Source organism: Helianthus annuus, chromosome 15 (genome assembly GCF_002127325.2).
Source record: "Helianthus annuus cultivar XRQ/B chromosome 15, HanXRQr2.0-SUNRISE, whole genome shotgun sequence".
NCBI classification, from domain to species: Eukaryota; Viridiplantae; Streptophyta; class Magnoliopsida; order Asterales; family Asteraceae; genus Helianthus; species Helianthus annuus.
The window spans coordinates 146228036-146300124 of record NC_035447.2 but is presented as its reverse complement, the minus strand read 5'-3'; the positions used below and the strand labels follow the sequence as shown (position 1 = coordinate 146300124).

Sequence of the window (72089 nt, the reverse complement as noted above, 5' to 3'; positions counted from 1 at the left end):
TGGAGCCAATCCTATTGCTAACTCTCCTTATCGCCTCGCTCCATCTGAAATACGCGAACTCTCGAGTCAACTCTAGGAATTACTTGACAAAGGCTTCATTCGCCCAGGCACCTCTCCTTGGGGCTCCTTTTCGTCAAAAAGAAGGATGGATTGTTCCGGATGTGCATCGATTATAGGGAATTGAATAAGCTGACTATCAAGAATCGCTATCCCCTGCCCTGGACCGATGATTTGTTTGATTAGTTATAAGGTGCTACGTGTTTCTCGAAGATCGATTTACGCTCAGGCTATAACCAGTTACGAATCCAGGAGGAAGATCCGCTTTCCGAACCCGATACGGCCATTATGAATTCGTTCGTAACGCCCTTTGGTTTAACCAACACACCTGCGGTTTTCATGGATTTAATGAATCGCGTGTGTAAACCCTTTCTTGATCGTTTCGTTATCGTGTTTATCGATGGTATCCTTATTTATACGAAGTCGAAAGCCGAACATGCGCAGCATCTACGTTTGGTTCTCGAATTACTCCAAGGGAATCGACTCTATGCCAAGTTCTCCAAGTGTGAATTCTGGCTAGAGGATGTTCAATTCCTCGGTCACATCGTTAATAGTCAAGGTATACACGTCGACCCCGCGAAGATCGAAGCTGTCAAGAGTTGGGTTACTCCAAAATCCCCATCCGAAGTTCGTTCGTTCCTCGGATTGGCGGGCTATTACCGTCGATTCATCGCTGATTTCTCGAAAATCGTCGTACCACTTACTTCTCTCATGCCTAAAGACAAGCCTTTTGTTTGGGACACCGAACAAGAGACTGCCTTTCAAACCCTTAAGCATATGCTCTGCAATGCTCCTATTCACGCTTTACCCGACGGAAACGATGACTTCGTTGTCTACTGTGATGCCTCTAACCTCAGTCTCGGTTGTGTTCTCATGCAACAGGACAAGGTTATCGCGTACGCCTCTTGTTAGCTCAAGATCCACGAGAAGAACTATACAACCCATGATCTCGAGCTTGGTGCAGTTGTTTTTGCATTAAGATTTGGCGACACTACCTTTACGGTACCAAGTGTACGGTCTTCACCGACCATAAGAGCCTGCAACATATCTTGAATCAAAAGGAACTGCATATGCGCCAACGCCGATGGGTTGAACTTTTTAACGATTACGGCTATGAGATTCGTTATCATCCTGGCAAAGCAAATATCGTTGTCGATGCTCAAAGTCGACTAACCTATTTGCATAGCATTCGTAATACTCACGCCCAACACGACCTCGAAGCCTTAATTCGTGACACTCAGCACACCTGCTTCATTGAGAATACCTTGCGTGAGGAAATGAAGAAGTGTGGAGCTGAATCTCAACTTGTCACCAAATCGAATGGTATCTACTACTATCTCGATCGCATTTAGATTCCAAGTCGCAATAACCTTCGAGGTATATTGTTGACTTAAGCGCACAAGTCTCGATATTCCATTCATCCTGGTGCCGACAAAATGTACCATGACCTTCGTCTACGGTATTGGTGGCCTGGAATGAAGAAGGATATCGCTATCCATGTTTCGAAGTGCCTGACTTGTTTGAAAGTCAAGGCTGAGCAACAAAGACCCTCTGGCTTACTCGTGCAACCCAAGATCCCTCTGTGGAAATGGGAGAGTATAGCTATGGACTTCATAACAAAACTTCCACGCACGCCATCAGGTCACGATAGCATCTGGGTTATCGTTGATCGTCTTACAAAATCTGCTCATTTTCTGCCAATACGAGAAGACTTTAAGGTAGAACGATTAGCACGGATCTACACCGACGAAATCATCTGTCGACACGGGACGCCTCGTGATATCATCTCTGACCGCGATGGTCGGTTTACCTCGCGTCTATGGGAAATGTTTCAATCTGCTCTCGGTACTACTCTTAATCTAAGTACCGCTTTCCCTCCCCAAACCGACGGTCAGACTGAACGCACTACGTATTCTTGAAGACATGCTTCGCTCGTGTGTCATAGATTTCGGTGGTAATTGGGATGCGCACTTACCTTTGGTCGAATTCTCGTACAATAATAGTTATCATTCTAGCATTCAAATGGCACCATTTGAGTCATTGTATGGAAGAAAATGTCGATCACCTATTGTATGGCACGAGATCGGAGATGTGCAAATTACTAGTCCTGAGCTGGTGCAAGAAACGACTGACAAGATCCTCCAAATTCGCGACAATCTGTTGAAAGCTCGGACTCGTCAGAAAAGTTACGCCATTAGACGCCGCAAGCCCCTTGAATTTGACGTTGGCGATCACGTACTCCTAAAGGTTTTACCTTGGAAGGAGGTGATCAGATTCGGCAAGAAAGGAAAGCTCGCGCCTCGATATGTTGGACCCTTTAAAATTCTAGAAAGAATTGGCAAGGTGGCCTACAAACTTGAACTACCGGAGGAACTTAGCAACGTTCACCCGACTTTCGATGTTTTGAACCTCAAAAAGTGTCTGGCTTAGCAGAATTTACATGTACCACTTGAGGATCTACAAGTGGATGAAACATTACACTTTGTGGAAAAGCCTGTCAAGATCATGGATCGAGAAACCAAGAAGCTCAAACGCTCACGCATTCCCATAGTGAAGGTTTGCTGGGAAGGCAAACGCGGCACAGAGTTCACCTGGGAACTCGAAAGTGACATGAAGGCTAAGTATCCACAGCTATTCGTTACGCCTACGCCTTAATTTCGGGACGAAATTCCCTAAAGTAGGAAAGGTTGTAAAAAACTCGACTTTTTGAAGTCAAAGTACAAGTCAAAGTCAAAGTCAAAGGAAGAAAAGATTGCTAATTTGATCTGTCATTCCTTGCTTAATTATTACTTGTACTCTTTGACTTGATAATCGATACTTTAATTTATGTTATTTTAGTTGTATTATGAGGAGTAACAATGCAATAAACGCTATTAAACGCTAATCTACTTAACGCTATCGCATCGCAACTTGAATCACAGTTCTGGATATTGTTTTACGTGTGTGTGAACTTATGTGTTACTTGTGCATGTTTCTTTATGTTAAAGGTGTTAATCGCAAACGCAAACGCAATCGCAACTCTATCGCAACGCAATCTCATCGCGAACTAGAAACGCAAGGTTATTTATGTTATTGTATGTTAGTTATGTTATTCGTGTAACTATTATTTAAACCTATCGCATCGCTTATTCGACACTCGCTTAAACACATCGCAATGCTCAACGCACGAAACGAAAAGTCGGAAACTAACTCACTCGAGCCATCCGATCGAAGGGCCCTCCGACCCAATAGCGTGCACCGCCTTCTCCTCTTTTTCCTATAAATACCCACATGGCACATCACTATTCATGTGATCTGACAGCTCTCCTCCGACCCACGCACTCTCAGGCCATTTCTCCCGATTCTTGTAAGTTTTCATCTCAAATCTTGTACTTTGATCTACACACACTTTCTCATCAATTTCACCCACAAATCTCAACTTTTCACCACGAAATCTATGGATTTGGGCTGTTCTAGGATGACGTCATCATGGGTTCTCATGAACAACAAAGTGTGACCTCATTCCAACAAGAACAACTCAGATCTAAAGGATTTCTACAATGTTTAAACACTGATTTCACCTAATCTAAGCTTAAACTAAGTGTTTCAAACTTTTCTTCGATGTTCTTGACTTTTCACTCAAAAACCAAAAGAATTTGAGCTCGTTCAGGCCTTCTACTCATTTTCTAGTAAAGTGCCAGTCTGAGAACAGATTGCTATCAAAGAGACAACTAATTCACGGGTTGAACATGAAAAACCATCATGAACAGCTGGTTTGGATCAAACGGGGTGATTCCCGTCCGACCAGATGAGTTGGGCCTGATGGGGTTTCCGTTGTTTAAACACGTGTCATACCGTCTCGGTTAAAATGCGAACTTTCTAAACTTAGCAAATTTTACAAATACTAGAACAAATAGGTTACCGAACGGATCGCCATCTGATCAGATTGCCATCCGATCGGACGACAATCCGAACGGACGACTTGTGATTTCTTTCTACACTTTAACTATTACAAAACTTAAAGAATATCAGTCCCAAAAGAATAGTCATCTGATCGGATGACCATCAGATAGAATGACTATTCTACCAAGGGACTTGTATTTTTGAAATGTCTCACTTGAACGGATCGCCATCCGAGCGAATGACCATCCGTCCGGATGATCGTTCGACCGGACGACCTGATAGGTAGAGATACTTTTATCTTTTTAAAATGCTACAACGAAAACTTCAAAGTCACATCATACACAAGCACATCCATCCCAAACGGATAACCCTCCGACCGAATGGTCATCCGTCCGGAAGGTCATCCGATCGGATCACCCTTCGTCACTTATTCCATAGACACGCTATTCCACGCACTGTTCAATGCTTATACTGTCGTTATCTGATCAGGCCAATCCCTCCAGCGCTCCCTTCAATCCAAGACTGTGTTTATTCATTAAACACGATCTGTGAGTATACTCGAACCCTTTTTGCTTTTTGCACTTTTGGGTGTTACATACGTTACTTATACCAAATCACATCGATCACACAACTCAAACAATATTTATACGCTAACCGACTCTGCATGTTATACGTGTTATTCGATGAATGCTTGTATGTTATGTTTACACAGTGATTGTTGCCTGTCGTGGACAGGGGTTGTTAAGGGTTTTACTTCACGTGTCACAGTGGTGATATGTGTTGCGCATTCTACAACTCGCAGTCATGTTTGTGCATATTTCATTGTCGATAACTTGCTAGCTTCACCTTCCTACATGTTACATGCTTGTTATGCGCAAATCCCTTTCGCTACTATTATACTATTAAACTTGTATGCTCACCTTTACACTATGTGTATTCACCTATTTTAACGTATGTGATAGGTGTTTAGGATGTTGTGCTATTCCTTGCTCTGTGGAATCGAGTTAGGGGAGTCTAGAAACGAACTAAATAATTTATGAGTTCCCGGAACAGTTTTTTTCTGTCTTTGAAAACAATCTGTCTGTAATAACTGTGTTACTTTATATGTTACGGTATGGGACGTAATGATTAAATATTTGGTAATTATAGTTGTTATGGAATCTCTTGGACAATCTTTTTCGCTCAGTGCCTCACCCCGATGTTTCCGCCATCGGTTGGGGTGTGACAATTTAGTTAACTTTTATAGCCACTTTTCCAAGCCTTTAGTGCTCTCCAGCTGGCTTCTATTAGCTTCACATTAAGTTACCTGTAACGCGTTTTAAAAATGTTTTATCTGTAAGAAATACTGGCGAGTGTATCCCAGTTTAATCAAAACAGTTTTATAACTTCACAGTATTGAGAGCGATTACAATGTTTATATCTACACAGTTACTCATTCAGTACTGTCAACACCTGAGTTGTGGGTCATGTTACTCATTGGCTAACTCTTTGTCCATTAGTAATGGATTACTATAATGTATACAAAACCCCAACATACCGGCAGTAATTGTAGATACATAGACTCAATCACTGCTGAGTATAATCGAAAACATTTGAGGTTTTGGTAAAAAGGTTTACAAAAAGAGAATGTACTCACACTGTTTACTTAGGTAAAACTAAAGCTTCCTGGTGAATCTCTTGGTTATTATCTATTAAAAATTAAACAATGCACACGTGTTAGTAAGATAACCCAAATCACATTACCCGTACAACTCGAGACAGAACTCCAATGACTGTGTCAGGCAGAGCCTTGACATGCATTACGGTGTCCTAGATCAATCAGATGTAACACGAGACAGAACTCCAACGACTGAGTCAGGCAGAGCCTTGACATGCGTTACGGAGCCCTAGATCGATCAGGTTGGGTAACAAATATGTGATCACTGATCAGGGGTTATAATACTTACAACGAGGCAGAGCTTCGCTTTTTAGGGGTATAATACCCGAGTATTATAATTGCCTAGAAATTGAGAGAGAATTCAGAGAATGAACGGTTGAGAAATGAGGCCGAAACCTCAATTTATAGGCCTAGAATAAGGCGGCTCGCGCCCCGCGAGAGATACGGGGTCAGCCTTCGCGGCCCGCGAGGCTAGTAGACTAGGCTCTAGCTGGGTCGACTCACCTAGTAGGCTTGACACGAGACGGGGACACGTGGCGACCTTGTGTGTCCGGCAAGCCAAGTGCGTCGCGCCCCGCGAGAGACAAGGGGGTCCGGGTCGCGGCCCGCGACTGTCCTGTATTTTTGCTTTTATTTGATTTTTATAATTATTCGGGTATTTTAGGCTCATTAACGCGTATACGGGGTATATTAGGAACGTTTAAGGTTCTATTAAAGGGTTTTAGGAGGGTTGTTATATTTTGTCGCTCATATATAGGTTTACCACCGCCATGATCTTCGATATGACGCTTTTCCTCACTTGCGGGGGTTGGGTAGACAGTTTCTATTTCACATATTCTAATTCTTTTTCTACGTCAACCTCTAACTCATCAAAATTTGATGGGCTCGGGTCAAGTTTTCTCTAGAAAATGTCTATATCTTCGAGCTGAATAACGCAGTCTGCAAAACAAAAAAGAGCATTAGACAAGCATATTAAATTAAGACAACAAAACATTTTTTATAAGTCTATAAGTACCTGTATTCTGCAATCTCTCCAGGCGACAGGCACATAACAACCCGCAACTCGAGTACTGCTGGCAGCCACATGTTGATCCGAATGACCGCAATGTGGTTATTCTCCGTGTTAGCTCGTTTTCTAATAGGTTAAGAGCATGGATGGAAACTTTTTGAAGTAGGTTGCAAAACAAAGGAATCTCAAGGTGGCTGTTCATTTGCTTGGTGCGGCTTTCTTCCAAGCATTTCTTTATTTGCGTATATTGCTTTAGTACCAAGGTGTCCACCTTTTTCACCAGTGTTTCCAGACTGCATTTAGGTGTAGTGAGTTGTTTCTTTAATGCAACATGTACGCCTTCAGTTCTGTTTGCTGTAGTTTGGTAGAATATTAGGGTTTGATTGTTCCATGTAGATACGAACATATGGTGGGAGGTGCTTAACCAGTTATTCCATAGGTAATAAAAAACATCTGAAAAAAATAAACATATTCAAATTATATATCTATTTAAATGAATGTATTAACTTAGAGAAAACATACGTTTACATTGTTGATTGATAAAGTGTCTCTGAAGGTTGTCGAGGTTATAATCGAATAACTCCTCGGTAGCGGAATCACACACTGTTTTCCACTGACGAACAAAGTCATCCCAATCTGGGTGAGTAAACGAATTCTTGCAGTGCTTCACAATATTTTGTAAGATGTGGAACCTGCAGAGATATTTGTGTGCGCCAGGGAATATTTTTCTACATACATTTATCAGTGCATAGTCCCTGTCTGTTAGAATTACAAACAGCTCCATGCACTCATTTAGCATGGACTTTACCCTCTCCATGACCTAGACGTACGATACCTCCTGCTCGTTTGAAAGAAATGCTTGCGCAACACAGAAGGTTTAGTTTGTCAACGTCATACCCACAACTCGCAAAAATGGAAGATTGTACATGTTAGTCTTGTAGGTAGCGTCGACCATAAGCACATGCGGGAATGCCCTCCACATTTCAAAGGACTTCGGCGAGCGTTGTGTATGTCTTTCGAAACACATTTGTTTTCAGGGTTCTGTTCGGTTTTGTTAGTGCATTACGTCTATTGACTTCGTATTGTATCATGTAATAGGATAGAATAGGATAATCAGTGCACAAGGTTCGAGAATCGAAGTTTAGAGGTTAAGGTGCTGATTCCGCTCGAAATGGACCAAGGTCATTTGGAGCGAAATCAGAAACTTCTGATTCCACCCGAAATGACAATGGTTCATTTGGAGCGAAATCAGCTAGAGTATAAATAGTGCATTGTTTTGTTTCATTTGGCACGGAATCAGGATTGAGTAACGAAGTGCTGCCAAATGGTTCTCAGGTTGTAATCAGTGTTAAATCAATATAAGAGGCATTATAATTACTTTGAGCGTCCGTTTCATTGATTCCGCCTTTGAATCGGATTAACTACTCTTCTGAACGACTCATTCGGGTCCAACAACGATCCTACAGGTTTTGGCCTTCCAGATTGTATAGGGCTGTATGTCGTGATCTGTCAGCTCTTGCACCAGCCTAAACTCATTAGGAGTAAGTCTTCTGGCATACGCGTAACCCTCCAGATGTTCAGTAGGGTCGTGGTTGTGGTTGTGGGTCTCGTTAAAATTTTTGTTCAGATGATCTATCCGCCAAGCTCGACGACTTTGGTAGAGACGACCTATCACCATAAAAGGGCATGCACATTTTTTGTTGTCGGTTTTCCTAACCGTGGCCTTACTCTCATGCTCGCCACTACGACAATATTGGAGCCATACACGGTGATCCCTGAACCATTTGGTAACAATAACGTATCCGTTGGCTAAACCCCTTCATTTTACCCGAGTTTCCAAATCATCGCGGGATAAAAAATCCTTAAAATATAACAAATAATTTAAAAAATATAACATTTTTAATGTATTTTTATTATGTTTAAAAAAATAAAACAATTTTAATTAATTTTATAAAAATATAACATTCTTTATTTAATTTTTTTATCCTATTTACAAAATATAACAATTTTGAATGTATTTTTTCTTTACAATTTTTATAATAATTTAACGTGCGAATTATTATTGTTTTTTATTGCGAGAAACGTGCGAATTGTGCATCGGTTTTGAAATAAACGAGGTAACAAGTAATAAACACATAGAAATTGAGATAACGTAAAAGAGAGGCTTGATAAAACATTGGATTGTTTCGGGTTTAGAAACTTTAACTATTCCAAAGTGAATCGAAAGTCATTTCAAACCAGGGAAACGTGCTTTGGTCTATAGGTAAAATACTCTTGTTGAGAAGCGATTAACGGTACTTTACCCTTCCAGTTACTACACGTCCCTAATCGATAGAAAAATCGAAACTTTGGCATGATTGAAAATCGAGGAATGGGACTAGTCGACAAGATGCGGGTTTCACCACTAACTTGACGGTTTCGCACCATAAGTGGGGTTGGTACTCGTTGGGTCAAGAAAGTTAATTCCGACACATTGACGAGGGTCCACTAGAGTTTGAATTGGAAACTTACCATCAAGATGGGGATTTCACTCCTAACTTGATGGCGTAATTTCGTGCAAAATTGAATAAGCAAATTGAAAGTCATTCACTAAATTATGAGTTTCACGCCTATTTTGGTGAAATCATCTCGTTTGTATAATACGAGTGTCTAATTTTAAAAATATAACAAGTTTAATTATTTTTATAAAAATATTACATATAACATTTATTAATTAATTTTTATCCTATTTGAAAAATATAACAATTTTTAATGTATTTTGTATCAATTTTATAATAATTTTTAACAGAAAAAATATAACATTTAACAACAAAATATCATTTGTACCTGATCAGTTTTGTACGAAAATTCAGGGTAAGCGGGTTGATCGTCACCCAATGGTTCTTGCGCGTAAGAAGGCTGACCAACGTCTTCTTGTACTCCCAAGGCACCACTAACGAAAACGTTGTTGCCAACGTCTTCTTGTACTTCCTGTCCGTACGAGGCACCGTAACCGACTTTATAATACGGAGACCCATAACCATGATCATAGCTAGACACGTTCAGATCTGGTAACAAAGGTTGGCGGGGCATAGCAGACTGAAAAAAAAAAACCAACTGGTAAAAGGTAATGATAAGTTTAATGTCGAATAGAAAAAAGTAAATATATATACTTACCTCGTTGAGGTCTGGCAACAACGATTCATTATGATGGGGACGATAGCTGGACACGACCTCCCCCGCGTGATCATCATTTCCTCTCCGATCGTAAGAATCAGGGACATTAGACCCCGCCTAATACAAATGGTGTGCTAAGTATTTCAAAAACAAAAAAAGAACAAGTTAACAAAATTATATACCACACTGCTATCCGGAATAAACGTGCTCGTGTTTGTTTCAGACGGCTCGCCGATAATGTGGTTGAACCAAGACATATTTGTTAGCGAATGTGAATATATAACGAAGACGATATAATCATCGTCTTCTTCATCGTTTAAATAGGGGAGGCAGAATTCGAATGCAGAATTCAATACGGGTCGTATAGCCCTATACACATCGTATAAGGCTTACGTCAATCACTTTACGTCACTTTTGAGTGACAGAAAGCTGCTCGTACTTCCTTAAAAAAAGTAATAAGCATCGTATAGGTTTATACAATGTGTATTAGGGTTGCCCGGGGAGACATTATCAGCCTGACCTAAAAGTTTGAACCAACTTAATAAGCATCGTATAGTCCTATACGCATATTAGGGGCATGTTTGGCTAAACTTTTTGAAACAACTTATTAGTTTTTTGAGAAGTCATAAGTTCCAAAATGATGTTTGACAATGAGGTTGTATGTGAGGGAAAAAATAACTTTTCCAAAAAGTCATTCCATACTGACTTTTCTAAAAAACCAATTTTGAATGACGATTTTAGCATTTTACACTTAAAAAATAGGGTCCAAGTTTGAAACGCATCTACCCAAAAGCCCAGTACTTATTTACACATGATGCCACACACACTTTCAATTCTCAACTTAAAACCACCCAAAGCCTCTTTTCCCATTTCTGAAGTTATTACAACCATTAAAACAATGTCACAAAGAGTCTACAGGGACGGCGACGGTGGCGATGGCGATGGCGACGGCGGTGCCGCACAGCTTTACTTCTGCCATGAATGCAACCGTACGGTTTCCATTAGACCTTCCGCTTCTTCCGAACTGCTTTGCCCCGATTGTAACGGTGGATTCCTTGAAGAATACGAAAACCCTAACCCTAGCTCCGGCAATCCGTTTCTCGATTTTGATGATGCGTCGCCGTTTGCCTCGTTGGCGTCCGGTTTTCCTCTCGTCTTCTCTTCGAGTTCTTCTGATTTTCAGAACCCTAACGATTTGTCGGCGTTGTTTGGTGGCCCGATGTCTCGACCGTCCGATGGAGGTGTTCAAACCCCTGGGGAGTTTAATCCGTTTGCGTTTTTACAGAATTATCTTAATACTTTGCGAGCAGGTGGAGCAAATATTCAGTTTGTAATTGAGAACAATACGGATGGGGATCCGTCAGGGTTTCGTGTTCCGTCGAATTTAGGTGATTACTTTATTGGTCCTGGATTGGAACAACTGATTCAACAGCTTGCTGAGAATGATCCGAATCGGTATGGCACGCCTCCTGCGTCGAAATCGGCTGTTGAAAACCTTCCGAGTGTTAAAATTAGTAAGGAGTTGATGGAATCCGATTATTCGGATTGTGCAGTGTGTAAAGATAGCTTTGAACTTGATGAGGATGCTAAGCAGTTGCCTTGTAAGCATATTTACCATCCGGATTGTATTTTGCCATGGTTGGAGCTGCATAATTCTTGTCCGGTTTGTCGGTATGAATTGCCAACGGATGATCCGGATTATGAGAATAAGTCTAGGCAAAGTTCTGGCGGTGGCGGTGGTGGTTCTGGTTCTGGTGGTGCGTCGTCGGGTGGTTCAGGGGGCGGTTCTCATGATAATCCTCTGACACCTAGGACTATTGAAAGGAGGTTTAGGATAAACCTGCCGTGGCCTTTTTCGGGGTTCGGTACGTCTGCTGAGACGAGCAATAGTGGAGCAGGGAACAACAACAACAATTCAGGAGATGGTAATCAAGGGAGTGGTGGTCAGGCTAGACAAGAAGATCTTGATTGAAGACAGGTTTGTGTGAATGTTATCACCTGATGTTATTAGTTGCTTGTTTAATACCATAGGTAAGTTGCATTGGTTAAGTTTCTTGTCTCATGTTGTGTTGATCCTAATACGGTGTTCCCGAGTCTCATTTAATAGGGGATGGGAAGGAAAATGAATTAAGAGAGAAAAAGAAGGAAAAGATGTGATTTTTTTCGTGTTCCCGAGTTTAATGAAAAGTAAGGGAAAAGAGAAGAAATCAAGCATTTTATGTGTTCCCGAGTTAGAAGGAAAAGAAAAGAAAGGAACAATTTTACCATTATATCCATTATAACAAGGATTAGATACGAGGGTAATTTAGTAATTGATAGATTTTCTCTCCTATCCTAATCTCTCCGATTTGGGAGGATAAATATACATACAAATTTTCTTCCCTTTTCCCGTCCCCTACTATCCTTAAAAAATATCAGGAACATGGTTTTTCATATTTCCGTCTCTTTTCTATCCCCTCCCCTGTTAAATGAGACTTGCATGCCTAATGAGTTGGGGGGGAAATTTCACCCATCCGATCAAAACATGCCATGTCGTTTCCCCTCTCATTCTCCCCTCTTGCCCAAAAACACAAGGGGTTTCCCCCAAACCATTTAAAAAAAGCAAAAGCAATAAAAGGTATGATTGGTTGAGAGATGTGGGCCCCACTATTACCTCCTCTCTCTCACCATTCCCCGCATGTGGCATATGTTCACCGGTTAACCTCCATCCTTTCCCTTCCCCGCGCGTCAAAACTTCACGGCGGCACATCCCCGTGCGGCAAAACCTTTCCCCGCAAGCACTTGCCGCGACCACCCGGTACACCCTAACAACCCTTTACTAGTTAGTAATAGTAATACACCCAATGTTCTCTTTTGACATACAAAGATATTAAAGCATCTTTGGGTTAATTAATGCATAAATACCAGAGAAATAGAACTTGAAACTTGTTTATCAATGGTAGGGCAGTGGGAAGGATGTATGAGATGAGCATTGGTTGTATGTCTTTCTTTGTGGGTCAACCAGGCACGTAGGCGGGTTGGGCCTCTTATGATCTGCTTGCTTGTGTCGATGCTGTTGCTATCTACTCTTGCATGTTAACATCTATATTTTATAGAGATTCAAGTGTTTTTACTAAAACAATTTTGGGGATGCAGATATAGTTTGTGAGAATATGGAATCTAAAGCAGGATCGTTTGTGTGCTGATAGTGTGTTTAGGTTGCCAACAGTGGCGGATCCAGGGGTGTTTTGGGGGTTCCCGGGAACCCCCTCGATTTGGAAAAAAAATGAAAAAAATAGTGGAAATTTTATATGATTTAAAAAATATAGTAAGAATTAGTGAAAATCTATTAAAAGGAACCCGGTGAAAATAATTCCCGAATCCGCCACTGGTTGCCAAAGTAGTAGAGTAGTTTCACTGCTCAAGATTCAAAACAGGTTATTGCACTGTTTCAGATTAGGCGATTAAAACCAACCTCGTTTTTTCCATAACATGCGTTTATTTGAAGGATTTTATCTAGAAAACAATGTATTTTTATGTTAAGTTAATTAATCTTTTGCGTTTTAAATTTGAAGGATCATTAGAGTTTAAAGTTTTTGTATCTTTGCTTTATTCTTCCGTGTGAAAACGATATTTCTTTTTTTATTTTTTGTTACATATATATATATATATATATATTTATTTATTTTGAGCTTTTTGTGTGCTATGGGCTAAAGACACTACTATGAATTAAAGACACCAAGATCTTCAGTGTAGATTATAATAGTGACTTTGTATAAAGTCATAGAAAGATATTGTTGAAATTGTAGGATGTTCTGTGCTCGGGAAGGCTCAACTGGGCGAGTTTCATGAGATTTCCCAAACCGGTTGAGAAACTTTTTTGTGTTTCAAATTGTATTTCATATGTCTAAAATGTCAATGGAGTTTGTAGATCAAAATCGAACTAGGTAATGTCGAGTCAAGCTCGTTAATGTTCAAAAAAGAGTCAGCTAGGTGATTTTGTTAACCTAATAATTCAGTTAGGTGTGTTTTAAATTGCTTGTTTGAACGTTAATATGTTATCTGCTGGGAAAAATGTAATCACATTTCGTAGTAAGGATGAACTTGTAATTTATAATCCAGCAGGTATAATCGGTTTGAGATCGGGATTGCTCACACTTCTCTTCAACCAAACATGCGATGAAAGCGTTTTAAGTTGAGAATTGAATTGTACGTATTGCTTTAAATGTGATACACTATTTGGTCATGCAACCACATAAGCACATCTTTTTTCTCTTCCGGTATGTACAAGTGCTTATGTGATTCTCGCAGTTTGCATGTCTCAAAGCAAATAAACCGTGTAAATAAGCAACCCTTGATCAAAAAATAAACAGGAAAATGTCTTGTTTGCTGTGCACCATGGATGGCACACACATTGCTGATTTTTTACTTAATTGTGAATGTTTTTTGGCAGGGGGAAGGTGGTGTACTATGTTGAACATACAGTGAATCTTTTATCTTATTATATACATGGAAGATTAGAGGGACAGATTGATGTATCTTTTGGATGGTATTACAATTCTTGTGAATCTCTTTGCTTTTCATCATCTTTCTTTCTGTATAAAACTCTTGGATCATTTCATGCCGAGTTTTCGTGGCGGATACAAATTACTATGTTTGTGATTTTGATTTGCTTTCTTGGTCCACTAAAATGGGTCGTGTTTGTATGTTCGCGGGCTGAACTGTCGAACTGATATTGACCTATAATTTTTACACGAACTGGTACATAGCAACACCCGACCGAATATCAGGAAAAGCACAAATGTTTTTTACACAAGGAATAATGGATTTTAGTAACCTCAACTATTGCCCGTTGGCCGGCAACGGTCCCAACTTTAAAAATTCCCATTGGCGGTCCCATCTTTTCACATACTGGCCTTCAGTGGGACCTGACTAACAGAATCCTAACGCCGTTAGTCTCTGGTCGCCGGAAAAAAATGTATTTGATTGGAAAAAGGTTCCTAAAGGTCCGATCTATGGTTACAAACAGGGTTGGGACGAAAACTTAGTTTTCCGGCTTAGAAATTGAGTTTTCCGGCCAAAAAAAAGTTTCCCGTCGAAAAATGAGTTTTTCCGGTGACATTAATAATTGGGTTTTTTTTACTTGAAAAGGTTCCTAAAGGTGCGTAATAAGGTTACAAAAAGGTTTGAGACGAAAATGTTGAGTTTTCCGGCCAAAACGAGTTTCCGGCGTCCGGAGACTAACAACGTTAGAGTTCTGTTAGTCAGGGTCCATTTAAGGCCAATATGTGAAAAGATGGGACCGTCAGTGAGAATTTTTTGAAGTTTGGACCGTTGCCAGCCAACGAGGGATTATTAAAATCTATTATTTTCTATACACAATTGTTCTCAAAGTGTAGATGTTGATGTCACTTCTTTTATTAATCTTAAAGATTTGACATAGAATACCACTCGTTCTAAGTTTCGATAAAAATATCTTTTAAAAAATCTATAGGCCCCTCAAGGTTTTTATAGGATTTTGGTAGTTTTCTATTTTGTTCCGTAACAACACACACACTACACAAGCTGTGTCAACATTCACTTTAAAAAATATCATTTGTACGCCCAGTTGCCCAAACACTTCAACTACATCTTTAACGTATAAGCATAGTTTGTTTGATCTCGCATGGTTTCGTTAAATGGTGTAGATGGTATGTAGAATGCATAAAAACCTTATAACTCATGCATTTATACTTTGATAATCAATTTAAGTAAAATTGTTATGTGAATGAAAACACGTGAGATCATAACATGTGTCCGTCTATATTTATCTCTCCTCGTCGTTTGAACTCATGCTCCATGTAGTGACCAATCAAGTAATTTTTCTAGTGGTAACACCCTTTTGTGGGGGTTACGTGACAAATGGCAAAAAATGTGAAATGTGAGGGTTATATAACATGTGTGTGTAGTGGAGGATTATGTAGATATGTGGTTATATATGTATGTAGATATGTGTGTGAGAGAGGCAAATTGTTCACCCCGTTATAATTTTGCGATGGTTCACAACTGCTGTGGTATGGCGCCCCCGGGGCGGTGTTCGCCGGTGCTATAAGGCACTATAGAGGGGGTGGCGCTATATCACTTGCCACTATGGAAGGATTTATGGATGGTGATAAGGTGCATTCTCTTTATCTATGAGGTGAAGAGTTGAATTCTTACAAGATTTACCTATAGCAAGTATAGGTGGTTAACACTCAATAGAAGTAGATATGGAGCCATTCTAAAATAGGTGACTTTTTTCTAGTGGGCACATCTCAATTTTTATAACGTAAATTTGAAAAATATTTAATTGTTGGGTAAAATGTCATTTTGGTAAGTGTGGTTTTATCATTTTTGTCAGGTTCATGCATTTTTTTTGTTTGTTTTATTTGCATTGGCTTCACAAATCTTGTCATTATCATTCATTTTGTTAACCATGTTAATATTTAACATTAAATGGGGGGTTATTCTAGACGTTCTTCATATTAGCCCTTTTTTAATTAGTAATAGACTTAGTAACACATGGGTAAAGATCCTAAGAGAACCACGTGTTATTTAAGACCATGTCGGTCACACATGTGGTTTGGTCTTTTTTTCATGTGGCGTCCATGTTATCAAAGCCTGAAAATTAGTTAAAATGCAGTAATGGTTAGGCATGTGAAATTAGTGGTGTTGAATTGAAATAATAATAAAAAAAATATTAGATTAGTCAAGACGAACTCTCTCTCTCTCTCTCTCTGTCTCTCGTTTAAACCACAAAGAGAAGCCCAAATTTGCATTTCACATGGAGAGGGGGTGGTGTAGTGCATGTGGTTTGGCAAACCACATGGTAATAGGTACACAAACCGGGTAATTTTAATAACCGGTTTCGGTTTCTCGTTTTAAGAGTTGGAAACCTGTCATGTGACAACCGGTAATTAACGGCTTGTAATTACGCAATTAACAAACGTTTAAGGCGATAATAAGTAGTGTTTAAGGCACAATTAACTTAATTAGGCCACTGGAATGCCTAGGAACGCTTATCTGACGCTACAGTGCGCATACAGTGATTTTCGGAACAACTGCGTAACGATAAACGATAAGGAACTGACACCATACAAAATACTGACAACGCCGTCGATTACGAAGTTTATACAAATAACATATACTTATGGGTTTTGTTTTGCGAAAATATTATGCTTTCAAACAACACAAACCGCAAACACGAACGAAAAACGCGAAAACAGTAACGCACCGACAATCAACGACAAAACGAAGCACCTGACTCGAATTTCGTCTCAATATTACTATATTATGATATATTTAGCTTCGTTTTCGAATTTTAATGTTCGTAGTTGAAAACTGATCGAAAAACAGATTAAGACAACAACGATGCGATTTTACGCAATTATTACCGTAATCAACGAACGGGCGCGCAAATGATGTCTACCGATACTAATTCACGAACATTTAACCTAAAAATTTAAATTTTCGACGTTACGGATAGTTCGGGTTTTGAAAACGGGTTTCGCAAGATATTGCGGGCCACTTAAAAACGCGATATTGGGCTTGTGGGCCTTGGGCCCAAGCCCGAAGCCCACTAACCTAAACCTAACTATAAAAAGCTTTCAAACCCTAAAAGCCCCTCATTTTGTCACCAGCCGTTTTCATTTTCTATCTGATCCTGTTCGATCCGTGTCTTCCGACCTGTTTTGATGTCGATTCAGGATATTGATGATGATGTCTGGGATGATGATGACTGCCGATGACAGTGATGGTGGTAATATTTGACTGGGGATCCTCGGTCCAAGTTTCGGGTTAGTTCGGATTCGGTACAAGAACGGGATTAAAGTCAGATTGTATCGGGTTTTCGGTTCAGTTTTGGGTCACGGTCAAAGTCAGTCAACTGGTCAAAGCCAGTCAACGGTCAACACTCGGGTCAACAAGTCAGCCTCTATTTGATTACGGCTCAGCTCGGTTCGGTTTTGGTTCAAGCTCGGTTTGAATCGGTCAACTGGTTTCGGTTTGGGTTTTCGGGTCAACACGTCAACCGGTCAAACCTCAGTCAACGACACTCAACTGTCGGGTCACAGATGGTCAACTCAGGACCGGTAAAGTTTAAACGCGAGTTGTTATTGCGTTTTTTTAAGAGTTATAGTTACGCGCGACCGAGCTCGAACCGATTCAATTTGAAACTAGTTTACATTTAATACTCACCGAAAATTTTATATTGATTGCTTATAATATTGAATTGTTGATTGATTTTTGACAAATAACGACAACTTGAGTTGTCGGGGTTATTCCAAAAACAGGGGAAGCTCTGTCCGTTTTCCGTTAAAAATCCGTTACACGAAACAATTATAATTCCTAAACAACGGCCACCGAATGTCAAAAGTATATTTTTCAAAACAAATATAAAGTGTAATATATATTTTGACGACATATAGATTGATGAAACTCGACCTATACAAAAATAAATATGATTATTTATTCTTATTACAAACATCGATAGTTCAACGTTTTGAATATCGCTACTTATTTTAAACATCGACGATTCCGAATGCTTTTATAAAAAAACAAGAATAATAATAAATATAACGTCTTATATTTATTTCAAACGACGATTCGGAATTTTTATTTTAAACATTTAGTATTTAAAAGAAAATATATGAGATAAATATAGATTATTTATATTGATTTCGATCGTCTTGAGTCCGAGTATCCTTATCAAAGGAATATAATCGTTTATATTCATTTTAAATGCCAAGATTTCGAATATACATATATATATATATGTATATGTTTATTTACATCTTATAAATGCTACGGCGAGACGTACGTTGATCCATCCACGTACTTCTAATTCACGACTTCGCAAGTATGTTTATATTTATATATATAATTATGTATCCTATAACACCCGAAAACTAAGTCGATCTTGAGACTTAGTATCTTTCCCGCTTAAATGGGATCGAATAACCATAAATTGGTTATTTCAAAACCAAGACAATAACACTATCCTATAATCGTTTAGTTAACGATTCGGTAGAGCTCGGACACGTAGTTTAGCTACGTTTAAATTAGAAAACTCATAAGTATTCATTCGTAGGAATGCTATAGTTGCACGCTAACCAATTCACATTCTTGGAACGGCACTATGGAATACACACTTAGCTAGCTTTGCACAAGGATATCAAGGTGAGTTCATAACCCTCACTTTTTACTGTTTTACATTTTTATAAATGTTTTCGGGGGTGGAAAGACATGCAAGTTTTTGCAAAAGCAAACAATATTTCGATGAACGAAAACACATATTTATAAACCATGTTGCAAATGAATTTCAACGAACTTGAATGGTTTACGAATGATTTATAAAACATACCGGTTCTACAAAACATGCATGATTTTCATGACTAGTGACGAGAATATCCTAGTTACAACAACGGGACTGGGTTGGCCTGCGTACGCAAAACGAGACAACTCAGTGAGATCATGTCCCCCTTTTCTTTCAACGTTTCGTTTTACAACTTTCGGGGGAAAATACATGTCAAACTGGGGTATGATTAAGTTATGGAATGAACTCTTAGATCATGTGAGCATAGGCTGTAACTGAGGTGCCATTAATCCTTTTGAGGACCAAGGAACAAAGGTTAGATCTAATGGGTACGGGCGAGCCCCACTCACGGTCCATGGGTGACCACTTAGAGTGTTGTTGTGTCCCAGTCGAGGTGATTCGATACTAAAAAAATTGCCTTCGCGGGTTGAGTACCTCCTATGTCGTCGCATATATTAATGTCCTCGCGTAACATTAATGATCAACATGTTCATAGACGCTTTACATACCAACTTACAACACTATAACTTTCAAATGTTTTTAATATTCATTTGACGCAAACTCATAATACATGTATTTACAAACTTTGATAATGTTTTCAACTTATATACAAGTAAGAGGACGTGTTGGTCCTACTTACAAAGACTCTCGTGGGCTAGACTCACCGTTTTCATATATCATGCCGAGAAAATGATTTTACTGTATTTTCTCAACAACTTTTAAACCGGTTATCAAAAAAGATTTATTTTAAATCTTTTCAAAACAAACTATGAACTCGCTCAACTTTATGTTGACTTTTTCGCATGTTCTTTCTCAGGTTGCATTTTTAAAACTAAGGAACGGTTGGAATAGGAGAACCCATGGAAATTCGAGTACCTAGAAGGCGTTCACTGTTTAGAAGTCTTAACCTTTTGCTTCCGCTGTGCAATGAAGATACCGGTCTAGTCGCGCCATGCTCTGATATTTCGGGGTGTGACAGATTGGTATCAGAGCTATAGGTTTCAGCGAATTAGGTTTCTGTAGAGATACCTAGGCTCTAACCTCACTTTTCTTTGGGGACTTAGATTATTAAGACTTGAACACATACAGAACGCCTAAGACTCGAATATGGGTTCCAACCGTTACCAAGAACAATGAGTCAACTATTTTGATTTTAAACATATACAAATGTTGTGTCGATACACAGTACACGAAACAATTACACACAGAAAGCTAGACTTTGAGAGTTGTGGTAACACACATTTAGGACCTCTGGAAAACTTATGACGGAAATCCATTAAAGGTCGTTACGTAGGAACTGCGACTATTAACTCGGGCAAATGCCATTTTATTATGTCGTCTATGCTATCTTACTTACCTGAGCAGGTAACCTACACGGAACGAAACGCCAGTGTACACGAATACATGAAAACTCAAATTATACGTCAACGGATGTCGAAGCACATCACATTCTACGCGTAACGAAACGCTAGTGCACGAGTGCACATGAAACTTAAACTGTACGTCAGCGGACGTCGAAGTATATCACACACGACTTTCGAGACAAGGTCTTGGGAAAACATGATTGGGCACAATAGCAACGATGCTAATCTCGACAGCGGGAGAACTAACGACTGCAATGCAGCACTTTGCCACGCGATAATATAAATGACACGAATCCCGCTGAGGTACGTTAAAACAAGATTTCACAACCGTCGATACTTAGTCTAAGAGACTCACAGTTACTGGCGCTGCAAAAGAAGTCACATGTCTTCGCATTCCCCCTATTTCATTTATGGCGATTACACTATGTTCGACAATCCATGGTAAGGTCAACTAACAAACGGTTATCACGCGAAATTCCAGGTAAAGTCCATAAATTTCTTTTGTTGAAATTCCGACTTTTGCATACAGTGAGTAGATTTTCGTATTTCTACTCCCCCTAATGATCATTGCATCACAGAAATTTTCTTTCATGATAGCGAATATTCATTTGCTTCATTCTTGACGAACTCATATGTTACACATGCGTTTGTTATGCATGTGGCTTCACTTGAAATTGTTGCATTATCAAGTTCAAATATTATTTCGCTATACTCACTCCTTGCATTGTGATCTAGATAAACCACATTATTGCATAATGTTGACTCATTGATATCGAGTCAACGAAACTCGTTGAAACTCCTTTCTTTTCAAGCCACATACATGGTTTTCGTTGTAACCATTTCGAAATCTTCTGGTTGATACATGCATCCATTGTTGGACTGTGTTTAAACCAAGTTCAATTGTTTGAACTTGCTCGTAATATACATTCAATTTAGGGTTCCATATGATGGATTGAGGCCATCATATTCAATTTAATCCCAACAAGCACTTCATTTGTTTTGAACTATAACATGCTTGTTTGGTCTTTGACTCTATTGAATCGTTTCTTTGATCACGATCACCTTGTGGTGACGTTTTTCACAAGTTTGAAGCTTGCGCTAATCTCTTTGCTCACATCATACACGGATTTAATTATTTAATTATTTATTTGTTTATTGATATTAAATCCGCTTTGTTGATTTATCATATTAAAGCAATCTTAACACAATCGTGTGTTAAGATAATGGTACCCAAATTTATGTCATATTTCGGTGTACCTCTTAACGGTTCTTTTAGTATCGTTCGAACATCTTGTGATATTCATTGCTTTCCATCTCCGATCGAAAACATTATTTATTTGTTTCATATTCAATCGAAAATCCTATGAGATTTGTTTGAAACAAACATTCGGATTTACTTCGTTGAACCTTTCATCTGATTTCAAACACGGTGAACTTGTTCGGTCACCGCTATTATTAAATTATTCCAATCACTGTGACACCTTGTTGTGTTGGTGTAAACTTGTAGCTTGGGCTAATCATAATCGAGAGACAAACATTCGGATTTACTTCGTTGAACCTTTCATCTGATTTCAAACACGGTGAACTTGTTCGGTCACCGCTACTATTGAATTATTCCAATCACTGTGACACCTTGTTGTGTTGGTGTAAACTTGTAGCTTGGGCTAATCATAATCGAGCGTTTCATGCAAAATACAGGTGATACTTGTTCGATCACCGCTCTTATTGAATCTTTTCATTCACTACGACACCTTGTGGCGTCGGTATAAACTTGCAGCTTGTGCTAATCACGATCAGTCGTTCATGCGAAACTATATATGCTTTTCGTTTGACTCACCGTTTAAATGGTCTTAATGCAATTATGTATTAAGATGATGATACACCAGGTTCGGTTGTATTTCAGTTCAATGTATCCTTTCAATTCGATAATGTCAACACGTTGATTTTACTCATTTATTGGTTCAATAGTTGACAAATCATTTCATGATTCTATCCATTTGAGCTTATTGATTCTGAGTTTCAACTATATAACAACCAACACAAGATTCCGTTGGTAGTAAATTCTGTTGTTTCAAAAATTGATTTGCAGTTAGTGAACGTTCATTTGGAATTCTATTGGTTGAATTTCCTCTTTTGTTGAACCCAGTAAACCTAGTCACAGTGGTGATAGTAACACAACATCTCATTCACTTGACATCAATTTCTAGAACAAACCCAGTTAAACTGTTGGGTTCTTATTGATGCAAAATGTTCTTGTAATCACGTAATCTGGACAAGTTTTGGTTCGATTACACGGTCATTCACATTGGTACTATTCGGACTTACCTTGGAACGTCATAACTCTAAGGAGATAACATAGACTAAATTTCGAGGACGAAATTTCTGCAACAGGGGGAGAATGTGACAACGGTAATTAACGGCTTGTAATTACGCAATTAACAAACGTTTAAGGCGATAATAAGTAGTGTTTAAGGCACAATTAACTTAATTAGGCCATTGGAATGCCTAGGAACGCTTATCTGACGCTACAGTGCGCATACAGTGATTTTCGGAACAACTGCGTAACGATAAACGATAAGGAACTGACACCGTACAAAATACTGACAACGCCGTCGATTACGAAGTTTATACAAATAACATATACTTATGGGTTTTGTTTTGCAAAAATATTATGCTTTCAAACAACACAAACCGCAAACACGAACGAAAAACGCGAAAACAGTAACGCACCGACAATCAACGACAAAACGAAGCACCTGACTCGAATTTCGTCTCAATATTACTATATTATGATATATTTAGCTTCGTTTTCGAATTTTAATGTTCGTAGTTGAAAACTGATCGAAAAACAGATTAAGACAGCAACGATGCGATTTTACGCAATTATTACCGTAATCAACGAACGGGCGCGAAAATGATGTCTACCGATACTAATTCACGAACATTTAACCTAAAAATTTAAATTTTTGACGTTACGAATAGTTCGGGTTTTGAAAACGGGTTTCGCAAGAGATTGCGGGCCACTTAAAAACGCGATATTGGGCTTGTGGGCCTTGGGCCCAAGCCCAAAGCCCACTAACCTAAACCTAACTATAAAAAGCTTTCAAACCCTAAAAGCCCCTCATTTTGTCACCAGCCGTTTTCATTTTCTATCTGATCCTGTTCGATCCGTGTCTTCCGGCCTGTTTTGATGTCGATTCAGGATATTGATGATGATGTCTGGGATGATGATGACTGCCGATGACAGTGATGGTGGTAATATTTGACTGGGGATCCTCGGTCCAAGTTTCGGGTTAGTTCGGATTCGGTACAAGAACGGGATTAAAGTCAGATTGTATCGGGTTTTCGGTTCAGTTTTGGGTCACGGTCAAAGTCAGTCAACTGGTCAAAGCCAGTCAACGGTCAACACTCGGGTCAACAAGTCAGCCTCTATTTGATTACGGCTCAGCTCGGTTCGGTTTTGGTTCAAGCTCGGTTTGAATCGGTCAACTGGTTTCGGTTTGGGTTTTCGGGTCAACACGTCAACCGGTCAAACCTCAGTCAACGACACTCAACTGTCGGGTCACAGATGATCAACTCAGGACCGGTAAAGTTTAAACGTGAGTTGTTATTGCGTTTTTCTAAGAGTTATAGTTACGCGCGACCGAGCTCGAACCGATTCAATTTGAAACTAGTTTACATTTAATACTCACCGAAAATTTTATATTGATTGCTTATAATATTGAATTGTTGATTGATTTTTGACAAATAACGACAACTTGAGTTGTCGGGGTTATTCCAAAAACAGGGGAAACTCTGTCCGTTTTCCGTTAAAAATCCGTTACACGAAACAATTATAATTCCTAAACAACGGCCACCGAATGTCAAAAGTATATTTTTCAAAACAAATATAAAGTGTAATATATATTTTGACGACATATAGATTGATGAAACTCGACCTATACAAAAATAAATATGATTATTTATTCTTATTACAAACATCGATAGTTCAACGTTTTGAATATCGCTACTTATTTTAAACATCGACGATTCCGAATGCTTTTATAAAAAAACAAGAATAATAATAAATATAACGTCTTATATTTATTTCAAACGACGATTCGGAATTTTTATTTTAAACATTTAGTATTTAAAAGAAAATATATGAGATAAATATAGATCATTTATATTGATTTCGGTCGTCTTGAGTCCGAGTATCCTTATCAAAGGAATATAATCGTTTATATTCACTTTAAATGCCAAGATTTCGAATATACATATATATATATGTATATGTATATGTTTATTTACATCTTATAAATGCTACGGCGAGATGTACGTTGATCCATCCACGTACTTCTAATTCACGACTTCGCAAGTATGTTTATATTTATATATATAATTATGTATCCTATAACACCCGAAAACTAAGTCGATCTTGAGACTTAGTATCTTTCCCGCTTAAATGGGATCGAATAACCATAAATTGGTTATTTCAAAACCAAGACGATAACACTATCCTATAATCGTTTAGTTAACGATTCGGTAGAGCTCGGACACGTAGTTTAGCTACGTTTAAATTAGAAAACTCATAAGTATTCATTCGTAGGAATGCTATAGTTGCACGCTAGCCAATTCACATTCTTGGAACGGCACTATGGAATACACACTTAGCTAGCTTTGCACAAGGATATCAAGGTGAGTTCATAACCCTCACTTTTTACTGTTTTACATTTTTATAAATGTTTTCGGGGGTGGAAAGACATGCAAGTTTTTGCAAAAGCAAACAATATTTCGATGAACGAAAACACATATTTATAAACCATGTTGCAAATGAATTTCAACGAACTTGAATGGTTTACGAATGATTTATAAAACATACCGGTTCTACAAAACATGCATGATTTTCATGACTAGTGACGAGAATGTCCTAGTTACAACAACGGGACTGGGTTGGCCTGCGTACGCAAAACGAGACAACTCTGTGAGATCATGTCCCCCTTTTCTTTCAACGTTTCGTTTTACAACTTTCGAGGGAAAATACATGTCAAACTGGGGTATGATTAAGTTATGGAATGAACTCTTAGATCATGTGAGCATAGGCTGTAACTGAGGTGCCATTAATCCTTTTGAGGACCAAGGAACAAAGGTTAGATCTAATGGGTACGGGCGAGCCCCACTCACGGTCCATGGGTGACCACTTAGAGTGTTGTTGTGTCCCAGTCGAGGTGATTCGATACTAAAAAAATTGCCTTCGCGGGTTGAGTACCTCCTATGTCGTCGCATATATTAATGTCCTCGCGAAACATTAATGATCAACATGTTCATAGACGCTTTACATACCAACTTACAACACTATAACTTTCAAATGTTTTTAATATTCATTTGACGCAAACTCATAATACATGTATTTACAAACTTTGATAATGTTTTCAACTTATATACAAGTAAGAGGACGTGTTGGTCCTGCTTACAAAGACTCTCGTGGGCTAGACTCACCGTTTTCATATATCATGCCGAGAAAATGATTTTACTGTATTTTCTTAACAACTTTTAAACCGGTTATCAAAAAGATTTATTTTAAGTCTTTTCAAAACAAACTATGAACTCGCTTAACTTTATGTTGACTTTTTCGCATGTTCTTTCTCAGGTTGCATTTTTAAAACTAAGGAACGGTTGGAATAGGAGAACCCATGGAAATTCGAGTACCTAGCAGGCGTTCACTGTTTAGAAGTCTTAACCTTTTGCTTCCGCTGTGCAATGAAGATACCGGTCCAGTCGCGCCGTGCTCTGATATTTCGGGGTGTGACATGTCACACCCTCAATTTTCACATGCGGGGTACTACCGCTAGGCGTGTGACTGACCAGGATCATGCCACCAATCATATTGAACAAATAAATATAATAAAGTAAATATATCACTACAGATACGATTAGTGACTAATGTCCAAAGTTTAAGGTTCAAAAACAATGTTTAAAGTTAACAGCGGAAGCATAAGTTTAACAAGTCAAACAATAGTTTTAAAAGTTCGTAGTATTATTAAGAACCCAACATAGGTTCCACACGACCACTACACTCCTCCGCTGCAAGCTCCTGAGCTGTTACTGAGTACCTACAAAGCATGCAGTAGGGTGTCAACCTAAAATTGGCGAGTTCACGGTTTACCCAGTTTTATTTCCAAAAACTTGTGTTGTTAAATTACTCATTTATATCATGCCATAGAAAGCTACCCCATCTGTAAGCTACTAAACTGAGCAGTACCGAAACTAGCGCACTTGTTGTACCCCTCTAAGAAACAAAATGTGCAAATATTTATTTAGTTTTACACGTTGCTGCTTAAAATCAATAATCTATATAGGTTTTGTGTAGGGATGAGCACGGTATCGAACCGGTAGTGGTACCGAAAAATTGAAAAAATTGGTACCGAATACACCGGTTCGGTACCGGTACCGGTACTTACCGGTATTTTACCCGTAAATACCAGTATCGTACTGGTATCGAAAACGGGGAAAATGAGAACCGGTACTGAATATATCTGGTATGGTTCGGTACCGCTACCGGTACTGTACCGATACCCGGTACCAAACATCCATCCCTAGTTTTGTGTGGGATGTTAAACTGCTAATGGTCTATTTAATTCAAAATCTTATAGTTAAAAATAATAAATTTCTTTAATTTAAATAAAGTATGCCTCGAATTTTATTTTATTAAAATTTAAACAATTACCTATTGAAAAATAATCATACTCACTCAACACCGACACAAGGGGTTTCCTTGCAAATGAAGAATTCATTAAAGGTCAAAGACACATTTTGAAAAATAATCACGGAAATAAAAGGGCTTCTTTAAAACAATTATCCCTTCAGAAAAAAGGAATATGAAGACGAAATTAAGAAATTAAAACATGAAACGAGTTCTCTTACCCACAAAGCAAAGAAAATCAAGAAAAAAACTCAAGTTAACCTTTTTACTTGAACGATTCTTCGATATCTGAAATGAACTCTTTCTAAAAACTTTACAAACTAAAGTGTCATTTTTATTCCCTTGAGTTATAACTTATCAAATTTATCCTCCATATTTTCATTCTTTAGTTTAAAAGAAAAAAAAACTATTTTTTCACATGGCTATTTTTATGTATGTGTCAGGATAAATTTACGTTACGACGCAAGTTTTTTTCGGAAATGCGTGGGATCAAGTAAAATGTGTTTTCATACTTATTTTTATGTGTGTTTTCAGTTGGTTTACATTTTGGTATTTTAATGTACGTGTCGGTATAAATTCACGTTTCAACGTAAATGATATAAATTCACATTTCGACATAAAAAAATCGAAAACGAGTCTAGTAAAATATAATACGTTTTCATGCTTATCTTTGCGTACGTCTTCTGTTAGTCTACGTTTTGACGTAAAATTTGTTCAGAAACAAGTCGGGTCAAATATAATACGTTTTCATTCGACGGTATAGATTCGAGTTATTGCACGTTTTGACGCCGTTAAGTCTTGATGCAAAGGAAAGGGTGGTGTAGTGGTTAGGTGGAACCCTCATAAACGAACCAACCGATGTTCGATTTCGGTTCTTTTGTAACCATAGTGCTTTAGATCGGATACATCGAAACACGCGTTCTCATATAATTAACGTACCGCCAACTATAAACAACTAACACGTCGTAACACGCATGGCAACAATCTATTAGAAAACAAAAATAAAACATAAACAAGGTGATATCCAAATCCAAAGTTAAAAAAACATTTGGATGGAGCATGAGACACGGTCTTAAGTTATTGGACCGATTTGTTTATACGCCATTGCGTGTTTTGCGCCACAATATTTGAATCTTATTTTCTCCCTAAAATTACACACACACACACACTCGTCGATTGAATTCTCATGAATTGCAAAAATTTGAAGGAAAATGATCCATGAATGGTGGTAGATTGGATGAATTAGCGATTGAGAATCGTGAATTGTGAAGAATTGAATGGAAAGAATGAAAATGTGGTGAGAGTTGGGTTGGGGAATTAAGGACGGATTCATCAAGTGAAAGCAGGAGGGTGGGGTTTGGATGTTCAGGTGCTGTGGAGTGCCTGTTGAGCATTGTTCGGGCCCTGCGGATGGGGTCCTGCTTGGGTGGAGAAAGCAGGAGCCCTCGCCAATCACCCCTCAAAAGGAGGAAGAAATCAATGTCAATGTCAATGACAACCTCATCCTCGTTTAAGGAAGAGCACCTGCATCTGCATCGGATCCCCGGGAGGATGTTTTTGAATGGCTCCAGTGAATTTGCTTCTTTGTATACTCAGCAAGGCAAAAAGGGTACCAATCAAGATGCCATGATTGTTTGGGAGGTCAGTCCCTTTCAAGCACCTTTTCTTTTCTAAATGAATTCATCATTCAATACATGTGAAGATAGAAGAATTGTATGACCAATATAAAAACAAACAAGAGCTAACTGCCCCGTGGTTTGTCCAATTATGCCGGTTCAGGCCAAATTTCAAATTTGTACCATTTTCGTCCCAGACATTCTTGAAACATGTCAGTTCCATCCAAAAAAGTAAGGTTGAATCGAATAATTAGACAAACCACAGAGACGAAAATGACAGTTAACTCATTTTTTTTGGATGGAACTGGCATGTTTCAAGAATGTCAGGGCGGAAATGATACAAATTTGAAATTTGGTCTGAACTGACATAATTGGACAAACTATAGAGACAACAACAACAACAACCATACCCAGTATAATCCCACCTATAGCGAAGCTATTGATAGGGTCTGGGATCCCAGGGATAGAGAGGCTGATAGAGAGGTTGCTTCCAGTGAGACCCCCGGCTCTAAGGACAAACTATAGAGACGAAAATGACAAATAACTCACATGCATGAAGCGGTGCCTTTTTACGCCTCACCCTTTTTTAAAACTAAGCTGGTAAGATGCCCGTTATACAAACTGTACAAGTCGCAAGAATCGGATAATTTATTTTAAAACATGAGTCCAACACTCCCAATGTATGAACTATTCTCTTTTGCAGTTGTTTGCTTTCATGTGTTTTAAAGAATGGAATTGTGGTTGATGTCAAGATGCTCCCTCCCTAAATAAATCTATGAAAAATGTCCATACTACCCTTAAACTGATGATACTTAACATTTTAAGGGTATATGCAACATTTTTCTATAACTAAAATATAATGGAAAATGAAACAAAACTGAAATAGAGGGATTTTGATTTTTAGGTAGAGCCCTGCGAAAAACGTAAAAATCCTTACATATGTTGTTTAAAATGTCATACTCATACATAAAACACTATGCTGTTTTCATTTGATGTTAATTACATTTTCAGGATTTCGGGTCAAGAAGAGACACAGTCTTCTGTGGTGTATTTGATGGTCATGGACCATTTGGACACATGGTTGCTAAGAGAGTAAGAGACTCGCTACCCTTGAAGTTAAGGGAAGTCGATACAAGTGATGTCTTACCGCCGGTTAATGAAGCATCTGAGAAATTTCAGGCTTGGAAAGACTTGTTTCTCAATGCTTTTAAAGTCATGGATAGGGAACTAAGGATGCATACTAATATTGACTGTTTTTGTAGCGGGTCGACAGCTGTCACGTTGATTAAACAGGTGAAAGACGTCTGAAAATTTTTAGATTTTGATACTTGATGTGAATGGGTTTGTTGTTTGTTGCAGGGTGAGGATCTTATAATTGGGAATGTTGGGGATTCTAGAGCTATTTTGTGTACAAGAGATGAACGCAATTCTCTTGTTGCGCTTCAGTTGACTGTGGATCTAAAACCAAACCTTCCAGGTTCCTCTTTCTCCCAATTGAAAGCGGTTTGTCTGCACCACCTATGCTTATGATCTTACTTGTTTTATACACTTTTTAGCGGAAGCGGAACGGATCCGTAAAAGCAAAGGTCGAGTTTTTGCTCTTCAAGAGGAACCCAGTGTAACTCGAGTTTGGCTACCTAATAACGACTCTCCGGGTCTAGCCATGGCTCGTGCTTTTGGGGACTTTTGCCTTAAAGATTTTGGTCTTATTTCTATTCCAGATATCTTTTATCGACGTTTAACAGAAAATGACCAGTTTGTGGTCTTGGCAAGTGACGGGGTATGAATAGATATATATATGGGTTAGTTAACGTACAATTGACCTTAACGTATGATGCGTACGCGATGAGAAATATAACATGCTGATTTGGTTTTACAACATGTGGCTTTGGGTTTACAACATGCAAATTGTTTTTACAAATATGCGGATTGGTTTTACAAACATACAGCTTTAGGTTTACGACATGTGAATTTGTTTTTACAACATGCAGAATTCTCATCACGTACCATTGTACGTTAAGGGGTATTGTACAGTACAATTTCTCTCTCTCTCTCTCTATATATATATATATATGTATATGATTTTATGAAAATGACAGATTTGGGACGTGCTGACAAACAAAGATGTGATTGACATCGTGGCGTCTGCTGAATCGCGTTCTTGTGCAGCTCGAGCGGTGGTGGAGTCAGCGGTGCGTGCGTGGAATCATAAATACCCGACTTCTAAAGTTGACGATTGTGCAGTGGTTTGCCTTTTTCTTACCCCACCCCCAAACACTATCTCAATGGCGAGTGGTACAACGCAAATACGTGAAGAAGAAGAAGAAGAAGGAATAGGAACCACCGATGTAGAGGAGGATTTGGTGGATCACGTCCTAGACGAGGACCCTGACGGGGGGGATGTAATACACTGGTCTGCCCTTGACGGCGTCACTCGTGCCAACACATTGTTAAATTTGCCTGAATTCATGCCGGAGGAGCCCCACAACAAGAAAACCAATTGAGACTAGAGCTTTGAGTTGCAACTTCCTACACCAGGAAAAATGCAACTTGTGATGATGGGTGGTTATTAACTTTTAAAGAATGGAGTTGCAATGTAGGGAAAAAGAAAAGGCCTCTACTGTATTAGAATGTTATGTTAGGGGCAAATGCTAATATTGTAAAGTCAGCTCACTTTGGGTATATTTTATTTTCTGTTTTTTTTTTTTTTAATTTAATTTTATGTTATATATCAATGGAATAATATGATATATCAATTTTATTTTAAAATCTATTTTGATGTCAAGTTCTCTAATCTCTTGAGCCATACAGATGCTTGAAATCAACTATAAAAACCAGATAAAACATCAACTATACAAATTTTAACAATTTGGTATATATTATGTGTTATGCGCTAACGCTGACACATTGGATGGTTTCACTGACAGATTGTCATGAGTTATCATAAACACCTTTAGATCATTAAAGGGTTTTTTTTGACGTTCTTTTCCTAGAAAAAAGCCTCAAAACGCCCCTAGACCGCCCCCTGTGCGTTTTTTTTTTTCCAAAAAGAAATACTTTTGGCGTTCTTTTTTCCACACCTTTGTTCTAATTCTTTGGCCAATGACCGTCTCATTACTGACTGGACTGCCACATAACGCAAAACACTCAAGGGTAGGAACATTATGCAAAACACTCAAGGGTAAGAACATTATTTGTGTATTCCACTATAACCAAAAAAAATCAGACTCTACACACTTTGTAAGTTATCTCATAAGTCATAAGCAAACCTTAGGGTGAACGGGGCGCATTCGGGGAGGGCATCGGTAAACCATTTCCCCGATCGGGAACACCGCCGCCATCCCCGCGGGGTCCCGAATCGGGGGTGGTTTTGATTGTGGGTTCACCGCTTGAATTTGGCACATTGTTCGAGATTTGACCGTTGACAACGGTCGGATTTTAAAAAAAAAAAAAAAAATTCAATTTTTTTTAAACTAATATAAATACCCTACTCATTTTCACCCTTTTTTTTATCCACAACCATCTCATTCTCTATAATTTTTATACCAAACTCTCCAACCACAACCATTTCACTCTTTATTTTTTATACTATCCAACCAAACCCCATCCACTTTTTATTTTTTATACACCGAGCAATGGAGAACCGACCCCGCGAGGCCAAGAAAAAAAATAAGGGGCGTGTATCGAAACCGTCTCGAGATGGTTCGAGCGGTGCAAATGCTCAACCACAACCCCCTTACGGATACAATTCACAACCCCCGTTTTATTTCCAACAACCTCCACACCCCTCGTTTTACAACACCCAACAACCCAATTTCGGCTATTTTCAAAATTTGCTATCAATGGACGCTCCTCCTCAATCCCCCGGCTTCGACCCATATGCTTATCGTTCTCCACAAGTTCCTTCTACACGAGGAAATGTCGAACGTCCTCTACCTATTGACGAGGACGACGAGGACGATGAGGTAGTGCCCGAAACTCAAAATTTGGGCGACGACGACGAGGAATATGAATATAATGTGGACGAAGAAGCGGGCAACGAAGAAGACGAGGCTCGAGAAAAAAAAGGGAAAACGGTGAGCGAAAAATGGACAAAAAAACAAGAAGAGGCGTTGGCGAAGGCGTGGGTACATTGTTCTACCAACAAAAAAAAGGGCAATCAACAAAGTCGCGAAAGTTTTTGGGGTAAAATTTTAGAGCACTATAACAAAAGTGTCGGTGGAAGTAACCGGACCGTTCATCAAGTACGGTCTAAATGGAACCCGATGCATTCGAAAATAAACTTTTTCAACGGCCTATACCAACAAGCGGTAAAAATTATATTTTTTTTAACATTGCATATTTTTTATTTTTTTTCTAAGTTCATACTTTTTTAACACTTTCTAATTTTTTTTTTATTTTATAACATGTAGGATCGCACACGAGCAAGTGGATGTCAAGATCTCGACGTGATGAAAGTCGCGTTAAAAGAATTTAAAGAAAGATTTCCAAGCGGTTTTCAACACCTCGAGGCGTGGGAGGTCGTTCGAAAACACGAGAAATGGGCACAAGTGCCATTGATGGGCGAGGAAGGTGAAGGTTCGGCACCTAAAAGAAAGCCCGTTGACGTAGACTTTTCAATCCCGGATATGAACGAAGATCCCTCGCCACAAAGACCACAAAGGCGAGACAAGCGTCAAGCTACATCGTCGGAGGGAAGCTCGGCCGAGTTGGCGGCACAATTCAAAGTGTACACCGCCATGAAAGAAGCGAAGCATGCGGTAGAATTGGAGGCGATCGAAATGAGGAAAAAAAGAGATTCGGAGGCTCGCGAGCTCATATCGGCACAACTCGAGACGATGAAAAACTACAATTTCGATCGAGATATGAAAACCTTCCTTAAGCCGCACGACGATGTTCCGCCAAGTATGTTGCCGATCATCCTCGCCCGAAAGCGAGAAATCGCTAACAAGTACGGGTGGCCATGCGATTTCTAGTTTGAATGTATTTTTTTTTTCTAGTTTGAATGTGTTTTTTTTTCTAGTTTGAATGTGTTTTTTTTTTTTCTAGTTTGAATGTGTTTTTTTTTTCTAGTTTGAATGTATTTTTTTTTAAATTTAATGAAATGTCTTTTATATAAATTTTTAAACATCCATAATTTTAACAAAAAAAAAAAAAAAAAAAATTTGAACTCACCTAATAGGTGAGTGCCGCCATCAAAATGGGGAATTAGGGGAGTGTATTAGGGGAGTTGACGTGGCACCATGTGATTGGTTAGGTGTAAGATGGGGGACTCACCTATTAGGTGAGCACCCCTTACACCCTTAAGTAATATATCAAAGTTTCAAAATGAGGCGGTAGGTAGGTTCACACTTCAAACTCCAAACACATACAAAAGAAAAAACAAAAGCAAGTGAGATGACACCACAAAACCACACAACTTTATTACATAAAAACAACTCAGAATCCAACCCAACTTTATTACATAAAACCAAACATGACTTGACTAGTAATCCTCTGGAGCCAGTGGCTGGTGGTGCGTATGAGCCGTCACCTCCGGCTGTATGATCCCAAACTCATATATCAACCCGGCTATAGCCGCCCCGATAAATGGCCCAAGCCAATACACCCAATGGTTGTTCCACCGCCACCCCACCAACGCCGGCCCAAACGCCCTTGCTGGATTCATCGACGCCCCATCGAACGGCCCTCCCACCAGAATATTAGCACCCACTATAAACCCTATCGCCAAGGGAGCTATCGTCCCCAACGTCCCTCGTTTATGATCGATTGCCGTTGCGAAAACGGTGTAAACTAACCCGAATGTTAGCACAATCTCCATCAATAAAGCGTTTAAGTTCCCGACACCCGCGGCAACTGTAAACCCAACGGGTCTCTACAAATTCAATAACAAGATCATCAAAAAAGAAGTTACAAAAGCTTAAACAAACATTTGAAATGAATACCATGCCGTCGGTGGCTAGCCGGAGTAGCAACGAGGCGACAACAGCACCTAGAAGCTGAGCTACCCAGTAATACAAGGCTCGAACCAACGAGACTCTCCCGGCTACAAGAGTACCAAACGTGACCGCCGGGTTTATGTGTCCACCGGACACGTTTAAACTCGACGCCACAGCGGCAAACAACGCTAGCGCGTGAGCTAGCGCTACGAGCACCAGCCCCGCTGCTCCCAGCCCGTGGTCAGGGCCATACATCTTATCTGCATGGTTAAATTTAACATCTTAAATTGGAATCAAATCATCAACTAGTAATCCTATTCAGTAGTAGGGTCGGGTCTAGGATCCAGAGCCGTCCTCGAGAACTCTAAACAAAATTTAGGACCCGGGCGACAAAATGAATTGAGCCAACGGAAAATGAATTAAAAAAAATAAAACCTTAGTGGTGGAAAATAAACATATAATTTTATATATATGCAAAATAAATAGATGCATATACTAAATATATAATTTAATATATATATAAAAGCTTATAAAAATCTTTCGGGTCCTTGAAAATTTGGGCCAAGGACAACTGCACGGGTTGGCTGGCCAAAGAGCTGGCCATCCTAGGTTAGATAGAGGAACAAGATAGAGAGGTTGTTCCGAGTGAGAACTGGTACTCAAAAGTATTATATAATAATAAGAAGTTTACAAATTCAAATTAAGAATTGAGTTCATACTTAGAGCAAGGAGGGCGCCTTCGCCGGCAAAGACGAACAAGAAGGTGGAGAGAAACTCGGACAAGGTGGCGCGTGCGGAATCGGGGTGGGTGGCTTCATCAGCCCGGCCAATGGCGAAACGCGGCGGCATGCTTTCGGTTTATAGTCAATCTAGTATTAGATCTCAGAACCCCAAGTGATAGCTGAAATGAATGAGAAACTTGCAAATGAATAAGATGATTTTAAAATGGAGGTGAAGAATTGCATGGACACTTGGGGTGAAGGATTGTAGAGAGTTGGACACGTAGGTGTGTGATGCGGCATCAAGCTGATTTCTAAAGGGATAACTTACAAACTTGATTTGATCTAATCGTTCATGTGTATTGGGATTTTGCTAGTTTTTTATTTTTATTTTATATGCTAATCCAAATGTCATTGATTTATCAGTTAACTAGTTTTATCTCTCTGGTCGCAACCCAACTTCTTTTGTAATTTAATCTATGTCCATATGTGTTTTTGTAAGATCCTTACTTCTATTTAACAATTTTCATATAAGATTTGACTATTAATGTGTATTTATGATTACACATACATTTGAAAATACGGATCTCTTAAAACATTTAAGAATTTAAAACATTTCGTCTTAATATAAATATGTCGTCATTCAAATCGTAACGGCAAAGCGTATTACGGAAGCTTAAATTTTTTGATCGTGTTTGGTTCTTCGTTGAGCTTGATCGTCATCCGGCACCTCAAGTATACCTACATGTTATAAACCATCACAAACATCAGTTTGGATAGTTTTATAATGCATTAAACCAAGTTCTCCAAGTCATATTTTACAAAACAAATTTCCAGCATCTATACTCGCGTGCCGCGACGGGATTCTTCTGTTTCGTCGCGGTCCACGACCGTCGTCACGTGACGCGACGATGATGTCTTCCACCCGTTGCGTGACGCCAAGGCTACTTTTCGACATAAAGTTTCTTATTTTTCGAGCTGCATCTGCCCAGCTCTATCACTTTCACATATTATGGCTTCAAACATGCTTAACTTTCAATATACTTATCCGATTTGCATGATTCTGTTTCTATACGATCGTAATAAGTTTACCTCTATGTTTATTACTTCATATCACAACAAATCCTGATTTATGAACTAACGGCTTACGTGTCACACCCCAACCGATGGCGGAAATATCGGGGCGTGGCACTGAGCGAAACAGATTGTTCAAGAGAATCCATAACAACTATTAAATGACAATAAGTTTAACGTTAATATCCAATACTACTAACACATAAAGTAATAACAGTCATTACAGATAGCGAGTCTCATAAACAATACTATTCCGACAACTCAGATTTTATTTAGCGTGTTTCTAGAGTTCCTAGCTTGTTTCATCATAGCATAGCATCCTATTAACCTGTCACATACGTTAAAATTAAGTCAATACATAAAATGTAAAGGTGAGTACACAAGTTTGCATAGCATATAGTAGAGAAAGCGTTTACGCATAACCAGCATGTATCACGTAACGGGCGAAGCATGTAACTACTAAACAATGTATACAACTTAACCACGAGACTGTGTTGTAGAGTATGCGCGACACATGTTCAGCGAACACGTGAAGTAAAGTGATGTGATCCCTAGCAAGTAGCAACCCCTGTCCACGACAGGTACTGAGACCAAACTATAGTACTATCGTTGCTAGAGGCGGTATAGTGTAACACTGTATAAGCATAGTAACAAGTATTCATAGATCACGTATAACATGCGGGAGCGGTTAGCGTTCATAAAGTGTTTGTGTTGTGTGTTGTTGTGTTTTGATAGAGAACGTATGTAACACCCAAAAGTGCGTTAAATGAAAATGGGTTCGAGTATACTCACAGTTCGTGTTTAGCTAGTAAACACAGACTTGATTGGATTGAAGGGAGCGCGTTGGAGTTAGCCTGAGCATAGATCAATAGTGTAAGCATGGAACAGTGCGTAAATAGAATGTTAGATGATTGAGTGTTCGAAAGGTGATCCGAACAGATGAGCCTCCATTCGAGCGGGTGGCCATTCGAATGAGTGTGCTTTGTTTGGAAAATTGTTTAAGTTTGAAGTTTAATCAGATCGTTTAAACATTGAAGGTTATAAGGGACAGGTCATCCAAACGGTTGGTCATTCGATCGGATGGTCATCCGATCGGATGGTCATCCGATCGGATGTCCATTCGAGTGGGCGATCTGTTGTTTGAAATTTTGTAAAATTTTCTAAGTAAAAGTTTTGAGATTAACGGAGAAGGCGTGACGACGTGTCAAACAATGGTAACACACCAATTCTAGCTCATTCGATCGAATGGTCTCAGCCCATTCGATCAGACTCACTGATCTTGATGGAATTTCATGTTTAGCCCGTTAATCGGTCATCTCTCCGGTGGAAATCCGTTTTCAAGCCGGCTCTCAACTAACGATTGAGTGGAGAGTCTGAATGAGTTTCGGTTCCATCGGATTTGAGTAGAAAAATGAAGAAAAGTTTGAAACAAATGAAGAAACGTTGAAATCTTGTTGTGTTTGAGTTAAAAGTGTGGAAATCCCTCAGATCTGAACCAATCTTGATGAAAAGATGATCCTTAACCGCTTGCTAGAGCAAAACAGGTTGAGACCACCTTCAAGAGGTCCAAACCAGTGATTTCAGAGAAAAAGCAAGTGTTTGTGTGTGATTTTGATGGAGAATATGATGTAGAAGTGATTGGTGATGATAATTGTACAAGATTTGAGGAGAAAAGCTTACCAAAAAGCCTTGAATCGCGATCAAAAGTGTCTGAGAGCGACTTGAGTGCATGTGGTCAGATGGAGATGTCAAATCAGTGAAAGGGAGGTGTACGGGTAGTATTTATAGTGTGAGAGGGAGAGTTAAGTCGGTGGAGTAATGTGCATTTGGTCGAATGGGTTGTCCGGTCGAATGGCCATTCGGTCGGATGGCCATCCGAGCGAATGTTCATTTGATCGGATGTCCATTCGGACAGTCGTGTTGTGCGAGTTATTTTTCCAACTTTTGTTTCATTTGTTAAGCGTTGCGTTGCGTTGCGTTTAATCGAGTTGCGAGTGAGCGTTTGGGCGTATAACCGTTGCGTTGATAACCACATAACATTTAAACAATTAATCACACAAGTAACACACATATCACAAGTAAACGCATAAAGTAAATCCGTGTTTCGAGTCTGCGTTGAGTCTGCATTGCAATAGTGTTTAGTCTAAATAAGCGATGTAAAATGCAATAAAATGTGTTTAAATAGTATGCATTGTAAACAGTGTTTTAAATGCGATAACTGCGTTGTAATATGAGTGTTGAAAAATATAATTTTGAACCCTTTTGCCTTAATCGAAATCTCGGGAGTACAAACGTTGTGAGAAGAAATGATAAAAATAGGTAATGACCCGAAAAGTCGGGTTGTTACATTACGAATCAAATAGAAAATTATTCGACCCATTATGTTCTAACATGTTTTTCACTACTTGTGATCAAGGTTAATCCTTGATCATATTACCCAGATCTCCGAGCTTCATGACACTAGCGTATTCTCTCTCACTACGAGATTTGCTTACGCATTCACATTCACCGGTTTATTTCGTGATTTTCTAATCATTTAAACCAACAATTAACCATTTACTTTATTTTGACCCGTTTAGAGGTTTTAGACATTTAAGCATCAATCTCACTCATCGTTTACTCGCATCTTACTTCTACATTAAGATATCTATTTGTCTTCCACCACAACTATATTTGTGGTGGATTTAATGTTGTAAACTAGTTATTCCGATCTACCCTTCGGTTAGTCAATTTTACGGAAAGACCCATTTTTTGGCGTTTGATCCAAAAAGGCTTATGCCTATAACTTTTACATTTATCAAAGACTTACTTGATCTTAATACTTATTTCCAAACAACCTTTAAGGGTCGTTTGCCTGGTTTATTGATCAAGGGCGTTTTGGTCAACTTTAGTCCCTCCTTTTACGACGAAGGACTTTCAATAAGATATTTGACCAAAATCGCACGTTTAACTATCATCTTATTTACGCATACCTGACTCGGGTCAAAGTATTGATCCGTTTTAATACCTTGCCTTAGTAATTTGCTAATTCATAGCAACGCAAATTCCATAAGCCGTTTTACCCTTTGAGCATTAGACTCGACAAGCACTTATTAGCCGTTATTTGTCAAATGGTGTTAACATCACCATTTGACCCGTTTGGTATAAACGACCAAACATTTTGCACTTATATTTGAATGGTATATATTTACCGTTTCATTATTTAACCCATTTCGGATTTCTCACCATATGGTTATATCTTTTAAATCTGTTTCTTACGCGTTTAACCCAACATGGCTTATGCCATATGGTGTCGTTTAAACTTCAACTTTTATTCGTCCATACGTGACTAAATCACTATTTTACCCTTATTATTTGTTTAGGCTTACCTCATAAAGTAGCCATTCAAAAACTCATTTCATATATGTCATCTCATGACTAATTTACCATTTCGCCCCTTTTTACCATTAACATGGTTTTTATCATTTTATTTGTTCCGACCCATATCATTTCGTGTCGGAACCCCTATTTCGGATATAACCTTTTTCGTATTTATAACCTATAAAATATATACGTATCTTACAAAAGGGTGTAAGCTTTACTTACCTTGCATCCTAAATAAGCTTTTCCTCCATACTTGATTCGTTTGACCTGCTTCCTTTCCAAGTCTCCACCTAGCTTGTCAAGCGTCAAACTATCATCATAATTCGTAAGACGGTTAGATTAGTCATCATTAGCTACGACTATTCCATCTTACGGATTTTATGTGGAAATTATTATCCGACCTTATCATTGGTCAGTTTGACTTTCAAAAGTCAACTGCCTTTCATCATATGAAATGCACAACTGAGTTCCATACCTCCTTTAGGCATTTCATCAAATATCCGGTAGGCGTTATTATTATGCCACCATTTTAAACTATTTTTTAAATCTAAGTTTATGCTATTATTAACACCAAGTTAACATGGCTCTCTTTTATCAAAGATACTTTATTCTTTCATTATGCAAAATCTACGGATTTTCATCTATAAGTGAAACTCGTTTCATCATGTTATTAGGCATTTATCCGAATACCTAATCTAATCAAGTTCTACATACAAACTAGTAGACAACACGATTTCACATAGGCATTTTAACGAGCATTTTGTGGGCGAGATTTGTATGCATCTTTTATCAAACTTATGATTAACTTTTTAACCAAATTTTAACATCAAAATCACGCCCTTATGTCTAGTGTTCATGAACTACATCTAGAACTTGCATCACATTTTCAAATTTCAAAAGTTTAACACTCTAATTTAACTGTTCATCCTATTATCATAACACCCACTTAGCACCTACATGATTAGCTACCCGAGACACTAATTCATGGCACTAAATCAACAAGTGTACATCTAGGGCTTGTTCCTAGACTTGTACTCATGTCAATATCACTCATACATTCAACATTCACTTTAGAATTTTTGATTATGAGTGTCTTCATAAATTCAAGATATCACCAAATGACAAAATTTGACATACCTTGTGATTCCCTAGCTTAGGTGATCACAAATTTAGTTAAAGCCCCAATTTCCTAGCTCGATTTCTCTTGATTTTGATCAATTTGATGAGTTTAGGGTTTTGAGAAGAAGAACCCTTTTTCTCCTGTGTATTTGTCGACCAGAACACACCGTTGTGTGTGTGTTTTGGTTTTTGATTCATTTTAATTAAAACTTCTTTCACACTTGCCCCTTTTAGTCCCTCTAGTTTCAAGGATCTTTAAAGGGGGTTATTAGTTCATGTTTTCCTTATTGTTTACCAATACAATTTACTAACTAGGTTAATTATTCTTAGTTATGTTACCTTTGGTTATGACCAAATTATAATTTACATGTGGATATGTAAATTTTATATTTTGGGGTGTTACAGTTTTGAAATCACTACGAGCGTGTTGCGCATGGAACAACTGACAATAATAAAAAGAAATGTAGAAAAAAAACACTAAAAGAAAACCGAAAGAAAATCAACCAAAAAAGTTGTACGGTAATGATGTTGTTTGTATGAAACCCGTGGTCAAAGATGAGCAAATGGTATTAGGTACCGGTACCGTATTTCCCTAACTGAAAGATCTTAAGTACCAATTCGGTACCGACTTTTGACGTTCCTGGTATCGGTTCCCTACCGGTTTTACCTTCATATATCGGTACTGGAACCGGTATTTTCGATACCAGTATCGATTCGGTATCGGTTGGCACCGAGCTCATCTCTACCCCTGAAACTAAAAAAAAAAGAAATCATTAAAAGTTGAAGAAAATCAACAAAAAAAAGTTGTACGATACCGTTGTTGTTCGTACGGTACCCGTAATCAGGGATGAGCAAATGGTATCGGGTAGCAATACCGAACTTCCGGAACTAAAAGATTTTCAATATCAATTAGGTACCGACTTTTGGCGTTTTCTGTACCAAGCCGGTGCCGGTTTTTACCTTCATGTATCGATACCGAACAGGACCGTACTAGTATTTTTGATGCCAGTACCGGTTGACACCAAGTTTTTCCGAACCTGTGATAAAAATAAATAATAAAGTTAAGTAAAATAATAAAGAAAATAATTATTATTATAGTATTAAACTAATAAAAATATTAAAAATTATGTATTATTAAAATATTAAAATAACTATTTTATTAGGTTCTTTTATTAATGTAATGTAATGTAATGTAATGTAATGTAATGTAATGTAATGTAATGTAATGTAATGTAAAGCGTAATGTAATGTGATGGACATGAACATGAAATCTCGTTCGATTGATTCAAGGAACAAACATGAACGTGTATTCGTGAACGTTTGATAACATGTTCGTTTATTTTCATTAATTAGGGTTCGTTAATGTTAGTTTACGTTTGTTCATATTAGTTTGTTTATGTTTTGTTATTATTGTTTTTTTCATATTTATATTTTCTATTTTTTAGTTTATTACCCAAATATTTAAAGTTCTTATAATTTTAAATTTTAATTCACCTTACGTTTATCTTTTAGTTTATTGCCCAAATATTTAAAATTCTTATATCTTTTAATTTTTAGTTTATTAACCTTACATTTATTTTTGAGTAACTATGTTTATGATTATTATCTCGAAACTTCTTTTTAGAACTTCTTTTTAGTTTATTACCCTTACATTTGGTGATTAAGTTTAGCATGTTAGATCAAGAATGTTAATTTTTATATTTAAAATTATACATACTCACTTATCTTCATTTGTGTTTCTTTATGTTCATTTACTAGGTTAGAACTTCGTGTATTACACGGGTTGAATAAATGTAATTTTATATATTAAATAATAAAAAGTTATATCTTTATGAACCCCGTATATTGTACGGGTTAAATAAATGTAATTTTATATGTCAAATAATAAAAAAAAAATATATCTTTAAAAACCATATGTACTACACATATTAAATAAATGTAATTTTGTATACTAAATACTAAAAACGTCGTATCTTTAAAAAACCGGTGTATAATCGGGTTGAATAAATCTACCAAATAATAAAAAATTACATCCTAAAAACCCATATATTACACATGTTGAATAGATCTAAAAAGAGTTATATCTTTAAAAACCATCTGTATTACACAGATTAAATAAATGTAATTATGTATATTAAATACTAAAAACGTCGTATCTTTAAAAAAAACCCATGTATAGTCGGGTTGAAAAATCTACCAAATAATAAAAAAAAATTATATCCTTAAAAACCTCGTGTATTAAACGTGTTGAATAAATCTAATTTTACATAGCAAATGATAAAAAGTTATATCTTTAAGAACTTCGTGTATTACACGGGTTATATAAATGTAACTTTGAATAGTAAATAAAAAATATATTTTAAAAATCCTGCGTCTAACACGAGTTGAATAAATATAATTTTGTATACCAAATAATAAAAAAAAAAGTTATATTTTTAGTAAATTAGGATAACATTTAATATTAATTTATTATTTATATATTTAATATAAGATAAGTAGGAAAGAGAGGTATTTGTTTTAAAAATATATTAAATTAACAATTTAGATTTGAGAATAATATTTTATTAAAGCATGATAAGATTTAATATTAAATTATTATTTATTTATTAGTTAATATAAGATAAGTATAGATTTGAGCATACTTTCAATGAATGACACGTGTTTAAAAGTTGGTTTCTTTTATTATAGTAGATAGATAGATTTGTTTATAGATCAAATTAACCAATATTATCCTTTACTCTAAATTTATTATTTTGCTAAATATTTCTCCATTTATAGATGCTAAAATTAAGGAATTTTTCTTTTAACAATTTGAATTCCATGAACGTATAATATACACATTGCATATCAACTTACAATTTATCTAATTTTCTGTTAAAATTATTATTATTATTTAATATAAGAGATAAATAGGAAAATAAGGTGAGAAAGCACCAGAAAGTGACACGTGTCCAAAAAAGATTTTTGTTTATTAGTATAGGAAGATGTCCAATTGTGTTTATTTATATCCCGTTTTTTTTCATTTATGAAATTAACGAGCGAACACGAACAAAATCATTTTCTTAATGAATGAACACGAACACGAAACTTCGTTTGGTTATGTGCCCGTGAACCGTCCGTTTGTCCCATATTAGTTTAACGAAGTCCGTTGGTCCCATATAAGTTTAATGAATGAAAATGAATAATGCCTCGTTTGGTTCGGTTTGTTTACTTGTTTACTAGGTTAGTTCCCCGTGTGTTACACGGGTTGAACAATCTAAACTATATAATAAATATTTCTTGTAAATGCAAACCAAAGATAGAGACGTTTATATACCAAATTAACATAAATCAGTTAATATAAAGATGATGTATGTTACTATTATAAAATTCATCAAAGAAACATGTAATCGTTGAAAATGATACAAAAATAAATATCTTATATTATATAATACTTATTATTGTATTTGCGTATTACATTATATTTAATGAGAAATAAAAAGTTACAATTATAAATTGCACATTACCGAAAATAATTTGAATCCAAAAGATATTTACATAATTATTAGATTTTTAGCTTGATTTTAGCGACGTATTGCAACATTTTGTTTGATATATATATATATATATATATATATAGGGGTGTTCAAAACTATCCGTATCCGAAAATCCGATCCGAAATATCCGATATCCGAATCCGAAATATCCGAAAAATCGGATATCCGAAATTTCGGATATCCGAAATTCGGATATCCGAATTTTTCGGATTCGGATTCGGATAGTGATTTTCAAAATTTTCGGATATTTCGGATATCCGAAATATCCGAAAATTTAATTTTCATTTTTTTTCGGATATCCGAATATCCGAAAATATCCGAAGTATCCGAAAATATCCGAAATATCCGAAAAATATCCGAAAATATCCGAAAAATATCCGAAATATCCGAAAAAATATCCGAAAACTTATATTCGGATATCCGAAACTATCTAAAATATCCGTTTACGAATATGAAAAAAATAAAAATTAAATAAAAAGTTGGATTTTCGGATATCCGATTCACTATCCGAATCCGTATCCGAAATTTCGGATATCCGAAATTCGGATATCCGAAATTTCGGATACGGATTCGGATAGTGAAATCTGATATCCGAAAATTTCGGATATCCGAATTTTCGGATATCCGGTTTTGAACACCCCTATATATATATTTAAAGTTAGATAGTAATAAATTATGAAAATAATATGTTGAGTAAAGTATATGGATGATCCCTGTAATTTATCAAAATTTTGAATTTAATCTCTAATTTTTCAAAAATAAACAAACACTATAGGTGGTTAGTAATAACAATCAAGTTATATATTTAGTTATAATAATATGACAAACAAATTAAGGACCTAAGTACGAACAATCAAGTTATATATTTAATTTAATAATAATATGACAAAACAAATATTGAACCTAACTATGTATAAATTTCTTAAAATAAACTAATAGACAATAATTAAAATCCCCATAATAAATAAATAAGATATTTGAGTGTGTTCCCTTTTCATCAAACGAATTTTAAAATTTATGGTTAGATATTTATTAAAAAAATATGTTTCGTTAATAAATAATTATGAATTTTTTTATAGAATAGATTTCTAAAAAGATATATAAATAAAGTCCAGAAAACTTGTTAAGTTACATCAAAACAGAAAGTAGACCGGCAACAAGCTGCGCCGCCAATCCTTTCTGAATTAGAAGAGATTAAACTAAATAATAATTATCCATAAGATACATAGCCTAATATGATGACAAGTGTCCCAAAAATAGTTTATTTTATTATATAGTATAGAATAGATTGAAATACGAGCTAAATTCTAAAAAAAAAAGAAAAGAACTTTTTATTCTTATTCTTCTGGATAATTATGATTTTAAGTTGAAATATTCTAAATCATCATCCGCATATTCACCAACTAATGATGGCGTTTGGTCTTTTCTCTTTTTCTCTAGAAAAATACATGTAGAAAATGAAAACCAGGTGCTTCAGCCTATTGATTTGTTATCTTGTTTGAAGGCTAACGTGATAATGGCCAATGATCAACGAGTATATGCGTCACGGCTTCTTATTTAAAAAGGCCAAATTGGTCATTTTCATTCCAGCAGTAAGAGAAAAATTCATATCATAGTAACAAACTAGAACTGAGCCGCGCGTTGCGGGCGGGACGTAAAACTGTGCTACAAGAGGTGGGGGTGTAAAAAAAAGATTAGTAACTCAACGACGACCAAAAAACAGAAAAAAAAATGTAAAACAAAAACACAAATTTGTAACACCAAGTGCCTTACACGACTTAAAACATAGATGAACTCATACCGACCGAGCGTGGAGCATAAAACCGCCAATCCAACAATGACCAAAACGATACACAAAAAACACAAATTTGTAATACCAGATGACTCAAAGTCATGATGTTTGAAAAAGTGAACTTCAAAAGTTGAATAAATAAATAAATAAAAGCTTAAATAAATTAAGGGGTCAAACTTGACCATCAAATAAAGTTTGGTGGTCATATCGGTAACTCACAGAAAGCAACTATCTCCAAGGCCTACGCAATACGCCCTACCGGACAGTAGCGAAGCTTGAGATTTTCAACCGAGAGGCGGAAGTCACTGGACCTATAAATTTCTATAAAACCGGGGGGTCGAAAACGTATATACAGAAAAATTTCTATACGAAAACTACATACTCTCCACTACTGAGCAAAAAGTTCGGGGGGTCGGCCGCCCCCTCCCGCCCCTTAAAAGCTTCGCCCATGCTACCGGATTTGTTATATATACTAATATTTTTAGGCTGTCTCTAAATTAATTAGTAGGAATACCCGTTCTCCTATATATGTTACATCAATCTACTTGTTATATGATATACGGACATATAGTGTCACACCCCAACCACGTAAAACAACAAAACGTGGCGGAATCGTCGGGGAGTGTTGTAACAGAATCATTGTTTCATAACACATGGAAAATTTAAATGTTGTTTCATTGATTAAAAGAGTTACAATGTCTTAACAAACAAAGAAGATATAACATAGTTAACTAGTCTTGCATCTTTTAATGTCACTAAGGCCTCGTCCAATCCTACGTGAGCATGTATCAATATCATCAACTATAGTACCTGAAACACATGTGAAAATACGTCAGCATAAAAATGCCGGCGAGTACATAGGTTTTATTGATTTAGGATTCATGACTTATAAGTTTAGAAAAAGTTGTTTAGCAAAAATCAGTCGTGATCCTTGTAAAATGTTTTGTTTTATAAATCGTTTGAAAAGCGATGATAGATATGTATAGATAAAAGAATGATTGTAAGGTTAAATGAATAACCAAGTAAAAATGAATTTGTATAATACCAACTGTTTTTGTAAAACAATGTCTTGTGAAAAAAAAAATATGTTATTTGTGTAAAAATGTGTAAATCCAAATTGAATGATTTAAATAACGCTACGACATGTAATATAATACAAGCACTTATATATAGGAAGTACAAGCGACGTATCCACCATGCTTGTATCACATTACACACGCCTCGTTACTTAAATCACTTACCCAAACAAACCACCAATGTAAATTGCCCATGTCTAAACCAATTGTCAAATGTTATTGTGAAAACCATGTCAAAATGTCTATGTCAAATGTCAATCATGTAATGTGTAAACAAAATGTCATGTATGGCAAGTGAAATACGTATCAACTAAACCATAGGTGAAAATGCACAAAACAAAGTATTGAAGTAAAACTCAGTTTAAATCAATGTTATGTTTTGTGGAAATGCATGCTATACTTGATACACACACTTATGCGGTATGTTAAACGCATACATTCAAGCCTTGAGACAGACGGATAACCTTAAGTAAAGGTTATCAATGTGAAATGTTTTCGGATTCAGTCATTCCTTTCATCCAAACCAACCCAGGATGTCAGGAACGGGATTTGTCAAGTCCTATGGTACCATTACTTACTACCGAGCGGCGTAGCTAATGTTAATGAATGTATATAAGTCCCGTTTTTACAAACCAAATGTTATACCGAATGTAAGCATGTGATGTGATGTGAATGTACTAAGTATGCAACAAATGAACATACATAGCATGTGATGTAAAACAAATGTACTAAGTATGATGAACATACATAGCATGAAAAGGTAATGCAAAACAATGCACTAGGTATGCACCAATGGACATACATAGCGTGAAATGAAATGAAAACAATGCAGTAAGTATGCGCTAAACGAACATACATAGCATAAAATGTCATGTAAAACTATGTACTAAGTATGCACACAATGGACATACATAGCTGAAGGGGTATGGTCCCAAAAAGTCGCGCAAACCTAAGATCAGGTTGCGCGTGAGACCATACTCCTTAACTCAACAACTTGTTAACAACAACCTCGCGCGACCTACATCGCACTACGATTTATCCCGCGCGAGGGAATGCACACAACAAACCCAGATATCAGCACTTAGCATAAAACAATGGAAGAAATGAGCCACTCAGTAGGGAAGCGCGCGGCTACCTACAGTGGTACATAAGGTACAAGTGGCAGTAAAAGGAGCCAATGAGCGTCTAGCAGGCTCTGGTCAATCGTGCGCCACGATCGCCTGACGAGAAGTACACAAGGACGCCTATATGGCACCAATCAGAGGACAGTTGTCTCCGTCCTTCAAGATTTCTTCAAATCTTCAAACTTTTCTTCAAGCTTTTTTCCAGATCTTTCTAAAAAGATGAGTGAAGAACACCAAGAGGCTCCTGTTAGTGAGGAAGGACCAGTTCCTGTCCTTAGATGGGACTTAGGTCTCTTCGAACAGATTGTTCGTAGTTTCAGATTCCCACCGGAGTGGGATGCCCGGTATCCGGCTCAGGGCCAGACCGCGGCTGATGCACCACCCGGTTACATTACCCTGTATGAAGACTTCTTTCTTCAGGGTAATTTCCGACTGCCGGCGACCAACTTCCTAGGCAGTATCCTTTCTTACTACAATTTCCATATATCTCAGATGAGCCCTCCCGGGATGGTGAGGGTACGACACTTTGAATTTTTGTGCCATTCCCATGGCGTCGAGCCATCGGTAGATAAGTTTCGTGCTTTCTACCAGTTGCAGAGAACGATGGGGTTCTTCTCGTTTGCAAGCCGGGGCGCGGCAAAGAAGATTTTGTTGAATCCTCCTAAGAGTTTCCACGACTGGAAACCCAAGTTCTTCTTCATCAGGGAAGAAGTCTTGCCGATTGCCATGCCCTTTAGGGACTGGACCGAGGCCATACCGAAGGAAGATCTTCCCATCCCAAAAACTGCTCGGTGGTACCAGCAGCTAACCCCAACCCCAAATCGGGTGTTTGGGGAAAATGTGTTAGTTGCTGCTAAGATGAGTGACCAGTGGTTACCTAGCAGCAGGGAGGTTCCGGTTTTGAAGATCGGCGATCAAGGTTAGTGTCTTCTTTATTCTGTTTCTAAGTAGGATTTCTGTAATTGTCACTTACTTATCTCCATTTGTAGAAGCGCAACTCTACCAAGCTGCCTTCTCTACCTTTGGTGGCTCCATGGGCGTTCGCCCATTGCGCGATGACGAGGAAAGCTGGTATGACCAGATTAAAGGAAACTTCATGTTTCCTGCTGCTGATGCTTTCGCTTCACCGCCGACCGCTACTGAAGGTGCGCAATACCCTAAACCTCGTCCATTGCGCTCTGTGACTCTCGCTGGGAAAGAGACTTTCTATCTTTCCAGCGAGGAGTCCGTAGGTTCTTCCAGCGGCGAGCTAAGCTCTTGGTCTAAAATCTTTGCAGGTGTGTTGCGCGACCTGGGGATTGACCCCGAGGAGAAGAAGAAGAAACCGGTGAAGAGGAAGAAGAAGGTGGAGCCTGAGGTGACCAGTAAGGGCACTGGCCCTAGTCGCGCAACATCTGCTGCTGTCAAAGGTACTCTTCGCCTTCGTCAACGTGACTTAGACGACTATGTGATAATCAGTGACTCATATGAAGGTTTATCACATGCAGCTAAGGGGAAGACCGGTGCTGGTGGGTCTAAGAGTTCTGGGAGCGCGGGTTCTCGCAACCCTGAAGCTGGCGCGACTCCGTCTTTCCCAGAAGATGAAGAAGTAGAAGAGGAAGATGCTGGTGCCCATCTTATTGGGCGGAAGAGGGGTAGGAGCGAAGCCACGACTGGTGTGGCTTCCGCCCCTACATCTGTTGTGATTCCCGTGGTTGGGAAAACGAGCAAGCTGCGCTCGTTATACAAATTTTCTCCTGGTAAGTTCTTCGCTTCTCTTCTTAATACTTTTCTCTTTACTCAAATGCACTTGCTTTATTTTTCAGAAATCAAGAAGAAGACCCCTAAGAAGGGTGTCACGTTCAGTGAGGTTGCGGCGAAAAGGCCCAAGATTACCGTCAAGTCCACTGACACTGCTGCTCAGGATGCCGCGAAGGCTGCTGAGGCGCAGCGAAAGGTGGAGGAGGATCGGAAGAGAGAGGAGGAGAAAAAGAGAGTTGCGGAAGAGAAGAAAAAGAAAGAAGAAGAGAGGAAGAAGATAGAGGAGGAGAGAAAGAGAAAAGAGGAGGAGGAGAGGAAGCAGAGGGCGGAACAGGAGAGGTTGGCTGAAGTGGCGAGGAAGCAGGCTTTAGAGAAGGAGCTAACGGCGAAAAAGGCTATGGATCAGCCTCTTAAATCTCCAGGTCCTGAGGTCACCAAACCAACCAACACCGGTCCTGTTATTACTTCCAAAGGTTCCAGCCGCTTCTCCTCAAGCGGCGCGAGCTCTGGTGGAGCTGGGGGTTATAACCCCAATGTGATAGGTGCGAAGGACACCGTTGGGGATATTTACTACAAGACTTACAATGAAGAAGAACGTGGTGACGCTCCTCATCAAGCCCCCTGGAGTTTAAAACAGAAAGATACCTTCATTGAGTTCAGCCCTGCGCGCGAGTGGTTCTTGAACTCCTTTACACCTGCTGAAGTCAATCGGCAAAGGGCGAAACCTCACGAGATGTTGTATCGTACTTATATCCTTGGCGAGGCCAACGTTCGTGCTGCCAACCATCAAATAGTTCGCGAATGGTTAAGAGGGAAACCCCCACATTCCCCTCTTAACGAGTTAACGGTGTTCTGTTTTGCAGGATAAATCACCAAGTCGGAGCTCAAATATCCTTAAGAAGATTAACCCTCATGAAAGGAACATAAACCAATCTAATTAACTCCCTAATCAGATCACTGTTTCTTCATTGGCGCCCACCGATTTTTTTCTATAACCACCCTCATCTTCTTTTATTTGAGCCTTTGACACCTTTCTTCCTTCGACTATGACTGGTCAAGGAATCATCCCAGAGTTCGGTTTCGGAACCAACTCTAACACGGCATTGGGCGAAGGAATCCAAAACTTCCAAGCCCAACAAATCGAAGAAATCGGCGAAGTTGAAATCAACAATACTGGGGGTCCGCGCGGGAGCTTCACCCGCATCACACAAGTGGTCACCCCAGGGAACGGAGAAGGACCTTCGAACACAGCGCCACCTCAAAATGTATCTGCATTACTTGGCTTACCAGAAGGCGAAACCCCAGCCTCGTGGTATGCCAAGAACATCGCCACTATCAATGCAGCGTACCAATCGCTCATCGCGCAGCAAGCAGTTTTGACGGCAGAACCGTCCTTGGTCACCCCTCCGAGTCAGGGGGTGCGCCAAATGCCCCCACCAGCCAATATACAAGGCAGAACCAACAGGCCTCCCCCTACAAGACGTTTAAGCGTACAAGACACGCGCGATACAAGAGGGGAAACGGATAGTTACTATGAATATCCGTCGAACCTTCAACGAGGCCCTGTTCACAGCCGGCTCACGCCGCGCAACATGAACAATGAATGGGAAGAAACGGACCCATATGATCCCACATGGGAAGGTGACGAAGAATCGTCAGTCTTTAATCGTTTACCAAAAAACCATGAGTACTACAAGCCAAGACAACATATTGGCTACACAGAAGAAGCTGAAAGAGATTTCCGCCTGGCATACAGACCAGCGGAAGCTGCGGAACACTCCAAGTTTATCCCAAAAATTGCACTCGCGCCGCTTTCACGAGAAAAGCTACCCCCAACTGTTGGGAAATTCAATGGGTTGACTGACCCAGACGATCACGTCAGAACATTCACGAGTGTGGGCTGCATGGGTGGGTGGAATATGCCCATGTGGTGCCACCTGTTCATTCAAACTCTTACCGGAGCGGCTCGCGCCTGGTTTGACAGCCTTCCGCCTGGGAAGATTAAATCATGGACAGATTTCAAGACGCAATTCTTAAGCTACTTTAGCCAACAACGTCGCTACCAACGCGACACAGCTGAAGTAGAAGATATTTGGCGAAGAGATGGTGAAGGTCTGGAGGACTTCATCACGCGTTTTAACAAAGAGTGCCTGGAAATTGGCGGCGTCAGTGAGCAACTCATGCGCTGTCACTTCAAAAAGGCATAGTCTCATTAGAACCATCACAGGCAAAGATGGAATGCCGAAGGAGTGGGATAAACTGATGGAAGCCGCAAAAATCGTCGCGCAAACTGAGGAGTCCCTTGCTGGTGGAAAGGGCTACTACCCAGAAGATCGATTTTCAAGAGGAAGTACGCGCGACAACAACAACAAGCGTAACAAATACAAGAGTCATGATTGGAAGTCTGAGAGACCGAGAGGCCGTGACGACAGGCCGCGATACAGAGAAGATGCGCGAGAAACGATTGACCGAATCGGTTACAAGAAGGCGGTCAGAGACGACAATCGTGACAAACACTGGACTCCGCTCACAAAAACTCCAAAGGAGGTATTGATGACGGAGAATGTCGATTTCAAGGCGCCAAGGCCAATGACAAAGAAGAAAGGGCAAGACCCTAACTTGTACTGCGATTTTCACAAAGATTCAGGGCACCTGACTGACGACTGTTACAGCTTGCGCCAAGAAATCGAGAGAGCGCTCAAAAGCGGCAAGCTAAGCCATTTAGTGAAGAATGTACGCAAGGAAACCCGTCAACGCCAGCGCCACGATGAAGGGAACCACAAAAAGGTCCGTCGACTAGAAACTCACATGGTCAACGGACCCAGGTACAGCGCGAAAGAGAAAGGCAAACGCCCTTATGAACCTTCTTGGCAAGAGCAGCAAGTTATATTTCCAGTAGTGCGCGGCGGACCTCGCGCCACACGTCCTGTGGTCATCACTGGCATAATCGGGCACTATGAAACTGACTACATATTCATAGACCCGGGAAGTACTGCCGACATCATATACGAACAGTGTTTCAATCAGTTGGATGAAGAGGATAAAGCGCGACTCGAACCTGTCGATTATCCTTTGTCTGGATTTTGCAACGAGATGGTTTTTCCTCTCGGACAGATCAGTTTCCCCGTCACGCTCTCTGACGGGAAACACTCAAGAACAACAAATGTGAACTTCATGGTAATGCCAGTAAAATCGAGGCATGATGTGCTTCTTGGGAGGGAAACACAAGGCGAGCTAAACATGGTGACTTCAACGCCTCATTCTGCGATAGGTTTCCCAACCAAGACAGGAGTAGCAATCATATATGCCAAGAAAGAAGTAATGTCAACTGAAGAGCTGCGCCCAACAAAGGCGGCGAAGGTCTCCATGACCGAGCCAGAGAAATGGGTTTTAAACCGAAAATACCCCGAGCAGACTGTGACAATTGGCCACGCCATTTCGTCAGACATCAGAACACGTCTAAAGCAACTGCTGTTTCGAAACATGGATATATTTGCCTGGACACCGGCAGACATGACCGGTGTCCCGCGCAACATCACCGAGCATTGCTTAAACACGTACCCATCTGTCGAGCCAAAGGTCCAAAGAAGGCGCAGCCTAGGGGCAGACAAGACAAAAGCAATGAACGAGCAGGTATGTGAGCTGCTCAAAGCCGGGATCCTGCGAGAGGTAAGATATCAAAGTTGGGTGGCGAACCCCGTGATGGTCGAAAAATCAAATGGCGGATGGCGCATGTGCGTAGACTACACTGATCTCAACAAGGCGTGCCCAAAGGATTGCTATTCCTTGCCTGAGATCGATAAAAAAATAGATTCTCTCGCGCCATACCGATGGAAGTGCTTTTTGGATTGCTACAAAGGATACCATCAAGTGCAGATGAAGCTAGAAGATGAAGACAAGACAGCGTTCAGAACGGATCTTGGAATCTTCTGTTACACAAAGATGCCTTTTGGCCTGAAGAATGCAGGCGCGACATATCAACGCTTGATGGACAAGACCTTCGCAGGTGACATCGGAAAGCATATTGAGGTTTATATCGACGATCTAGTGGTTAAAAGTCCTGAAGAAGACCAAATGTTGAAAGACATCGAGAAAACATTCAACTCATTGCGCAGCGTGAATATGAAGCTAAATCCAGCCAAGTGTTCCTTTGGCATGGAAGAGGGGAAGTTTCTAGGCTTCATTGTCACAAACGGCGGTTTCAAGGTGAATCCAGAGAAAGTACAAGCTATTGAGCGAATGCCCTCACCGAGAAACATCAAGGAAATGCAACGACTAGCCGGCCGACTGGCCGCGCTTAATCGTTTTCTCTCCAATCATGCCGCAAAGTCGTATCCCTTCATTAGCACGTTGCGCAATTGTGTGAAGAAGCAAGAGTTCAAATGGACCCCGGAAGCCGAAACAGCTTTTCAACAAATGAAAGCGTGTCTGATCGAACTCCCTACCCTGACTGCACCATTTGAGAAGGAGCCCCTCGTACTGTACTTGTCCTCCTCGGATAAGGCAGTAGGGTCAGTATTATTGGTCGACAGAAACGGGGTACAAACCCCGATCTACTATGTCAGCAGGGTACTCACTGACCCAGAAACAAGATATTCCACAATGGAAAAGCTGGTTCTTGCACTGCTACACGCCTCCCGAAGGTTGCGCCGATACTTCACAGGCCATGTGATAACTGTGCTTACAAATTTCCACATTGGCACCATACTACAGAAGCCTGAGACATCAGGCAGGTTGGCAAAATGGGCCATTGAACTGGGCGGCCATAACATCTTGTACAGGCCGCGCCCAGCCATTAAGGGGCAGGTCCTTGCCGACTTCATCACAGAGGTGCCGGCCGATAAAATCAAGGAGTGCGAGCTGATAGAGACTCCCGAGAAAGATACAACAGATGAAACTTGGATGCTTTACACCGACGGGGCATCAAATGAAGATGGCGCTGGAGCAGGATTGCGCCTGGTGAGCCCAGAGAATCACGAGTTTACATACGCCATTAAGTTGGACTTCAAAAATACCAACAACGAGGCTGAGTACGAAGCATTTCTGGCAGGCTTACGCCTCGCCACCAAGATGGGAGCAAAAAACTTGCGCGCACATGTTGACTCACTCCTGATAGCCAGTCAATTAAATGGCATATACGACGCGAAGGGAGAAGTCATGGCTTTATATCTGGAACAAGCGAAAGAATTGCTCCAACAATTCAAATCCCACAAAGTTATACATATCAATCGCTCAGAAAACAAGCCCGCAGATGCCCTGAGCAAACTCGCCTCGACTTCCTTTCAACATCTCGCCAAGGATGTAAGGATAGAGGTACTCAAGAACCCGTCAGTATTGCTGCGACAGGTGAATGTGATCGAAACAGGGCAACAATCGTGGATGACCCCGATCATCCAATACTTGCAAGAAGGGCTGCTCCCCGAAAACAAAGCGGAAGCAAGGAAGATCCAAAACAAAGCCCTGCAATACGAAATGAACGGCGGTATCTTGTACCGAAAATCCTTCCTAGGGCCACTACTGCGCTGTGTGGACCCCCAGGATGCGAATTATCTGATAAGGGAAATCCACGAAGGGATTTGCGGCATCCACTCCGGACCACGGATGGTTGTCGCGAAGATTATGAGCGCCGGTTACTACTGGCCTGGTATGCATGTTGACGCAATGAAGGAGATCCGCAAATGTGACTCTTGCCAGAGGCACTCTCCAAAAACGCTGCGCCCTAAAAATGATCTTATCCCCGTATCCACCGCATGGCCCTTTCAGCAATGGGGAATTGACATGGTGGGACCCTTCCCGGATGCTCCCGGCGCCGTAAAGTTCATCATAGTAGCTGTCGACTACTTCACAAAGTGGGTAGAAGCCAAAGCCCTTGCATCCACCACAGCTATGATTGTGCGCAAATTCATATGGGAGCACATCATATGCAGATTTGGCCTCCCGCTCAAGATCGTGACTGACAATGGCACCAACTTTGCTTCGGATGATCTTAAGAAATGGATGAAGGAGATGAACATCGAACACACTTTCACATCCGTTGCGCACCCACAAGGCAACGGACAAGTGGAAAGTGTGAACAAATGCATCGTCGAAGGGATAAAGGCCAGATTAGGAACAAGGCGGCGCGGATGGGTTGATGAGCTCCCAAGCATTTTATGGGCTCATCGGACCATGCCAAAGACGAGTACCGGCGAGACCCCTTTCAGCCTGGTCTATGGCTCAGAGGCGGTCATTCCGGCGGAGATTGGCCTGCCCTCGCCACGCATGACAACGGTCAACGCAGTTGACAATGAAGCGGAAAGGCGCCTAGACTTGGACCTGTTAGAAGAAAGACGCGAAATCGTGAGAATCAGAGAGGCCAAATACAAAACCCAGTTGGAAAGGTACTACAACACAAGGGTTCGCATTTGTACCTTCAACCCAGGGGAATACGTCTTTCGCGACAATGAAGCATCAAATGCGGAACGTCCAGGGAAATTGGCACCTAAATGGGAAGGCCCATATCTGATTCATGAGGTCCTGGGCAAGGGGGCCTTCAAATTGCGCACCCTAGATGGCCACATCTTACCAAGAACTTGGAATGCGCAACAATTGCGCAAATGTTACATGTAATCTATTTCGGCCTTGCGCCATCTTTCAATTCACTACGCCGGCTACAAGCCATTAGCAATTATGTATGAAGGCCTAAGCGCCCATTTATGACTTGAATGAAAACATACGACATGTTTTTCTATTACATTTTTTCGTTACAAATGTATGCTAAACTTTTGATTAGCGCGAAAACACTCCAGCATTTCAGGGTTGTTCAAACCACCTCCAAGGCCCTCCGCGAACAAAGCGCGAGACCGGGTGGATACCTTAATACTTAAAAAACGCTTCCACTTATTCGAGCTAATTTAACATAAAGTTTTTATAGCAATGCAATAATTGCAACGGAAAAAACCAAAATGTTTCATTTCATTTAAAACTTGCGCAAATGCGCAGCATTGTACATAAGAGTGTCCGAAGAAATTACAAAGGCACAAATGCCTATCAACCACCTATTCAACAAACTATCCTATTCATCGCGGCGATCATCACCATCATCTCCGTCATCTTCACCATCATCATCGTTGCCATCATCATCACCATCGCCGCCATCATCACCAGCTGGCTCCTCGTCGGACAACTCGACGGTAACTGGTGGATCGAGGACTGCCTTAAGACGCTGGCACCAGTCATCTTTCTTCAACGATTCAACAACCAACTCCATGATAGGCAAGGAAAGGTTGTCATAGGAGTTTTCAGCACTTGCCAGTGCAGCATCAGCATGTTCCGTCACTGAGCAATGACTTATGTCAAATTCCTGCCCAAGCATCTGCTCAACGTGATCGGCACACTCCAGGTAGCCTCCCCGATGACCCACCGCACGCGCCGCATCTGTCAGAGCCGCTACGGCGCGGTCTAGCTCGCTCGCATTCAGGATGGAGTTGGCAACCTTCACAAAAAACAAAAAGCATTAAAGATAAAAACTCTCAACAAGAAAAAGCATAAGACAAAGGCACTTACCAGCACTACTCCACGAGTGCGCATCCATTCAGCTTCTGAGACAAGCGTATCGACGATGCCTTGAGCCTCGGAGTAGTTGGTTTGGGCCATATTCAGCGCAGCAGTGCTAACAGCACGCGCCTCCTCAGCATCAGCAGCCTTAACCCTCTCGGCTTCCAGGTCAATCTCCAACGACTCGCATCTGTCAATTTGCTCATTTAAGCGACGTTTGAGCTCCGCAATCTCAGCGTCCTTGGCGTGGAGATCTCTGTCCTTGCTGGACAGCTGTAGTTTGACCTCAGACAATTCAACCTGAAGGCCGACAAAACAACTTAGGCCGATGTATTAACAAAATAGCAAGTATAAAGGAAAACAAATAGACTAACCTCCACCTGCTGTTTGGCAGCCTTCTCTCCCTGCGCCTCCTCTACCTTCGAGGTCAAGTCAGCAACTTTAGCCTCAAGATCAACTATCTTCTGTCGAGCCGCATAGGCGCGCTCGTTGTCTTGGGCACAAATACGTTTAAAATCGGCCTTCTCCTTGGCCAGTTGCTCTTCAACATTGTGGAGTTTTTTCTGCAGCCCCTCGCGGCCCCACTCTTCAGCCTTCTTGTCAGCCTCAAACTTGGCTCTCTCCTCACCAAACGCGGCTTTAGATTTTTCAAATTCAGCAATACGTTTCAGCATACGCTCGCGATAAGCCTCCCAGTCGGCGCGCTCCCTAACCATCGTTCGCCATTCGCGAACTATTTGATGGTTGGCAGCACGAGCGTTGGCCTCGCCAAGGATATAAGTACGATACAACATCTCGTGAGGTTTCGCCCTTTGCCGATTGACTTCAGCAGGTGTAAAGGAGTTCAAGAACCACTCGCGCGCAGGGCTGAACTCAATGAAGGTATCTTTCTGTTTTAAACTCCAGGGGGCTTGATGAGGAGCGTCACCACGTTCTTCTTCATTGTAAGTCTTGTAGTAAATATCCCCAACGGTGTCCTTCGCACCTATCACATTGGGGTTATAACCCCCAGCTCCACCAGAGCTCGTGCCGCTTGAGGAGAAGCGGCTGGAACCCTTGGAAGTAATAACAGGACCGGTGTTGGTTGGTTTGGTGACCTCAGGACCTGGAGATTTAAGAGGCTGATCCATAGCCTTTTTCGCCGTTAGCTCCTTCTCTAAAGCCTGCTTCCTCGCCACTTCAGCCAACCTCTCCTGTTCCGCCCTCTGCTTCCTCTCCTCCTCCTCTTTTCTCTTTCTCTCCTCCTCTATCTTCTTCCTCTCTTCTTCTTTCTTTTTCTTCTCTTCCGCAACTCTCTTTTTCTCCTCCTCTCTCTTCCGATCCTCCTCCACCTTTCGCTGCGCCTCAGCAGCCTTCGCGGCATCCTGAGCAGCAGTGTCAGTGGACTTGACGGTAATCTTGGGCCTTTTCGCCGCAACCTCACTGAACGTGACACCTTTCTCAGGGGTCTTCTTCTTGATTTCTGAAAAATAAAGCAAGTGCATTTGAGTAAAGAGAAAAGTATTAAGAAGAGAAGCGAAGAACTTACCAGGAGAAAATTTGTATAACGAGCGCAGCTTGCTCGTTTTCCCAACCACGGGAATCACAACAGATGTAGGGGCGGAAGCCACACCAGTCGTGGCTTCGCTCCTACCCCTCTTCCGCCCAATAAGATGGGCACCAGCATCTTCCTCTTCTACTTCTTCATCTTCTGGGAAAGACGGAGTCGCGCCAGCTTCAGGGTTGCGAGAACCCGCGCTCCCAGAACTCTTAGACCCACCAGCACCGGTCTTCCCCTTAGCTGCATGTGATAAACCTTCATATGAGTCACTGATTATCACATAGTCGTCTAAGTCACGTTGACGAAGGCGAAGAGTACCTTTGACAGCAGCAGATGTTGCGCGACTAGGGCCAGTGCCCTTACTGGTCACCTCAGGCTCCACCTTCTTCTTCCTCTTCACCGGTTTCTTCTTCTTCTCCTCGGGGTCAATCCCCAGGTCGCGCAACACACCTGCAAAGATTTTAGACCAAGAGCTTAGCTCGCCGCTGGAAGAACCTACGGACTCCTCGCTGGAAAGATAGAAAGTCTCTTTCCCAGCGAGAGTCACAAAGCGCAATGGACGAGGTTTAGGGTATTGCGCACCTTCAGTAGCGGTCGGCGGTGAAGCGAAAGCATCAGCAGCAGGAAACATGAAGTTTCCTTTAATCTGGTCATACCAGCTTTCCTCGTCATCGCGCAATGGGCGAACGCCCATGGAGCCACCAAAGGTAGAGAAGGCAGCTTGGTAGAGTTGCGCTTCTACAAATGGAGATAAGTAAGTGACAATTACAGAAATCCTACTTAGAAACAGAATAAAGAAGACACTAACCTTGATCGCCGATCTTCAAAACCGGAACCTCCCTGCTGCTAGGTAACCACTGGTCACTCATCTTAGCAGCAACTAACACATTTTCCCCAAACACCCGATTTGGGGTTGGGGTTAGCTGCTGGTACCACCGAGCAGTTTTTGGGATGGGAAGATCTTCCTTCGGTATGGCCTCGGTCCAGTCCCTAAAGGGCATGGCAATCGGCAAGACTTCTTCCCTGATGAAGAAGAACTTGGGTTTCCAGTCGTGGAAACTCTTAGGAGGATTCAACAAGATCTTCTTTGCCGCGCCCCGGCTTGCAAACGAGAAGAACCCCATCGTTCTCTGCAACTGGTAGAAAGCACGAAACTTATCTACCGATGGCTCGACGCCATGGGAATGGCACAAAAATTCAAAGTGTCGTACCCTCACCATCCCAGGAGGGCTCATCTGAGATATATGGAAATTGTAGTAAGAAAGGATACTGCCTAGGAAGTTGGTCGCCGGCAGTCGGAAATTACCCTGAAGAAAGAAGTCTTCATACAGGGTAATGTAACCGGGTGGTGCATCAGCCGCGGTCTGGCCCTGAGCCGGATACCGGGCATCCCACTCCGGTGGGAATCTGAAACTACGAACAATCTGTTCGAAGAGACCTAAGTCCCATCTAAGGACAGGAACTGGTCCTTCCTCACTAACAGGAGCCTCTTGGTGTTCTTCACTCATCTTTTTAGAAAGATCTGGAAAAAAGCTTGAAGAAAAGTTTGAAGATTTGAAGAAATCTTGAAGAGACGAAGAACACTTTGAAGATTCAAAGAGTTTTTAAGAGAAAAGTGGAGAAGAAACGAAGAGAAGTGAGAATCTCTCACCTTCTCTTCGGATATATATACCCATCGCATTTAATGCGATGGGTAACCGTGCCGCGTTCGCCGCTAGGTTAACCAACAGGAGGTTGCCACGTCAAGCGGGAAACCAGGGGTGACGGTTACCACGCGCGCGTGGGCCTCACTCTCCTGACATGAAGTGCAACCGCCGCAGGCGGCATGATGACACCCGTGCCAGGGGTCAACTCAAACGTCGCTCTCAGCGACTTATCTCACCAACCTGTCAGAGGTTCAAATTTCGAAGTTTCCCGCCATAAAACGTGCAAGTAACTTCATGCAGAAGTCACATGAGCCACGCCAGATATACGTAAACTACTACAACCTCGCGCGCCTAAAAGGCCAAACAATAAATCACTCAACACCTGCCTAGTACCTGCGCATTTAAAACGACAGTTTTCAACGCACGCCATTCAAGTCAGGATCAAAAGAACCATTCCCCCTTCTCTTATTTTTTATTAAGTCCAGAGCTCCAACCACTTGCGTTGCGCATGGTGCAGCACTGGACTGGGGGGACTTGAAGGGGTATGGTCCCAAAAAGTCGCGCAAACCTAAGATCAGGTTGCGCGTGAGACCATACTCCTTAACTCAACAACTTGTTAACAACAACCTCGCGCGACCTACATCGCACTACGATTTATCCCGCGCGAGGGAATGCACACAACAAACCCAGATATCAGCACTTAGCATAAAACAATGGAAGAAATGAGCCACTCAGTAGGGAAGCGCGCGGCTACCTACAGTGGTACATAAGGTACAAGTGGCAGTAAAGGGAGCCAATGAGCGTCTAGCAGGCTCTGGTCAATCGTGCGCCACGATCGCCTGACGAGAAGTACACAAGGACGCCTATATGGCACCAATCAGAGGACGGAGACAACTGTCCCACGATCTCCACTCATCTGCTGATGACAGAAGGACAACAAGGCCGACAACAATGACACGTGGCTCCAATCAAGGTGCGCCAGCACCAACGAGCATCTAGAAGCCACTAAGCGGTCGACGCCAGTGAGACAAAGAGCATATCCGTTTTGTTGTCCGCTTCTGGCCCAAGGCCCATCAGCCCATAACCCCTCACACCTCTCCGGCTATAAATAGAGACCTCATTCCACAGGTTAAACATTCTATTCTCTCGGCTCTTACTCTTTACACTTAATTACTCTCAAAGCGGTCGCTTATTCTCACGCCGGAGCCTGGTTAAGAGGGAAACCCCCACATTCCCCTCTTAACGAGTTAACGGTGTTCTGTTTTGCAGGATAAATCACCAAGTCGGAGCTCAAATATCCTTAAGAAGATTAACCCTCATGAAAGGAACATAAACCAATCTAATTAACTCCCTAATCAGATCACTGTTTCTTCAATAGCAAAAACATAATGAAATCATGTACTAATAGTGTACTAGTGAACATAGCAAGTATATGATATGAAAACATGAAAAGCATGAAAGTAACAAGTAGGCACATGTGTTTCACCCCAAAATATTTGAAAAAACAGTAAAAGAGGGGTACTATGTACTCACTTGAGGGTGCTTAGAAGTCTTGAACAACAACCAAGCAAAGCTAGAGGGATCACGGAATCAAACGGCACCCTATATAGATAACTACATAAATAACTGGACCTAAATCGGGGGATCGGATAGTTATGAGGTTTCGTAAACCAAATGAGTATTGGAACTCATATGATATGGTCTAGCAAAGCCTACATACTAAAATGAAACCTAACCTAAGTGCTTACGACCCATTACGACCCGTTTAGGTAGCTTACGCTACTTTAACGCGTCGTTCGCGTAAAACGCGTTCGGAACGCCTAACTAGTCCTATGACAAGTAATGTATGCCTTAACATGTCTAATATTATTGTCTAATCAGTTTAGATGTCAAAACTTAGGTTACATATGCTTAAAATGAATTTATGCGTAAAAAGGGCATTTTGGTAATTTTCCTAAGGCATAAGAATTACTTATCATACAACTACTTAAACGACGTGACCATAAGGTATAACCTTAAAAGGTTATTTTATATACAACTATGGTCACCTAAAGTGTTTGGTCGGATCCTAATGATCGACCAAATGGGTCGGGTTCGAAAGTATAAGCGATTGATTAGATCGCTTACCTTTACGACCCTAAACAAGCACAAATCTAAAAGCGACGAGCTAAACATGCTAGAACATGTTTAGTAAGGTTAGAAAACAGGTTTGGTATCAAAACAAACAGTTTTGATACCCTAGAGTAGTTTGGTTACAAAATACGCGAGGAAACGCATTTTGGCCGAAACTACGACTCGTCACTGAGCCTAGATAACGTGGAAATCAGTAGGTATAGTCACTAGGGACTATAACCATCGTGATTACGCTCACGTTATGAAGTTCAAACGAACTTCACATTGACCATAAACTGGTCAATGCAGAAAGTCAAACGCAGTTTGACTTTAACGCTAAAACGAATGAAAAACGCGAAAGAATACTTACAGAAGGTCCCCGCAAGATTTAACCCGATTCGCTTTCAGATAGGAAGTATATACTTCCACTTAGAAAGCTTTGAATCAGATTAAATGTGGGAAATGAATGAAGTTGGGTTGGGTATTTATAAATTTCCTTGAACCGTTAAGATCGTTCGTCGAAAAACGTGATTTAATCTCAACCGTACACATGTGCCCATGGTTTTGTAATACCATGGGCACCCCTAGAATGGCCCATAGTATTTTATAATCCATTAAATACCAGCCCATGGTATTTTAGAACCATGGGTTCAAACCATCATATCTCAAAAATGGACTAGGTTCTATGTATTTGCCAGAAATTTCAAAAACGGTCTCTGCACTTGTAAAACTTGATTTTTTTGCACTTTTAAGCCCCGTTAACTCCATTTCAAGGCTCTAAAATAAAGTTAAAGTATAGGTAACTTAAAATATGCTCAAAAACTTCTAGGATGTCGGTTTGTTTGGTCGAACGCAAAAACGATCCAAATTACGCGACGAATGGAATTTTATTATGCCAATCACTAAAATAAAATATTTTAATGATTACATAAATTTTTGGATGTCCGGATATATTCAGGACGAAAGATATGCGCGAAAATGCAAACTTATGCACTTTTGACGCTTTTAGTCTCTATTGATCAAATAAGTTTATTTTAGCATACCGAACCTCTCAAAGCCTATTTCTAAGCTATGTAAAGGATATTTAGGGTATGTGTAACCTATGATCAAGTTCCGAAATGTCTGTTACAGTACAAATTGACATACTTTCGCAGTTTGTCGAATTTAGTCCCTGTAAGCGAATAAACTTGATTTCGGCATACCAAACCATCCAAAACTTATTTCTAAGTTATGTGGAGGTTATTTGATTTATGTTAAGCCTATGTCACTATTCCGGAGTGTTTGTTGTATTAAACTGGTTATATTTACGCATTAGTGCGCATATAACCTTGTAGAAAGCGATTTAGGGCCCGAAATCGAACAAGAATTGATATGTGCAAAAGATACACATGTTTATACAAATCCCAAGTATAAAATACAATATTTCATTGGTTTGGTATTTGTTTGATGGCTGAAGTGACACAGGTGTCACATATAGCATTCTTAAAGTCAAATAAGGTCAATCAATAAAGGGTTCATTAGTAATATAGTTGGTGTTCCTTTTTTTGGTTGAAACCTTTAGGGTCACTACTTAGGATCAAGATTTTGTTATGTGTTTTCTTGAATTGTGTATGTGGGTCATATGGGTTTTGAAATCAAGATTTTGTGGGCCACTTTTGATGGGTCATATGGGTTTGAGATCTTATGGGGTCATACGGTTTGGGGACTGATTTGAATGTTCAAAGATTGTGATGATTACAATTTGCATAAGTATTGGTGGTTATAGTTAATTAACTTTTAGGCAGTGTTAGTTTCATGAAATGTAATGGAATTGGATTTGGATTTGGAATTGGAATTTAAACATTTCAATAAGAATTAGAATCTCAATTCCATTCTTGATGTGTTCGGTTGGCAAATGAATTGGAATCTACCGATCCTGGCCCACCGATCGGGTGAGCCAGTTTGGGTCAGCAGCAGCAGCGTTGGGTTGAGATGAGATGTTTTGGATCAGTAACGGGTCGGTTAAGCCGTTTCAGGTCATTAATGGGTTGGGTCAGTTTGAGCCGTTTCGGGTCCTTAACTAGTTGGTTTAGGTCAAGACGTTTCGGGTCGAAGATTCCAATGACTTTACACGAATTCCTTTAAAATTTAAAAGGATTTTAAATTCCTTTAAGCAAAAGAAGGATTTTGAATTTCCTATAGTTAAAAGAATTTGAAGTATTTCATTTCCAATTCCTTTGCTAACCGAACACGATCAAGAATGGAATTGAGATTCCAATTCCTTCCTTTGTTGAAACGAACAACATAAGGAATGGAATCAAAATTCCAATTCATTACAGATTCCTTTCCATTCTGTGAAACAAACACTACCTTAGTTATTTATAGGGTAATTTACATGGGTTGTCAATGTAGCAGCTTAAACTTTTACAGTCCCAACTTTTACTAAATTACGCATAGTTCTTTCCATAGCATCTTTCACCATTTTGACTAGCAGTGGAATAGTCACATTAAGATTTTGTAAGATGAATATCATACCTTTCTAATTAAAAAAAAAAAAAATAATTATAAAACACTTCTTTCAAGCCCTCCTCCACACGACCACACACCGGTAGTTTGATTCAAGAGTAGGAGCTGGAGTCAAGCCCTCGGCCGCGGCGTTTAAATTTTTTTTTTTTACGGCTGTGTTTATAATTTACACATCTAGTTGTAAAAAAAATCGTGGTGAACGCCCACCCGTGGGGTGTTGTTCTCGCGGTTCTTACAACTCGAGGTGGTTTTCATTCTAGCAGCCCCCTATATAGGGGAAGGTTCTATGCAGAACACAAAATATTGCGAGAACACGCAGAACACAATGAATCACCTATTTTTTCAATCCTAAAAACCTAAAAAGTAAATGAAAATGTAAGATTTATTGTTTATTACACTAGAATTCAAAACAAAATATGAAAAATTTTCACTTTTTCTTTAACCTACACATATGTAGGTTATGTGTGGGTTAAATTACCAACATGTATGTAAGCTACGTGTAGGTAAAAAATATGGTTTTTTATGAATATAAAATACACATATGAATGTAAGAAACATAAAATTTAAAAAAACATGAAACTTAAATCCCAAAATTTAGTGTTTTAGAGTTGTTCTTTTTGTTCTCGCAATAGTTAGTGTTCTGTAATGATCCTCATCCTATATATATATATATATATATATATATATATAGGGCAAGGATAAATTGAAAACCCACTTGAGTTGAATAAACCCTGAAAACCCAATAATAGCCATTGATTAAGCAGATTGATGGATGAGATCATTTTGGAATTGCCTTCTTTTTACTTTTTAATATAATACTAATGAGAGGTACAAAAAGGGTATATTTGGAAATGTTACAATTTCTCTCTCCTGACAGAAAGTGTAACATCTGTCAACTTTCCTCTCTCTCCTGACAGAAAATGTAAATCTGTCTACTTTCCTCTCTCCAATCTCTCTATAATTTTGAACTTTTTTGTTTACTTTTGTATACGTACACTACAAAAAAATGTAAAAATGTGTTACAAATATCATCTATTTATGTTTTTTTAGAATTTTTAAATATGTAACTGACAAAACATATTAGAATTGTTACATTACTAAAACCCAGCTATGTTGTTACATAAAGATGTTACACAAAAAAAGTGTAACATAACCAAAGAACAATTTTTTTTGTTACATTATTATCATCCAGTTGTTACACTCACAAGAATCACTAAAACCCAGCTATGTTGTTACATAGAGATGTTACACAAAAAAAAGTGTAACATAACCAAAGAACAAATTATTTTTTGTTACATTATTATCACCCAGTTGTTACACTCATACGAATCCCCCTGATTTTTGTCAACTAGCACATTTGTTTCATTTAACAATAAAAAACAGATTAGAACTGTTACATTACTAAAACCCAGTTATGTTGGGTTACATAAAGATGTTACGCAAAAAAAGTGTAATATAACCAAAGAACAATTTATTTTCTACTACATTATTATGACCCAGATCTGAAACAAATTTTTTCACAAAAAAAAATTGATAAAATCAATAATAAAAAGCAAAAAAGGTGTTACATATATCATCTGTTTATGTTTTTTTAGAATTTTTAAATATGTAACTAACAAAACATATTAGAATTTTTACATTAGTAAAACCCAGCTATGTTTGGTTACATAAAGATGTTACACAAAAAAGTGTAACATAACCAAAGAACAATAATCTGGAAAAAAATATAACAACACACTTTATTTTTACAACAATCTAAAAAAGTGTAACAACATATCAAGAAAACAAGAACTTAATAACATTCATCTTCTTAAACAAAAAAAATAAAAAAAAAGTTGCAGATCTACAAAACACAAAAAATGAAGATCTACAAAACACAAAAAATTGCAAATCTGGAGGACCTTTTAGATCTGGAACACAAAAAAAAATTGCAAATCTGAAAATTACAAAAAGTTGGATATCTACAAAACACAAAAAATGAAGATCTACAAAAACACAAACATACTTAAGAATCTGGAGGATCTTTTAGATCTGGGACATCATGTTCAACATCAAACATCTTTGGGATCATCTTCAAATATCAAACCGTCACTGAAACATCATCTTCAATATCGGATTTGTTGACCACCGCCGGATCTTGAAACCACCATCGGATCTTGAAACCCTTGTCGAGGAACTACCCGAGCCCACCTTACAAATCTATTGAACCACTCAAAGCACTAAATCCGCCAAGAAAAATAGTGGTTTTGGTGATGATTTATGGTGGATCGATGAATATTTCGTTCGCCAAGAAACCGGATCTTGAACTACACCGTCACCGGGTTGTAACGCTTGTAGATCTAGAGTTTTGGTGGTTGATTATGAATGATTGTGATAAGAAGAAGAATTTTGATGGTTGATTTAGATCTGGAAGTGTGTGTGATGAGAGATATGAATATCTATAAAGAACAAAAGAGAAGTTATTAGAAAATGTGTGTGATGTGAGAGAAGAAGGAAGGTTGTGAAAAGTCTAACAAGTATAACATGCATTAATTAAAAGAGATGACAAGAAGAAAGAAGGTATGAGAAAGTCTGCGTGTGCAGACATCACCAACCCATCACATAAAGTCAAAAATGTAAGATAGAAAAAGACGATCATGCCCTTACCCCTTTCAATATAAATTTAAACGTGGATCAATCCTAGCCACATGTTAGAGTTTTCAAGGTTTAGTCAACTGGATTGAGTTTTCTCATTATAATTAGCCTATATATATATACATATATAAAATAGACCTAAAATTAATGGTTTTACACTATTATACGAATATAATGTAAAAAATCATATCCTTTTAGAATATGTACAACAATAATTAATGTTTGTAAAAATATCTAAGTATTTATAATTTATAATAAACTAAACAATAAAGTGAAAAACAATTTAAAGATCTTTAGTTGGGTCACCCATCTATTCTATAAAATAGTTTAGTTATTTAAAACAAAAGTTGACCCAATACCATCTACACATAATCAACAAAAGGCAGCCCATCAATTTTATTGAATTAGGGTTTCCTATCAAAAAGAGCAGCCGACACCAGTCCACCACATTGCTGGTCGGCCACTATGCTCTAGAGTTTAACCAGGTAGTCTTCAAGAAGTTGCTAAACCAGGTTCCTAACTATCTACCCTCTCTAAATTAACGTTTCAAGCCGTCCCTTCTTGTTTAAGGATTTTTTTTTTCGGTTTAGAGTCGCTTTTTTTCGCCTGCGCCCAGCTCCAGGCGAGCGCCCGAGTGCGTTTTTTGAAAAAGGCGCAGATTTGCGCCTAGCTCTCCACCAGGCGGTTTAGCTGCGCCTAGCTCGCTTTTGACAACATAGGTTGAAGCAACATTGTTTTTCAACCTTATGATTATTGTAGGACAAATTACAGGGTATCTATTATATTATGCATCCTACATAACAACAACGATCCATTATCGTTGTTTAAATAGAACCTGAAGTGAGAATTATGCAGCATACTGAATCAAAATGCATTTCGACTAATGTTACATTAATGGCTAATAAAAAAAGGACAAAACCGTAAAAAGAGTACTTGAAAAGAAGAGGCTTTTAAGGCTTCCATAGTTTCATGGTGCAGTCTTCACCATATGTGGCTATAAGATTCCTATGAGGATGGTGACAAATACCGATTACATCCTTCTCATGCACCTGTGAGTATATACGGAATTCAGGCGGATATAGCGATGAATAATAAACACAAATGGTCCCGTTTCACACTAACAGGTTGTAGTTAAGACGAGCAAAACGGACTGGCAGGTGGGTTGGGTAATAAATCAAAACAGGTAATTCTGGAATGGTTTCGGGCACACATTGACTAGAAACAGTTTTGTCCGAAACTTTTAAACTGTTTACATACAGATAGTATGTCAATATGATTACAAATATCATATTTTTTCAGTCATAATCTGAAATATTAATATAAACAATTACGAGTTTTTCAAAAATACTTTATAACTATATTTTTTGTTGTACCATTTGACCCGTTTGAAATAAAACATAACCTAACGCCTCTTTTACAAGTAAAATGCTTAAAACCTCCCAAAAAAAGTTTATTGATATTTTTTATAATATAGTTTTGTATATTAACTATTTGTAAAATTCAAATAATAATCAACTTTGACCCATTACTCAATCTGTTTATTTTGGCAGCTCTATGGTCAACCGTCAACCCAAACCATTTTGGTCTGTACTAGGTCAATTTTGACGTCCTTTTTGCCAGCTCTAATTACCAATGATCATTGTAAGAAAGACGGGGAATGTAAATGTACCTTCATCAAGTGTTCAAGTTTCCCAGATTGATGGCTGAAGCAATACAGGTTCCTGCAGATTGTTTCCAAGTGTAAGATTAAAGAAAAACTGGAACAAAAACAATAATCGGGACCATAATATGAACACTTAAGACGTGTATGTTGTGCCGTGCAGTTCACAAATGCAGTGCAGAACAATAACCATACCCAGTGAATCCCACAAATCACAAAGCTATTGGTAGGGTCAAAAAAATTTATTATTAAAAAAAACAAAAAAAAGGCAAAGGGTCAACTGTAACTCAGGGTTTGAGCAAATACCTATCTTCACCAATACAATATATCCATTCTCCTTTCGGTGATATACAAGCGGCAACAAAATCTCCACCCTCCTTTTTACCAGATGAGAAACTTCTCACAACCTGCATTAAGCCAACAATCCATCATTATTCTGAATGACAGAAAACAAGTTAATAAACTCGGCAGGTCATTTGGTCAGTATTCATTTTAATTACATTACAGAACAGTAATATTACATTATAATCTAAACAAAAAAATAATTCTACCTGTCCTTGAAGTGTCATAAGATAAATAGATGATGTCTTGTTACAAACTATAACATGGTCAGGATTTTTGGGTGACAGGTGGACAGAATTTACGGACGCGTCACCTCCCTGTGAGTCAAAACCGGAAGATGATGAGAAATTCAAATATAAAAAGGAAAAAAATGAACTTAGAAGAAATCTGATATTGTGAGGTAAAATGACAGCAATACCCTCAAAGGAGGTGGCGGCTTGAATGTTTGTAGACAATCTGCAGTCTTTAAATCCCAAACCTGAATAAAAATTAAACAAAAGAACAATCACTTGCAGAAGTCTTACGTTGGTTTCACTTGCAGGTAGGGGTCGAAAACTCACCTTTACTGTACAATCACTTGATGCTGTAATTATACGAAGTCCATCACTTGTAAAAATGGCATCATTTACGTACGAAGTGTGACCACGAAATTCCTTCAACATTTTTCCACCTTTTATGCCATGAATTCTGATATAAATGTAGCAACAGTTCAAATGTTTGTTTGTTTGTTTGTTAATGTAAGCAATTAAAATATACAATGACCCAAAAGAAATTTATTGTTAAAAATTGACAGATTTTGGTTTCTGAGTGAAAATCTCTCAAATTAATTCTATTTAAAATAAGAGAGGTAAACCTGGCAGTTCCGTCAAATGATGTGCTTAATATCTGAGTTCCATCCCGGGTAAATGCAACACTAGTGACACCCCGAGAATGAGCATTTTCAAGGCGCCGCAAGCATTGGCCATTTCTTATACGCCAAACCTTAATCATGAATAAGAACAATATTCATTTACATTTTTCAAATAACACTATAGATTTCATAATACCATATTTGCTGTTTAAAAAAAAGAGTAAATTACAAGTTTTGTCCTTTATATTTACACTATTTTGCAGGCGCTGTCCTTTAGCGCAAAAGTTGACAAGTTTTGTACTTAATGTTTCAAAATTTTGCACGTTATATCCTTTAGGCCAAACCCAGTTAGATTTTTTAGTTAAGTATGGTCATATGCCTTACACATGAGGACATTATTGTCATTTAACCTTTCCAGGGGATATTTTGTAAAAAAAAAAGATTATTATGCAAAATAAAAGATATAAACCTCTCTTCTCTCTCTCCCTCTAAGATTTGAACCTCTTCCACCATGTTTTCTCCTTAACCTAGCTCGCCGTTTTACCCCTGTTTGGCCACTGAAAAAACCGAAAACCGAACCAGTTGATTGAAAGGGAACCGATTGGAAAAGGACGACAAAGGGTCTTGCTGAAAACCATTTGGGAAATCAGTAAGAACTGGTCACTGGCCCGTTCTTCCATCTTAAAAGCCTTGCAATCATTTCTATAACAAGGAACCAAAACTGCAAAACTGTTATCTGCAACTGCACCTGCATCAGCATCCTCATCATCACTGTTGAAAAACTCAGGGGCATGAGGCTCCATCCACCCAACAGACCAGTCTGAATCATAGGAAGAATCATCATCAGATGCTGATAAACAAACACCATCTGAAGGCACCAACACAACATCATACTCTTTATCCATTACTCTCTTCCTCTCTTCTCTACTTTGTCACTTCTTTTTCACCTTTTTTGAAGATGAAGATGATGATAACCTTGCCTCTTTCTTCTTGTTCGAAGACGGTTTCATTGAATCCGAACCGATCACCGGCTGGTTACCCTTCCCGTT

At 39.3% G+C, this 72089-nt stretch overlaps 4 protein-coding genes and 1 long non-coding RNA gene across 8 annotated transcripts in view; 2 read left to right on the top strand and 3 right to left on the bottom strand.

Annotated features, from left to right (window-relative positions):
* Positions 1–10550: 10550 nt before the first annotated feature.
* On the top strand, positions 10551–14411 carry LOC110912636 (E3 ubiquitin-protein ligase RING1). Of its 3 annotated transcripts, XR_002578078.2 has the most exons (3): positions 10589–11739; positions 13866–13949; positions 14194–14411. XR_002578078.2 is itself a non-coding variant. In XM_022157404.2 (2 exons), exon 1 carries the CDS (start codon positions 10573–10575, stop codon positions 11731–11733), a length of 1161 nt encoding a protein of 386 aa, XP_022013096.2. In that variant the 5' UTR covers positions 10551–10572; the 3' UTR covers positions 11734–11739; positions 14194–14411. The 3 variants fall into 3 exon arrangements, 2 of the variants coding, with proteins under 2 accessions (XP_022013096.2, XP_035839584.1); XM_022157404.2 differs by lacking the exon at positions 13866–13949 and having other exon boundaries at positions 10551–11739; XM_035983691.1 differs by lacking the exons at positions 13866–13949; positions 14194–14411 and adding an exon at positions 12897–13843.
* Positions 14412–28132: 13721 nt separating this feature from the next.
* LOC110912637 (probable protein phosphatase 2C 33) lies at positions 28133–31518 on the top strand. The gene is made up of 5 exons (XM_022157405.2): positions 28133–28758; positions 29745–30026; positions 30093–30210; positions 30290–30513; positions 30833–31518. Exons 1-5 carry the CDS (start codon positions 28528–28530, stop codon positions 31235–31237), a joined length of 1260 nt encoding a protein of 419 aa, XP_022013097.1. The 5' UTR covers positions 28133–28527; the 3' UTR covers positions 31238–31518.
* A 2613-nt stretch (positions 31519–34131) lies between these two features.
* LOC110912639 (probable aquaporin TIP3-2) lies at positions 34132–35599 on the bottom strand. The gene is made up of 3 exons (XM_022157406.2): positions 35392–35599; positions 34679–34932; positions 34132–34608 (listed from the first exon to the last, which is right to left on the bottom strand). Exons 1-3 carry the CDS (start codon positions 35519–35521, stop codon positions 34219–34221), a joined length of 774 nt encoding a protein of 257 aa, XP_022013098.1. The 5' UTR covers positions 35522–35599; the 3' UTR covers positions 34132–34218.
* Positions 35600–36657: 1058 nt separating this feature from the next.
* On the bottom strand, positions 36658–41104 carry LOC110910592. Its single transcript, XR_002576283.1, has 3 exons — positions 40966–41104; positions 40051–40138; positions 36658–36793 (listed from the first exon to the last, which is right to left on the bottom strand). It is a non-coding gene; the product is annotated as an uncharacterized LOC110910592 (long non-coding RNA).
* A 27804-nt stretch (positions 41105–68908) lies between these two features.
* The window catches only part of LOC110912640 (suppressor of mec-8 and unc-52 protein homolog 1), a 7675-nt gene continuing 4494 nt past the window's right edge, over positions 68909–72089 (bottom strand). For both annotated transcript variants that reach the window (XM_022157407.2, XM_022157408.2), the window contains exons 10-16: positions 71044–71171; positions 70751–70877; positions 70609–70668; positions 70400–70507; positions 70155–70255; positions 69858–69909; positions 68909–69237 (exon numbers count right to left, since the gene is read on the bottom strand). In XM_022157407.2, the coding sequence (XP_022013099.1) occupies positions 69139–69237; positions 69858–69909; positions 70155–70255; positions 70400–70507; positions 70609–70668; positions 70751–70877; positions 71044–71171 (675 nt within the window). In that variant the 3' untranslated portion in view covers positions 68909–69138. The remainder of the gene's footprint in view (positions 69238–69857; positions 69910–70154; positions 70256–70399; positions 70508–70608; positions 70669–70750; positions 70878–71043; positions 71172–72089) is intronic.

What these genes read in the sequence shown, in the direction of transcription:
- LOC110912636 (XM_022157404.2), top strand. Translation starts at nt 10,573, where the DNA reads ATGATGCCACACACACTTTCAATTCTCAACTTAAAACCACCCAAAGCC.
- LOC110912637 (XM_022157405.2), top strand. Translation starts at nt 28,528, where the DNA reads ATGGGGTCCTGCTTGGGTGGAGAAAGCAGGAGCCCTCGCCAATCACCC. An exon ending in CTGTCACGTTGATTAAACAG is followed by an intron (nt 30,027 to 30,092) that starts GTGAAAGACGTC and finishes TGTTTGTTGCAG; the next exon opens with GGTGAGGATCTTATAATTGG. An exon ending in TCTAAAACCAAACCTTCCAG is followed by an intron (nt 30,211 to 30,289) that starts GTTCCTCTTTCT and finishes TACACTTTTTAG; the next exon opens with CGGAAGCGGAACGGATCCGT.
- LOC110912639 (XM_022157406.2), bottom strand. Translation starts at nt 35,521, where the DNA reads ATGCCGCCGCGTTTCGCCATTGGCCGGGCTGATGAAGCCACCCACCCC. An exon ending in AGGCGCCCTCCTTGCTCTAA is followed by an intron (nt 34,933 to 35,391) that starts GTATGAACTCAA and finishes TTAACCATGCAG; the next exon opens with ATAAGATGTATGGCCCTGAC. An exon ending in GGCTAGCCACCGACGGCATG is followed by an intron (nt 34,609 to 34,678) that starts GTATTCATTTCA and finishes TTGAATTTGTAG; the next exon opens with AGACCCGTTGGGTTTACAGT.